This window comes from Arachis hypogaea, chromosome 3 (assembly GCF_003086295.3).
Source record: "Arachis hypogaea cultivar Tifrunner chromosome 3, arahy.Tifrunner.gnm2.J5K5, whole genome shotgun sequence".
NCBI classification, from domain to species: domain Eukaryota; kingdom Viridiplantae; phylum Streptophyta; class Magnoliopsida; order Fabales; family Fabaceae; genus Arachis; species Arachis hypogaea.
The window spans coordinates 3,411,019-3,478,865 of record NC_092038.1 but is presented as its reverse complement, the minus strand read 5'-3'; the positions used below and the strand labels follow the sequence as shown (position 1 = coordinate 3,478,865).

General features: G+C 31.6%; 7 protein-coding genes across 10 annotated transcripts; 4 read left to right on the top strand and 3 right to left on the bottom strand.

Moving 5' to 3' along the window:
• Positions 1 to 13,709: 13,709 nt before the first annotated feature.
• LOC112788842 (cytochrome c-type biogenesis protein CcmE homolog, mitochondrial-like) lies at positions 13,710 to 18,214 on the bottom strand. The gene has a single exon (XM_025830481.3). It carries the CDS (start codon positions 16,567 to 16,569, stop codon positions 15,748 to 15,750), a length of 822 nt encoding a protein of 273 aa, XP_025686266.1. The 5' UTR covers positions 16,570 to 18,214; the 3' UTR covers positions 13,710 to 15,747.
• Positions 18,215 to 19,113: 899 nt separating this feature from the next.
• Positions 19,114 to 19,968, top strand: LOC112769089 (uncharacterized). Its single transcript, XM_025813507.1, has one exon. It carries the CDS (start codon positions 19,114 to 19,116, stop codon positions 19,966 to 19,968), a length of 855 nt encoding a protein of 284 aa, XP_025669292.1.
• Positions 19,969 to 21,070: 1,102 nt separating this feature from the next.
• On the top strand, positions 21,071 to 23,748 carry LOC112769297 (zinc transporter ZTP29). The gene is made up of 11 exons (XM_025813770.3): positions 21,071 to 21,446; positions 21,524 to 21,582; positions 21,667 to 21,759; positions 22,148 to 22,237; positions 22,376 to 22,513; positions 22,597 to 22,653; positions 22,770 to 22,810; positions 22,916 to 22,983; positions 23,086 to 23,142; positions 23,250 to 23,367; positions 23,455 to 23,748. The coding sequence occupies exons 1-11, from the start codon at positions 21,383 to 21,385 to the stop codon at positions 23,495 to 23,497; spliced, it is 828 nt and encodes a 275-aa protein (XP_025669555.1). The 5' UTR covers positions 21,071 to 21,382; the 3' UTR covers positions 23,498 to 23,748.
• Positions 23,749 to 30,832: 7,084 nt separating this feature from the next.
• LOC112788841 (zinc finger protein WIP2) lies at positions 30,833 to 32,828 on the bottom strand. Its single transcript, XM_025830480.3, has 2 exons — positions 32,325 to 32,828; positions 30,833 to 31,435 (listed from the first exon to the last, which is right to left on the bottom strand). The coding sequence occupies exons 1-2, from the start codon at positions 32,784 to 32,786 to the stop codon at positions 30,983 to 30,985; spliced, it is 915 nt and encodes a 304-aa protein (XP_025686265.1). The 5' UTR covers positions 32,787 to 32,828; the 3' UTR covers positions 30,833 to 30,982.
• Positions 32,829 to 39,555: 6,727 nt separating this feature from the next.
• LOC112788840 (E3 ubiquitin-protein ligase BIG BROTHER) lies at positions 39,556 to 43,388 on the top strand. Of its 4 annotated transcripts, none has more exons than XM_025830477.3 (10): positions 39,563 to 39,779; positions 39,953 to 40,022; positions 40,568 to 40,644; positions 40,764 to 40,940; positions 41,165 to 41,399; positions 41,575 to 41,612; positions 41,750 to 41,794; positions 42,170 to 42,297; positions 42,807 to 42,915; positions 43,037 to 43,388. In XM_025830477.3, exons 4-10 carry the CDS (start codon positions 40,797 to 40,799, stop codon positions 43,067 to 43,069), a joined length of 732 nt encoding a protein of 243 aa, XP_025686262.1. In that variant the 5' UTR covers positions 39,563 to 39,779; positions 39,953 to 40,022; positions 40,568 to 40,644; positions 40,764 to 40,796; the 3' UTR covers positions 43,070 to 43,388. The 4 variants fall into 4 exon arrangements, with proteins under 4 accessions (XP_025686259.1, XP_025686262.1, XP_025686260.1 ...); XM_025830475.3 differs by having other exon boundaries at positions 39,936 to 40,022; XM_025830474.3 differs by lacking the exon at positions 40,568 to 40,644 and having other exon boundaries at positions 39,556 to 39,779; positions 39,936 to 40,022.
• Positions 43,389 to 44,103: 715 nt separating this feature from the next.
• On the bottom strand, positions 44,104 to 45,954 carry LOC112788839 (UDP-glycosyltransferase 89A2). The gene has a single exon (XM_025830473.3). The coding sequence runs from the start codon at positions 45,755 to 45,757 to the stop codon at positions 44,204 to 44,206; it is 1,554 nt and encodes a 517-aa protein (XP_025686258.1). The 5' UTR covers positions 45,758 to 45,954; the 3' UTR covers positions 44,104 to 44,203.
• A 12,049-nt stretch (positions 45,955 to 58,003) lies between these two features.
• Positions 58,004 to 59,127, top strand: LOC112788838 (uncharacterized). Its single transcript, XM_025830472.3, has one exon. The coding sequence runs from the start codon at positions 58,084 to 58,086 to the stop codon at positions 58,891 to 58,893; it is 810 nt and encodes a 269-aa protein (XP_025686257.1). The 5' UTR covers positions 58,004 to 58,083; the 3' UTR covers positions 58,894 to 59,127.
• Positions 59,128 to 67,847: the final 8,720 nt, after the last annotated feature.

Genomic DNA, 67,847 nt, shown 5'->3' with positions numbered 1-67,847 from the left:
TATGTAATACATTGTTATTAGAAAATTAGATATTTTTTTATATGGTGTTTTATTTAAATTGGACGGTCCGATGTGTTTGGTGAAAAAAATAAATTACAAATCGAAGGGTCCGATTTACTTAAAGAAAAAAATAAATTCTAAATCAGAGGGTCCGATTTATATTTTTTTATTTGTTAAAATAAAAATTGGACGGTTCGATTTTAACATTAAAATTTTTTTTATTTTCGAAATCACAAATCGGACCGTCTAATTTGTGATTATTTGTCATACACGTTTCTCTCTTCCACACGAAAAATCAAAAGCATCAATTGGTTCTTATTATTAACTTTTTTTTTATTTATCCAAACGGTATTTTCTAACCCGACTGAGCTTTATTTAAGAGTATGTCGCTAGCCAATAAATTGCTGCATACACAAGACAGGGTTCGAATTTCCAACACTTATTTAAGCGGACGAGTGAGCTGACCACTCGACCAACCCAAGTTGGTTTCTTATTTGAAAATAACTAGCTTGGTTTCTTATTATTAGCTTGGTGATGCCTTTCCTGTTCCTATTCAAGGGGGAAAAACCCATAAGATTTATGCAATAACAATGTTAAATAACTAGAAATTAGGAGGCCCAAGTTAACTCTCAAGTTTGATGGTGTGTAATTCGTAGTTATCTTGTAATTTTTTTAAAGTTTTGGGCCACAATAAAATATGTCAAACTTGAGAGTCTAGTGTACAAAACCGAATTGGGTAGTGGAAGAATTGCTTGAGGTTCATTGGCACAAGTTGAGGTATGGGGCCCCATGACTCTGCCATCTGTTGCAGATATTTATTTTTTCACTTGTTAAAAATATTTTTTATTTATTTTTTATTTATTTTTTCTCAAAAATTTTGATTTACATCAAATGTGGCGGTGACAGTTAATATAATTATCGATATAAAATATATGTATTCATAAAAAATATATATTAAAAATAAATTAAATAATATATATATTGATCTTGCTTGGAAAATAAGTCGGCCTCAACTCCTCGAGACTAGCCGAGCTATGTGCTGCAAAGTTAAACGTCCGTCTCTTAGAATCCGAATTCCTTATGTTCGTCGTGAATGTGAGAACACGAGCAATGCCAAAAGAGGGGAGTGTACCTGCAAAGGCACTCCGAAACTTAAGTCAGTGTGTATTCTAGTTTTCTCAAGAAAAACTTAGGTCCTTAGAAATAGTCTACTTCCCTTTTATATATGATGAGTTATTTGTCCGTTATGTTCTCGGTATTACCGTTTAGCTGAATGATATCGTAACCGATCTTATTTTGTTGTTGGAGCATTGGTTATGATGAAGATGTTATTGTCGCCGAGTTATTGCTCATAATTCCGAATAGTAACGGAAAATAACGAAGTACATCATATATTGCTTAATGGTTATGGGGCCGAGTTATAATATATAATAATGACGACCATTATGAGATAATGATCATATCACAACCCCCAAGCTTAGCCTGAGGAGGATTTTAATGAAGCAGGTTGAGCTTTTTTGGATGAGTTATAACTCGGCTTGCATGGGTTAGTGGATGAGCTCCCAGATCAACTTACTTCATTAAAAGATGGTTTTGTGTTCTAAATTTTGGTACATGGGAAGTCGTGTCCGTTATTTTCTGATGAAAGAGGAAGAGTAATGGTTTCATTTAATTTTGCTGATTCTCAATGTTGGTTTCACTGTTTGATGTGGCTTTCAGAGTGGGGGTTATCATTTGGAACGTTTTGTTCCTTTAATTGCCTTAATCTTTTCAGATTTTTGTTTGGTGTTTGGCTTTTGGTTATATGCTTGCTTTTCTGAAGAATGAGTAAGAGAGGTATGAATCTCCTTTTTCGTTTCTGATCCATTTCTGTGTTTTTTTCTCTGTGTCTTCTTGTTTCTGTTATTCTGATATTGCTTTGTGAGCTAATGGGTTTTGAGAAAGAGAAGAAGGATAGGGTGGATTGGTCTTATGATTGGGTAGGGGAAGATGTTAAGTCACGGGTGTCCCTTTTCTCTGATGAGGCGGCGGTGAGGGAGGTGGATGTGAATAAAATAGTGAGGGTGGATTCCAGAGTAAAGGTAGAGTTGTTACCATGTAGTGTGGATGATAGAGTTTTTCACCGAGAGTGGGGGTTTGGGTTCTTCTACATGTATAGTTGTGTGCTTGAAGAATTGCAGGTTAGGCTTCCATTTACGGATTTTGAGTGTCAGGTTCTTAAACAGCTCAACTGCGCTCCATCACAGCTTCATCCCAATGGGTGGGCTTTTCTGCGATCTTTTGAGGTTTTAATGGAATTCCTGGAGGAGGTGCCGTCTGTGGAGCTTTTCTTTTCTTTATTTCAAGCGAAAGGGGTGTGGAAGGGGGGTTGGGTGAACTTCAATAGTACTCCGGGATTTGGGATTTTCAAACTTTACAAGTCTTCTTTTAAAGACTTCAAAGAGATGTATTTTAAAGTCAGGAGTTCAGAGGAGGACTTCCCGTTTTTTATTGATGAAAATCTTGCTGAGAAGTTTCCTCTGTTTTGGTGCTCGGAGCCGCAAAATATACTCGGCCCAGAGGTGATATCGCCGAGGAACGAGTGTGTGATAGAGTTTTTGGTGGAGAATGTTGATCGAAAAAATTTGATATCGATGTATGAGTTGCTGAAGTGGGAGGAGGATAAAGGTGCTGTTGTAGAGTATTTAGGTGAGTTTTTAGGGCTTATGTCGATGTCTGTCATTTTTTCTGAAAAAGTTTAACATAAAGTGTTTTTTGTAGGTGGGAAGTATCCTGGTGTTTCTGCGGCGTCTCTGAGGACGCGGTTTAAGAATAAGAATTTGGACAAGGAGGTATTGTCATCTAATGCTGAGAAGGTTGTTGGGACTGGCGAGGTTATGCAGTCTTGTCAAGGTCGGAGGAAGGTGATTGTGAAGAAGAGAAAGAAGTCTGACCTTGTGGATTTATCGGATGATTCTGATGAAAAAGAGTTAGGTGTTCCTCTAGAAGAGATACATGCTTTTATGGGAAATCAAAAGAGGCTTCATGAAATTTCTGAACAAAGTGAGGCTTTTTCGGTGTGGGGGAAGGAGTATCCTTATATGGCTATTGTGGACGAGTATTGTAAATCATCGGCTGATGTTTCTCTTGCAAAGGAGGTTGGGGATGTGGCTATTGGGCAATATATGCAGGTAAAGACTTACTGATTCTTTTTTATTTTTCCTTTTGAGAGTTCTTATGAGTTTTTGTTTGTTTTGTTCTGTAGGTTGTTGGGCTGCGCCTAGCAAGTCTTGGGCGTAGCCAGGAGTTGAAGTATAAGGGGTTGCTGCAGAAAAAGGAGAGGTGTCTGTTTTGAGGGAGGAGTTGGTTAAGTGTAAGAGTCTTGCTGTTGAGCTTCAAGCCCGTTTGACTGAGACCGAGAAGTCGTTGAAGGAGACAAAGGAAAGTTATTCTAAGGATGTGGAGGATTTGAAGAAGAAGAAAAGCGATCTGGTGAACGTGCAAAGTCGTCTGATTGAGGTTACTGCTCAGTTTAAGGATATGGAAAAGAAAAAGGCGGATGAGATATTGGATTCGTTTGTTGAAGGTTTTGAAAGGGCAAAGTTGCAGGTTAGGTTTTTGGTTCCGGAGGCTGATCTTTCTGGCATGGATCCTGGAAAGATAGTGCGGGATGGGCAACTGATTGAGGATGATGGGGACACAGAAGATGAAGCCGATAATGTTTAGGGTGTTTTGTGAGAAAAAACTTCTTTGAATTTGTTTTGTAGATGTAATAGTATAGCTTCGTGGTTTTTGAACCTTTGTTGAACTTGTTTGAATTTTGAATTTGATGCTTTTTATAAAAGCTGTTTTGATTGTTCGGATATTTTTCCGAGTTTATTGCCGTTGTGGTTCATGATGTTGTCTGATGGTGGTAGTTTGTAGCTTAGACGAGTATTTGCATTTGTCTGAGCTGTATTGATAGATTGATAAGATCATTTTTATTTGATAAGATAATATTTGTCTCCTATATATTCGGAGTTGTTTTGAACCGTGTACATACGAAGGTGCAGGTAGGCTAGCCTCGTTAAAACCTCTCCAAGCAAAACCCTTTGGGATAAAATCTTGGTAGTAGGAAAAAGAGTACAAGCCTGTCCCTGTCTTTTAACTATAAAATTTCTTTAAGGAAGACACGTTCCATGTATTAGGCAAGAGTTTACCATCTAGTGATTCTAGCTTGTATGCTCCTTGTCCGAGTGCTTTGGATACTCGGTATGGGCCGTCCCAATTGGCGGCGAGCTTTCCATGTGTTGGTGGCTTCCGAGTAGTTTCGGTTTTGCGGAGGACTAAGTCTCCTTTATCGAATGATCTATTTCTGACCGACTTGTTGTATTGTCGAGCTATGGCTTGTTGCGCTGCGCGTTGCTTCAAGGCGGCGATGTCTCTAACTTCTTCGATGATGTCGAGCTCAGATCTCCGAGTTTCGTCTTGGTTGTCGATATAAGTTCGGATGGAGTTCTGGGAGATTTCCAGAGGGATCATGGCTTCCGATCCATATACCAGTCTGAATGGCGTTTCCTTTGTTGATGTTTGTGGGGTGGTGTTGTATCCCTAGAGTACCTCGGGAATTAATTCGGCCCACAGTCCTTTGGCGTCATCTAGCTTTTTCTTTAGTGCATGCAGGATGACCTTGTTTGCGGCCTCAGCTAATCCGTTTGCTTGAGGATGCTCAACAGAGGCAAAGTATTGTTTTATTTTGAGATTCTGCAAAAAAGATTGGAATTTCTGATCGGCGAACTGGCGGCCGTTGTCAGTTGTAATATGTTGAGGTATGCCGAAATGGCAAATAATGTTTTTCCATATAAACGAAATTATTTGTTGTGATGTTATTTTTGCTAAGGGTTGGGCTTCAACCCATTTGGAGAAATAGTCAATTCCGACAATAAGAAACTTTACCTGGCCCGGTGCCGTAAGGAACAGTCCGAGTATATCCAAACCCCATTGGTTAAATGGCCAGCTGATATCTGAATGATGCATTTGCTCGGCAGGGATGTGTATCAGTGGTGCGTGTCGTTGGCATTTGTTGCATGACCTTATTTTCTGTTGGCTGTCCTGTTTCAAAGTTGGCCAGAAAAAATCCGGCTCGGAGGATTTTTGATGCTAGGCTTCGAGCCCCTGTATGCGTGCCACAGATTCCTTCATGTGCTTCTGCTAATGCTATGTCTGCTTCTGACTTGTTGAGGCATTTGAGTAAAGGGCGAGTATATCCTCGTCGATACAATGTTCCATTGAGTATTGTGAAGGAAAATGCTTGCCGTCGGAACTTTTTATCGCTCTCGACCCCTTCTGGTATATTACCTGTTTGTAAATAGTGTATAAAGTCGTTCCTCCAATCTGTTTCCTGTGAAACACTTAACACGGTTGTCAGAGTAACAGTGGGTGATGTTATTGTGAACTGTTGCAGTGTGGATAGATCGGATTGTGTACTGCCGAGTTTAGATAAGATATCCGCTCTTTGATTTTGTTCGCGTGGTATATGTTCTATTTCAAATTTGAAAATTTTTTTTTGTTAACTTCTTTACTAATAGCAAGTATTTAGAGAGTAGGGGATCTTTTACCTGAAAAAGGTCATTTACCTGCTGTACGACTAACAATGAATCACAGTATACCTTGATCATCAAGATTTGAAGATCTAAATAGAGTCGGAGTCCGGCGAGTAGTGCTTCATACTCAGATTGGTTGTTGCTCGCTTTGAAAGCGAAGTGTATTGAGTGTTCCAATATGAATCCATCGTCGGCCTCCAGACGAATTCCTGCACCACAGCCTCCGTTATTTGAAGAGCCGTCCACGTACAAAATCCACTGTTTTGCATGATCCTCTTCGGATGGTATTGTAAGCTCGGCGATGAAATCCGCGAGGAATTGTGACTTGATCAGTCCCCGGGATTGGTATCTGATGTCGAATTCAGATAGTTCGACTGCCCATTTTATGAGTCGACCTGCAATTTCTGGTTTGTGTAACACTTGTCTTAGTGGGTGATCGGTTCTGACGTGGATAACGTGGCTCTGGAAATAAGGTCGGAGACGTCGCGCCGAGAATATCAGTGCAAGTGCGAGCTTCTCAATCCTTGGATAGTTGAGTTCGGCATGCTGGAGGGTCTTACTGACAAAGTATACTGGATGCTGAACTTTGTTTCTCTCTGTAACAAGGGCCGAGCTTATCGCCCAATCAGTAACTGACAGATATAGAAATAAATCCTCCCCTTGTAGGGGTTTTTGTAAAATCGGCGGTTGTGAGAGTGTTGTTTTTAATTTTGAAAATGCCTTCTCACAATCGTCGTTCCATTCGAATTTATTTTTCTTTTTAATTGTTTGGAAAAAAGGAATAGAAGTTGAGGCGAGGCAAGGAACAAATATGGAAAGGGCAGCGAGTCGTCCTGTGAGGCGCTGAACTTCTTTTACTGTTTTAGGGCTGGCCATGTCCAGCACTGCTCGGCATTTGTCTGGATTTGCCTCTATTCCCCTGCATGTTAGCAAAAAACCCAAAAACTTACCCCCTTGAACTGCGAATGCACATTTCTCGGGGTTGAGACGCATGTTGTACTGGCGGATCTGGCCGAATATTTCTGTAAGGTCGCTGATGTGGTTATCTCCGATTTTTGTTTTGGCGACCCTATCATCGACATAAACTCGATATTCCTGCCGATTTGTTTGGCGAACACCTTATCCATAAGGCGTTGGTAAGTTGCACCTGCGTTCTTTAATCCAAATGGCATAACTTTATAACAATAGTTACCGAAATCAGTGATAAAAGCTGTTTTATTTTGATCAGAGGGGTGCATCATTATTTGATTATACCCTAAATATGCATCCATAAAACTTAGAGTAGCGTAGCCTGACGCATTGTCTACTAAAGAGTCTATGAATGGCAGAGGATAAGAATCTTTTGGGCATGCTTTGTTTAAATCAGTGAAATCGACGCACATGCGCCACTTACCGTTTTGTTTTCTTACCATTACCACATTGGCTAACCAGGTGGTGAATCTGATTTCTTTGATAAATTCGGCATTGATGAGCTTTTGTGTTTCTTCCAGTGACGCTCTCTTTTTTTCTTCGCCGAGTTTGCGTTTCTTCTGTTGCACTGGTCAGATTGCCGAATTTATTGCTAGTCTATGACTGATGATCTGTGGGTCGATTCCGGGCATGTCTGATGGTGTCCATGCGAAAAGGTCGACGTGTTGAGGTACCTACATATGTGAATTTATTAGAGTCATTGTTGAAATACACTTTTTGTAGGTCATCGGAGGGTTTTGGGCGATCGAGGAAATCAGCTCTTGGGTCAAGTTCGGCTAGCGTGTCCTTCTTTTGGTTTAGGCCGACGTTGTTGACTTGTTGCGTTGAGCGATTTTGGAATTTCATGCTGATGTTGTAACATTGTCGTGCCTCTTTATGGTCGCCATGGATTGTGACAACCTGGTGGTCCTGCAGTGGAAACTTCACACAAAGATGAACTGTAGATACAATGGCGCCGAACTTATTTAAAAAAGGTCGGCCGAGGATAAGGTTATATGGACTGAAACAGTCGACTACTAAATATTGAATATCATTAGTTTTTGAAAGAGGTTGCTCACCCAGTGTGGTTTGTAACCACACTGACCCGAGTACTGGAACCCGTTCTCCTGAGAAGCCGACCAAGTCTCCTCCTGTGGATTGTAGCATGTTGTCGCTGAGCTTCATCTTTTGAAATGTGGAGTAAAACAGAACGTCGGCACTGCTCCCGGGATCTAAGAGTACTTTTTCACTAATAGATCTCCTAGCTGAAGGGTGATTACCACAGGGTCGTCCAAATTTTGTATGTTGGAGTTGAAGTCGGCATGTGTGAAAGTGACTTCTGGTTGTGGACTAGAGATTGTTACATCTTGTTTCGGTCCGTCTACTGAGCATATTGCTCTGAACGATCTTTTCCTTGCCGAGTTTGAGTATCCTCCACTTGCGTATCCTCCTGAAATACAATTGATAATACCTCGTGGTCTTTCATATTGGCTTGAAGATGCCTTCTCTTTTCCTCGGTGTTTTTCAGAGAGGTCGTTTGTTGTGGAACTAGGGCCGCGCTTTTGGATGTGACCACCAATGTATTTGTCAAGGTGTCCTTGTCTTGCTAGTCGTTCTAAAAGATCTTTGGCGACCACACAATCATCGGTATTGTGGCCGTGTTTCTGGTGGAAAGTGCAGTACTTTGATTTGTCCACGTTCTTTGCATCTTGGTATGTGCCGGCTTTTCTCGGTGGCTTGATTAGTTTGGAGTTCAAGATTTCCTTGATTATGTCTTCCCTCTTGGTGTTAAACTGCGTATCAGAATCGAATCGAGGTGTTAGTTTAAAACTTTTCTTAAGGGATGAGCTCTTATCTTCTTCACGAAAGTGTGACTTGTCAGACTTCCGAGCTTGTCTGAGCTCCTCGATGTCAATTTGTCCTTTTGCTTTCTCTCGAAATTCTGCTAGAGTCTTCGGTTTTGCTACTGCGATCGTCTCCTGGAACTTCCCAGGTCGGAGGCCGCTCTTAATTGCGTGCAGATGGACCTCGGGGTGGAGATTTGGTATGCTGATTGCGACCTTGGTGAAGCGAGTCATATAGTCCTTTAAGCTTTCGTTTGGCCCTTGCTTGATAGTGTTCAGGTAATCGGAGTCGTGCAAATATATTGCGGATCCGGCGAAATGTTCTTCAAATAACTTCGCCAACTGATGAAAGCGCGAAATGGAACCTGCAGGCAAAGCACACAACCAATCAAGTGCAGGACCGTCTAAATAATTCGGAAAACAACGACATAAAACTGTATCTGATGCACCATTGACGATCATTATTGATCGGAATTTCTTTATGAACTTCCTCGGGTCACCGAGTCCATCATAAGGCGTGAGGGTCAACGGCAGGGTGAACCTCTTTGGTAGTTCGAAGTTCATTACTTCTTCTGTAAAAGGGCCTACAGCGTCCTCGGACTCTTCTTTCTCGTCTTCGGGCTGCTGCTCTTCGTGTCGAGCGGTTTCTAAAACATGAGTCGGTTGGGATTGATGCTCCTCGTCTTCCGCCTGACAAGCATCGTTGTGTTCAATCCGAACATGATTTAGTTCGGCAATTTGAGCAGCCATTATTTGGTTCTCGTCAGCCATTCGTTGATTAGCTTGTTGCAGCTCAGCTACCATTCGCATGAGTTCGGACAGTGAAGGAGGCGGTACGTCAGCCATGGATGCAGATGGAAGCGATGGGACCAAAAGAAAAAATATGTTTTCTTCGGCCCCACGGTGGGCGCCAATTGATCTTGCCTGGGAAATAGGTCGGCCTCAACTCCTCGAGACTAGCCGAGCTATGTGCTGCAAAGTTGAACGTCCATCTCTTGGAATCCGAATTCCTTATGTTCGTCGTGAATGTGAGAACACGAGCAATGCCAAAAGAGGGGAGTGTACCTGCAAAGGCACTCCGAAGCTTAAGTCAGTGTGTATTCTAGTTTTCTCAGGAAAAACTTAGGTCCTTAGAAATAGTCTACTTCCCTTTTATATATGACGAGTTATTTGTCCGTTATGTTCTCGGTATTACCGTTTAGCTGAATGATATCGTAACCGATCTTATTTTGTTGTTGGAGCATTGGTTATGATGAAGACGTTATTGTCGCCGAGTTATTACTCATAATTCCGAATAGTAACGGAAAATAACGAGGTACATCATATATTGCTTAATGGTTATGGGGCCGAGTTATAACGTATAATAATGACGACCATTATGAGATAATGATCATATCATATATAAAAATATAATAATTGATCTAATAATTAATTTTTAATATATAAATAATATTTTTAAACAATTATATTTCATAAATTAATATACAATATATTTGGCAAATATTATGATAAAGAGATGACCATTATTTAAATGCTATTTATTAAATTAAAACTGTTACACTCTTTATTGCATGACCAAATCTTCCCCATATATTTACTTAGTAAATCTTCACAGTGGTTTTGAGTTTGGCGTGGCAAAAATGGCCACGTTAATTCCTAATCTGTTATTCGTCGGCGGCAAACTAATGTTGCTTGATAACGTGCATTTTAAGTGACACATATTATAATATTATTTATTTATGTCTCATTTGTTATGTTATTATTATAAATATATTAAATTAGTCATTATTTTATATGAAATAATTTATTTTAATTTTTAAAATTAAATGTGTATTAAATTAATTTCTTCAGGAGTCCATTTTCTTCTCTTGTTTTTTTGATAAATTCAAAATTTTTAATATTTTTTATATATTAATTTTAATTATATTTTTTTATATATTATTTAAATATAAATATTTTTATAAAATATTTTTAAGATGTTATATTTTTTTGCAATAATTTAATAAAAGAATTATATGATTGAGTAAGCATACTTTTTTATTTTCGTCGAAAAATACGCACATTTTTAACAAAAAATTAAAAACCAAAATATACGTTTTTTATTCCTATAAAATACAAGTTTTGGTGATTAAAATAAAAAATATTTATTTAATCAATCATATAAATTTTTTATTAAATAACATAAGTATATATTATAAAATTTATTAGTATTAAATTATTATAGAAAAAATTATATGAACTAAATCTTAAAAATTTATACAAGTATTTGTATTTACACAACATATAAAAAATATAATTAAAATTAGTGTATTTAAAAGTATTGAGAATTTTAAATGTATAAAAAAATTGAGAATAAATTTATAAAAGAATTAATTTGGGACATGATATTTTAATTATTTAGGGATTAATACATAATCAATTATATCTACAATGTTGATATAGTAGATGATATGTGAATAAATAATATTATGATATATGACATAATGATTTAAGTTAGTATATCATGTATCAAGAATATTTTTGTCACTATATCATTATATATTATTATATGTGGTCAAACCATAGTATGACACATATTACTAAAAATCAACATAACAAAAAACAAATTAAAAATTAATGTGAAGTACTTTTACCGATGTTAAAGACATAATAATTAGTGCAACTGAAATATCAGAAACTATTTTCATATACAATGTTATATTTACTATATTTTATATAAGTGATTTAAATTAATAAGAATGATGGTGCTAATGAGCCTTAGCTCAAGTGGCACAAATTTCCTTTCTTACTAAGAGGTCTCAGATTCGAGCTTTATCATGTGCAAATTTAATCGAAAAAAGGGATATCATATGTGTATGGTGTGGTGTGTGTGTATGGTTTTGGCCATTTTCCTTTATTTGGGCTACGTCTGTGTTCGCCCTAAACAGGCTAGAAGAAGTGGCTTCTGGAATTGATCAGGTGGGGTTTTTGCATGTGTTTTGGACCTGTCCTTAAATGTTATTGGAGGGGATATTATACGTTGCTGCTTAATTAGTGGTTTGTTTGTTTCAGATTTCAAACAATGGTTGTTTAGTTTTAAAATATAAAATAAAATTCGGCATTTTCAGAAGATTTGAGAGGTTTGGATTAACTAGATAAGGGAACTTAAAATGTTAATTTGTTTACAAAACATTTCACCGTTCTAGATTTTCATTTATTCATGAGAAATTTTTTTGTGAAAGTATAGAGACAATGGCTAAGCGTAAATGTGTTAATGATTAGGAAGTATTAAGATATGACATTATTACATTGTCCTATCAGGTTATGCTTTTGGATGGGTGGATTCATGACATGTATTAGAGTTCTAGATCTGAAAGGTCAAGAGTTTGATCTTGGTGAACTCCAAAATCAACTTAAATTTTTGGGATGGGTGATTTTATGACATGAGATGTTTATTATCCATAGTATCCGGATGATTATTCTAGATAGTATAGATAATATTCATTTTATTCATGGATTAAAGATTTAGCCCGTTGTACACATTGTACACTTAGACCATTAAATTCCTAGCAGTATCCAATTTTTGTTATAGAACCAACCTTATATTTTTTAGTTTCATCCAACTTTCTCTTCCTATCCAAACAACAAAAAGTTCAAAAACTAACCAAATGTTAATCGGAGATGATGAATAGCATTAGTGAATTAACTTACGTGTTACGTTACTGAATACGTGTCACCTGTGACATGGATATTCGAATTTAAAATTAAATCAAAATTAATAAAAATGATGATTTAAGTAAAGACTGAATATGACTCTTCATTTCGCGCTCTTTATCTCATGAAACCCTTGTCCTTTGTAACTTGATCACCATTGAAATTGTAGTCAAAAGAGAGTAATGTTTGGGTGATACTGGCGTTCTCGTGGTGCTCAATCTATCAGAATGCCTGAGGGGCTATCTCTTAAAGGAAGGAGATTCACTTCTCAGCGCCAAAACGACGACACATCACACATACATAGATAAGTTCGTGAATCGTTCTAGCTTTTTTTTGTTAAGTTACAAAAATTTAATTTTTTTTTCTTATGTTAGCATCTAGGTAACACTGAAATGCTTGTAGTGGTTGAATTCAGATTGGGTTTTAACATTTGATTGAATGTTATTTATGCTCCATATTCTTCCGGTTTTTAAGTTTAGTGGTTACTGTTTTAATTGGTTTTAAATAGAATATTGAATATTGTATGTTCTTGTGGATTGAATATTCAAGTTACAGAGGACTCCACTAGGATAAGGGTTTTATGAGATAAAGAGCACGAAATGAAGGGTCACAATTAAAGTTTTTGCTTAAATCACCATTATCAGCATAATTTTGATTTAATTTTAAATTCAACTATCCACGTCACAGGTGATACGTATTCCGTATGTGACAAGTAGACTAAATCACTAACGTCATTGACGTTTAGTTAGTTTCGATGAATGGAATTGAACATTCAAGTTACAAAATAGTTTTCTTTCTTTTATGATCAAATTTGTCAACGTTAAATCTTTCAAGATCAATTTTGGTAGTTTATTCCATTTGTCACCTTGTCTTTATTTTGTTTGTCTCACGTGAAAGCAAAAATTATAGGAAATCATTTTCAGATCGATACTGTATAATCTTAAAACAAATGAGAAATTTGGTATGCAATTTTTGTTTTTTCATAAACAAAAGAAAAAAAAAATCAAATTTTCACTAATTTGACTAATCTTAAATTTATTACCATTAAATATATTTAATAAATAAACGAGTAAATTAATAGTGTTCAATCATTATTAATCTACCAATATTAGACAATGCTTTTAAGTTTTAACATATGTATGCAAAATAAAACAAAACAATGTTAACAAGAGCCACCTTGTTTCTTGCTCATATCATATTCCCTAGCTTCTAACGTTGGCCACTCTGGCCATGGTCCACTTACCTAGAACAAATTATGAACAGTTTTGCACCACTGGATCATCCTCATACTTACCTGGTTTATAGTTTTGCATGTTCTTCAAGTTTATTTTAAATTTAAGAACCAAATCACAACTTCATCCCCAAGTATATGGCCGTTGATTCTGCCTTAAAACATACTTTTATGGGTAGCCGTTTGAAGCCTGCTTTAAGGGACCACCACAAAGCAGCAAACAAAAATGACCTGTCTGGTGTGTGTGGGGTCCTATGCCAACCTCAAAAGAATTCAAAAGCATTAGAGACGTTGCCGTCTCTAAACTCAATTGCTCAATTCATTAGCTTAAAAATTATTCATTTATCTAATAAGTCATAACAATGATTACCCACAATAATGTGGAGTGATTAGTGAAGGCTATAAATAAGCCAAAGAGTTATTGCATTTCTCAACACATACAAGATAATTTCTCCACCTCCCTAGCTATTCTAAAGCTTTTAAGCTTCAAGTATACCTGTTCCCTTTCTTCTTTGCATCTAAATGGCACGCATTAGCAGAGCACTGTTCTTCATGGTCTTCATCGTGGCACTTATGTTTGCTGATGCAGTGAGGGCACAGAGCGAAGCGCCGGCTCCAGCACCCATGGACGCTGGAGCTGGATCTATGGTCACATATTCTGCTACATTTGTTTGCTCCACGTTGATCCTCTCTTTCCTTGCCCTTCTCCGCCACTAAATTTTCCCTGCATCTTTATTTTTTTTGTTAAATTTTAAATGGGTTGCAATATTTGTTGTTTATTTATTATGTTGATTACTTGATTATATTATCTTATTCTTCGTCCCTAATTATTGGTTAGGGTCTAATTCAATTCATCCTATCTAATCTATTGTGGACAAGAAGAGAAATTTGTACGTGTATTATGTGATGAGTTGTTCTGTGTCTTCTTTTTCCTTCCCGTTCTATAAGCGGTGCTCTTAAAAGGGTCACAAAATATGAAAGTAATAACTTAAACCAAACAAGCACTCACTACATATATCAATTGTTTTACCAATTATACAAGCACCGAAGCACATGCTATGTAAGATACTAGCAAGTACTTTGTGCAAACACTCAGAACTTTCAGAGTAATTAAAAGTTTAAAACTAATAATACTATGTTCGCAGGTCTAGATGTTCAAACAAAAATGTGATAAAGAAAGATCCTCAACTTGCATTTCAAATTCAAATGTGAGAATGTTTATTACGGCCAAAAGTAATCAACACAATTGTTCGGTTCCATACTTCAGTTACATGTGTTCACAACATAAATTGTAGTCTGTAGAAAGAACAATATATTTGTTGCAATTGAAACTCTACAGAAAAATAGGAATTAAGAGATCAGTTTCATGCTATCAGTATCAGGGAACTATATCTGCAACACACACAAAAACCAACAGAACTCGAATCAGGTTTGAATAACTGAAAATACCCATTCCAAGTTACCTCCTTCACCCATGCCTTTTCTTTATCCTGAGGATCTAGCAACTACAACAATGTGTGCAATCAAATAACTCTAAGTATACACATCATAAGCAACTAAACCAATCCCAAACCAAATGCTCTATGTTCATCAACTACCAAATGGTTTTGGTTGACTGCCTATTCTTAATCCCTAAATCGTAAACATACACAATTATACCTCATTCTCTTTCCTTATACGAGCATACAATAATTTCTCCTATAATATATCAACAGCCTAGATCCTTTAAAGCAAAAGCACCATATTTTGTCTCAGCATTGTATCAACATCATAAACCTTACAAAGGTCAATCTCCCAATGGATTCACAAATTCTAATACAACAGAATGATCAAATGAAGTTCAAAGACCCAGTGATGGGTTATGTAGCTACAAACTTGAGATTTTACAATCTTATAGAAAGCACTAAATCAATTTCCAAGGGTGCTTGTAAATGCAAACTCTAATAGAATACACAGAATCAGATGAACTTAACAGACAGCACTGTAGCAAGTAAAGCTTGAAAGTTGAAAGCTCACTTCCACAAGCTAAAAGCACAAGTTCAAACCAATTCCAAGCACAAGAATATGCAGTCCAGACAACATAATTTGATAATTACATCAAATCATTAATATTTGGTTACAAACCTTGTAAATGTTTCTTATTTATTTAAGAGATATCATCATTGTATAATAACTATGCATTACAACAACACTACAAAGTGCCTCAGTAACAATCAAAATTGATCACTCTTCCAATCCAATATCCAAACTTTGTTCTTTACCAATGAGTAGTTCATCCTAATTATTACAATAAAAAATTCAACCTCATCCTATGGACTACGGTTAAACAATTCTCATCCCTCCAAAAATCTTAACAGTATAAATAGTATCATTTGGGATATTAAATTCAGTTCACAATTTAATCCCAAGAAATTAAATTTAAAAGTTACCAAAAATTAGGCAGAGAGAAAGCAGCCCTATCACCATCCACCTAAGAGCTCTTTGCTGCCACTGCAGCCTCTGCCGCCGATTCCGCTTCTTTCACTGCAGCCTCCTCAATGATCTTCTTGTTCTTCTCAATAGCCGCCGCAACCTCCTTAGGCATATACTTCTCGTCGTGCTTTGCTAAAACCTCCGTGGCGGAAAAATAGCAGTCTCCGCTCCTTGCCTTTCCGGAAACGCTCTTGGCGGACACCTGCTTCCTGATCTCATCGGTGAACGGCTTCACGAACCCTTCCACCACCACAGAGTGACCTTCCCTGAAGAGATCGGGAAGCGAACCCTGGTACCGGACAAGAATATCGGTGATCAGATCGGAGACCACGAATTCCATCTCTGCAGAAGATGCAGGCTGCACGACGCTGCCTTCCAGGACCAAACCTCCCAATCGGAACTTCGTCTTCGTAGGGTTCTGAGCGTACTTTTCGAGAGCTTCCGATGGAGTAACGTAGAACACTAACTGGTCCTGGAAGTTGTTCAGAACGATCACGATGAACCCCGCCAAGCATCCGAACGTTAGGGCGTAGGTCCACAGGCGCCGTGTCTGCATCTGCCTGGCTCGCGCGCCGATGTCAACCGTTTTCTTTGGTCGAGATGCCGAGCGACGAGCCGCCGTGGAGAGGAGACGCCGGTGGATAGAGAAAGCGAAGGGGAGGGCGGAAGGTGAGTCGATGGCACGGATGAAGGAGGCAGCTGCGAGAGACGGCGAGAGATTGGCGGCGGTAGGGTGGCGCGTGTGGAGAAGGGGGGAGTGGAGGAGTGAGGTGGTATGGAGGAGGCGGGATCTGAATCTGAGGGCGAGTCCGGTGGCCATCGGAATTTTCTTTTTACTGTTTTTTCTTGTGTTTTCTCGGGAAAGTGAGGGAAAATATGTTGGGAATAAGACACAATTCCCCTTGAGAAAACACCTTGACAGAGAAATAAAATAGACACAATCACAACACAAGAATTTAACGTGGAAACTCCAATTACCGGAGAAAAAACCACGGCCGTTGTCAAATGACAACCAGAGAATATCACTATGTGAAAATTGTTACAACACATAGACTTCTTTCTCTCACCGGCACCCAGTACACCCACACTCTTTCAAAGCAAATATCTAACTACACCTCACAACACTCTCTAATCAAAGAGTACAGAGGAAAAGAAAATCAGATACAAGCTTAAAGTGTTTCTGACTGGTGCAAAAACAAATGGAGAACTTAGCCTCATATTTATAGCCTAGGCCACCCACTCCATTTGCTATCCTAAGCAATGTGGGACTAATTCAACCAAATCCTAACAATCTCCACCTTGATTGAAATAGTCACACATCTTCAGCTTCCATTGTCAACACCGACAATTCTTTGCTGCCATTGTCTATACCGACAATCATAGTTCAGAGAACTATCATACTCCACCATGAAAGTATACTCACTTGGAATTAGACCACTCCAAGAATTTCGCCTTGGTACAGATCGAAACCTTGCTGAAAATTCATGGTGCAACTTCCAAATTGGCTTTTCCTGGAAGTTCTTCAGCCATCGACCTAACTCCGCCACACACCTTGCATCTCAACGCCAACCAATGCCCGTGTGCAATTGTGGACCTGATTGCCACAACTTATCCTTATCCATGGCAGTGCGGTAATACCATGAGGATACTTCTTGTCTTCTAGAGAACATCATCTTCTCTCATAGAGAGAGCAACCAGAGATCTTCTCCTTCAACGCCTTGTGCAAACCTGATTGTATCAACACATCATTGACTTGTACTTGCCACAAGCCAAAATTGATTCTTCCATCAAATTTCTCTATTTCAAGCTTCACAGCACTTGAATATCCTGACATTGTTGCAACCGTATACTGGAATATTATAACTCAACTGTAGACCGTGCACTAGGAAGGGTCCCCAGGAAAGAGAGGTGGGTCACAATGGACACACTTAAATACCAAGTCTTTCCTTAGCCAGAACCTTTTCCAAACTGCACTCTCACAGAGTCACACTGCCTTCCAGCAACAACAACAGCAACCAAAGATCAACCTCAAGCCACAGGACAAAATTCTTTTCTGATGTGGAAGGTCAGACTAGGCTGCAACCACAGAGCATACTAAGAATAAATCCCACCGAACCGAAGCTCTGATACCACTTGTTGGGAATAAGACACAATTCCCCCTTGAGAAAACACCTTTGACAGAGAATAAAATAGACACAATCACAACACAAGAATTTAACGTGGAAACTCCAATTACGGAGAAAAACACGGCGTTGTCAAATGACAACCAGAGAATATCACTATGTGAAAATTGTTACAACACATAGACTTCTTTCTCACCGGCACCCAGTACACCCACACTCTTTCAAAGCAAATATCTAACTACACCTCACAACACTCTCTAATCAAAGAGTACAGAGGAAAAGAAAAATCAGATACAAGCTTAAAGTGTTTCTGACTGGTGCAAAACAAATGGAGAACTTAGCCTCATATTTATAGCCTAGGCCACCCACTCCATTTGCTATCCTAAGCAATGTGGGACTAATTCAACCAAATCCTAACAAAATAAACGTGGGAAAATTGGAGATTGGGGGTTAGGGTTTAAGAGTATTAGCCGCCATAATTGAGTAGAAGTTTGGCGGCAGCAATGGTCTTTTTTGTGGCAGCGTTGGAGGCGAAAAAAGGAGAAGATTCATGTAAACGTTCACAGAACATGGAACAAAAAGAAGGAGAAAAAGTGAAAAAAGGAAAAATATTTGCACGTGATAAGTGGAGTGCGCTGGCCCAATTTATGGGCCATTTTTCTTCCATGTTGGAGGTCCATTGATATCGAGGCCCAGTATGTAGAAGACTTCTGTAATGCATGGTCAAAATTCAAATCCATCCTTGTTCAACATAGGGAGGTACAATTTGTTAGTGAACTAATGGATCCAGGGGAAGGATGGAATTCTAGGAAGATCAGTTCTATCTTCAGTTCAGAGTTAAAAGAGAAGATCATTAAAACTCCTATTAGCTTCTTAGATAGAGAGGATTGGATGGTATGGCCATATATTTTGGATGGATCCTACTCTATTAAGTCGGGCTATTATGTGGCAAAAAAGGAACACATGGGAGTGAAGGGAGGAGAAGCGTCCACAAGCAGTGACCTAAAAGAATTATGGGCAGAAATTTGGAAGATTAAAGCTCCTCAAAAAATAAGACATTTATGTGGAAAGCTGCACATAATATTATCCCAGTGAATGAGAACCTATTCAAAAGAAGAATTGCTAAGAGTCCTATGTGTCAAATTTGCAACCTAGAAATTGAAAGCACAGAGCATGCTATTCTATTGTGTCCTTGGACGAGAGCTGCCTGGTTCGGCGCCCAGTGCCAGAAATGCCCAACTATGGATACAGTTTCATCATATGGAAAGTGGATTCTCGAACGTATACAGGAAATCAGACGAAACGTAAAAACAGGGCAGGATGTTTTGATCAGCAGGATAGCCTTTCTTAGTTGGGAAATATGGAAGACTAGAAATGAAGCAGTGTTTCAAAAAACAGGAATCAATCCAGCCAGCACAATTCACAGAGCAAAAATGGCAGAGATACATTTCATAGAAGCAACACAGGATAGGCAGATAGAGAATAAAAAACTAGTAAAAAGAAAAAGTAAAACCCTTACCTGGAGACCTCCCCCAGAGCCTTGGGTAAAGGCTAATGTTGATGCATCCTTTAAAGCAACAACAGGGACAGGAGCCACTGCAGTGACAATCAGAGACAGTACAGGAAATCTTGTAATTGGGGAATCAACAAAAATTATGGCGGGTTCTAGTCTAGCAGCGGAAGCTTTAGCAATCAGACAGGCCATTATTCTATCAAAAAATATGGAGATGAAGAAGGTGTTAATAGAATCAGATAATATAATGCTAGTGCAAACGTTAAAATCAAAAAGCAGAATAGGTGAAATTGATCCTATTTTACTGGATATTTTTGAACTCACAAGAGGGGAAACCGAATTTGACTTCACATGGACTCCAAGAGAAGGAAATCGGTTGGCTCACAAGGTTGCAACATTGGAGGCTATGGGGACGCTGGAGAGATCATGGATCATCAGACCACCCTCAGAAATAATTGTACAGATGCGCAAAGATGCACCCTGCAAGTTGGAACAACATAACTGTAAGGAAGGAGCATCGATGAACAGAAGTGCAGCAATGGCAGGAGAAGAGAAAAGACAGCAAAGCGCGAAATCGGAATAACAACTCAACAGGTTATTTGGCGCAGTATCAATACAACCTCCGATGAAAGACGACGGTGGCAACGGATACCAGGCTGAAGAAGAAGAAGAATGGCGTTGTCATTAGGAGGGGTTGGAAGAGATCGTAAGGCAAGAGTTTGGAGAACCCACCGTGAGAGTTGGCTAATTTGAATATGTCATGGAAATTGATTCAACGACAAATTCAAGAAGAAAAGCGGTAGTTGGTTTCAGATAGATTGGGAGGATTTAGTTGAATTTAGGTTTTAGGTGGGTTGTCTTGTTGGGCTTATAGCCCATGGCCAAAAAAAAAAAATTATTTCAAATCAATGTAATGTGGACAGTGGAAGACAGGAGACATGAGAAACAAAGAAATCAGTTAGACTTCTTTCTAGTGATTAACTTACTAGTATGTTTTAACAAATTTAAATTTTATTTTGTACATATAATAATTTATTAATATTGATAAATTTTTAAATAAAATTTTAATCTATGACATAACATATTAATTATTGGCTTACTGGATTGAGAATATAAAAAACAAAAAAATAAAATATGTTAGTGAATGGTTATTTTAGTAAAAATATTTTTATATGAAAGTGATTATTAACACTGAGACATGGACGTATTATGCTAAGTCTTTTAGTCAGATATATAAAATAATTTAATAATTTTTAATTATTATTTTTATATTAAAATATTTTTATATAAATAATCATTTTATCATTATCTAATTTAATACAATTATAAAAATTAGAGTTTTATATATTAAAATTCCATAACGAAAAAATGAGGACAAATGTTAAGAGAAAATTAATAATAAAAAATGTTAAATGATCAATATTATTTTTTCATTTGTCTTGCACCTGAGCTAATATTTGTACAAGCCAACTTTTCATTTATTTTTCCACTAAAAATATTGATCCTTTAATATTTTCTATTAATGATTTTTGTATATTTTATTTTCAAATAGTACACTTTATTTTGATTATATTTTAGAGGATATAAATCTTTGCGCATCTGCTCATGGTGGTAACTTATTCGAAAAGAATTAGGTTCACCTATGATAACATATACATATGTATCTCTACCCAACCTAAAGAGGAGAAAATAATAAAGTAGTGCTTTTCGTGGACCAACTTCCCAATCCATCTCTTTCTTTTGCTATCATGTCTAATTTAGTTTTGTTTAGTTCTTATGCTTTCGAATATTCAAATACCACATACCTTATCCCTCTCATTTCCCTCCACAAACGGTTACTTATTAATATTATTAGTGCTATAAAGATAACAATAACAATAACCGGTGCAGTCCAGCTATTTTCTTCTTTCAATTATCAATCACTTCCCCAAAGGTTTAATTAATTTATTTGTATTGTGTTGCATTGAATAGAGCCGTGACATCCTTAATTCAAGGTCATGGATTCTCAGCTCATGGTTGGTCTTGCTCTCTCATGCATTGGTGGCTTGAGTACTTCCATAGGTACTATTTAATTTCATTTTTCTTTCCATCAAAACTCTAATTTGCTTCATTTACACAAACTTGTCTATGTTGAACAGGTGGACTCTCTGTAATAATCAACAAAACTCCAAGTTTAAAGTTGCTTGGACTGTTGCAGGTATACATATATGATGTTTCATTATTGATTAATCAAACTCAACATTTTTTTATTACTTAAGCATTCACATTCTAATCATAAAAGGGTTTTGCTGCTGGTTTGATGCTGAGCATTTCATTCTTTGACCTTGCTCATAATGCTATTAACTCACTTGGATATCTCAAAGGAAACCTTTGGGTAAGTTCTCTTATATATTATTCTTATTCACCATAATATAATGTTTTTTTCTTTTTGTTATCACGGTATCCCTCAATCCGACAGATCAAGGACTACTCCGTGATAAATCTGAGTTGACTATCATAATATAATGTCTTTTTAATCAACGATATCTCTCATCCCGACATAGATTAAGCACTAATCGGCGTGGATCTGAGCTCTATTTAAAGGTTTTGTATTGGTTAATGGATTGTTGTATAAACAATGCGAGATTCGAACTCCTAAAACTTATTTAAATAGATGAGTGAGCTAATTACTCGATAACCCAAATTGGTTACCATAATATAATGTTTAATTAAAGTCATATTTATTTTCACAATGAATATATTTTTTACCTTCTTTGTTTCAGTTTTTTGCTGGTGTCATATTCTTTGCTGTTGTAACCAAATTTATCCGAGAACCAACAGCAGTTCCCATTCCAGACGATAAAAAGACAAAGGTTCGTTCTTTTACTTAAACTTGTTTAATTTCTATCTACCAAATTAAATCTTAAATAAAATGCATGGTATTATAGCTAAGCTGCTATATATGTTGAGTAAAAAACAATCTTATAATATGATAGCATGCTTGAAAATAGAATGTTGGAGATCGTAGAAACAGGGACATTATGAAAAGGCAGCGCCGTCAAGTTTTGTTCAGCGGAATTATCACTGCCATTGGTATTAGCTTACATAATTTTCCTGAAGGAATGGCAGTGTTCCTTGGTTCCATGAAGGTAATAAACTTCAATTTTGGTGTTATTGTTGCATGTTAATGCCTTAATATTGTAACTTTATGCCATTAATTCTTCTTTTATAGGGCCTTCGGGTTGGTCTTAACCTTGCATTAGCCATTGCTCTGCACAATATTCCAGAGGTATTTTTAATTATCTTTTACCTTATAATATAATCTTAGTGTTCTATTAATAAATTCCTTAATTAGTTTAACGTTAAACAATTGTGACACTCTTGTTGTATATATCTTTTTTTCAGGGTATTGCTGTTGCACTTCCTGTTTATTTTGCAACAGAGAGGTAATAAGATCTGGATCTTTTTCTCTTGTTAGTTAAATCTATTCATATCAAATATCACACATATAGCAATAACCATTAATTTGTGGATGCATGGTTCTTAATTAGTAAATGGCAGGCATTGAAATTGGCATCATTTTGTGGGTTTGCTGAGCCTTTAGGAGTCATAATTATAGGTACATACACCATCCAAAACATTCTCTATATACATAAATAATTCAAAGATTATATAAACTATGATGATGATGATGATTTTCCCTTGTTACATAACAATGTAGCATGTCTGTTCCCTAGAAGCTTAAATCCCGAGATTCTTGAAGGTTTGCTTGGAGCAGGTTAGCCCTTGCAACTTGATTAGTTTGTGTGCAATTAGCAATATGATATGTTATGTTATGTTGTGTTGATATTAATTACTGTTGATTGCATTAAACATAATACACAGTTGGTGGAGTAATGGCATTTCTAACACTTCATGAAATGCTGCCACTGGCTTTTGATTATGCTGGACAGAAGCAGTCTGTTAAGGCCGTCTTTTGTGGCATGGCATTCATGTGTGCAAGGTAATTAAGAAATAAGATTAGTGCTAATATTGTACATTTAAATTATTATAAGATACTTAGTTAAGTGTTTCTTGGATGCTGCTGCAGCTTGTTTCTTCTACGACTGAGTTTACCAGAGAACATGGTTTAATGTACAAGTAATCCCAGGAGTAACATACATGACATGAACATTAAAATGTAATTAAATATGGTTTAGTTTCTCCTACTATATAGAGGAATGTTGTACAAAGAACAGGAGGAGGTAAAAAAATAATGACAAGAATTTTAATCCTGTGTATTACTCGAAAAAGAGATCATCTTGTCATTATCCATATCTATATATATAAAGATGATTTGTAACTATATTTGAAGCTATTTGCAAGTGATATACCTTTTATTTCATCTATTAATAGTTTAGTATCACTTTAATAAATTGTGAATTAAAAATTAACTTCATAAATAGGTAATCTAACTTTTCTAAAAAATCTTATATATTATATTGCTTAGTTTCAGTTGGAGTTTTTTTTTTTTTTATCTTCGACTTGGTTGCAGTTGGAGTTTTAAACTTTTTTTTTGTCTTCAACTGTTTTATCTATCATTATGTCTATTGATTGTTGGGCCCTAGCCCATATACCTCATTTTGGGTTTCAATTTGGGTCTCTGCCTACATGGATCATCTCCCCAATTTTGAACACTTTTGTATCCATGACAAAAAATATACGTTTGTATACTATGTGTAATTATTCAAATTTTAGTGGGACTACTGCTCAGCCCTGCTCTAACATCCCAAAAAAAAAAAAAAAATAAAAATAAATAACCTGTTAAATTTTCAATTAAACATCAAATCAACAGCTTAAAACGCAAGACGATTTATAGATACCTCTCTCTATCTATTCCGGTAGTATCTCTAATACAACAAGATTTAATTTGGTAAAATTTTTATTTTTTAAAAATAATTTATAAAAGTTAATTTTTAAAAAATAATTTAATTTTGATATATTGTTAATGTAAAATCATTTTATACGTACATCTAATAATCATATAACACTATATGAACAAAAATAATTATTTTTTATATTGATAGCGTGAATAGTTATTCAAAAGAATAGTTGTAATTGTACGACGGTGTAAAATTTTTTATATTATAAGTACATCAAAATTAAACTCTTAAAAGATAGCTTTTCAAAAATTATAGTATCTATGTTTAGTAAATTAAATTAAAAATAGCTTTTAATAAGCACAAATAATAATAACAAGTATATTTGTTAAATAGTTTTTAAAATTTAAAAATAATATAATAGACATTAATATAATAATTAAATGAGTTTAATTTAATGCACTAACTCGTACAATGACAACTATTCTCTTGGATGACCATTCACGTAGTCAATGTAAAAAGTAGTTATTTTTACTAATGTAACGTTATATAATTAGATACACGTGTAAAATAATTTTACATTAACAGTGTATCAAAATTGAATTTTAATTTAAAATTTAATATTAATTAATATATAAAATTATATTAAATTTTTTAATTTTAATAAACATACATCATTTTTAAAAGGCTCTACCTTAGGTATTTTAAAAAATGTCCATATCTTTTACTTATTTTTCTTTTATTTATCAAATATGAGAGAAGTTTATATTTTTGAAAAACAAAAATCTTTTTTTAAAAAATTTTACTAAATAAATCTAAGTACCTAGGGGAAAAAGTAGTTATTACCAAATTAATTATTTATTTAAAGTTTAAATTTTGTTATAATTAAGAGATTCTTCTTATATTATTTTTATTATAACTTGTAGAATCATTAGAATACAATTATACAAACCTGTGTATAAACTCTCATACATGCATACAACCCATGTTCCTCATCAATATTATTTGTATGAATCCGAAATCTCTCTTTTTATTTGGTACTCACAGAAAGAACAAAAAGGGAAGTAATCATTGATTGTAATGAAGAATATTTGTAGATATCACATGAATCATATAATCACATGCATGCACGCATTACTTTTGGGATGGAACAACATTTACCTTTTAAATATAAAATATATCCTTCGTCGTTGATGTGCCTGAGCCATTAAGGAGACAAATTAAAAATTTCCCACTTTATTAAAGAAATACAAAAAGATATCAATAAAGCGTTTTCCTTTTTCTTAATTTATATTTTTTATTTGTTATGGCGCGCCACACTTAGAATGACACTTAACACTAATCAGTATTAATCAGCCCTACATGCTCCACTGCTAGCCTTAAAGATATGGATTAGCTGATAAACTAAATACAACATTAACTTTATTCTCTAGCTAGGAATCCTTTTTAATTTCGTAATTAATTGATGGCCCATCTTTCTCATCATAATTTTAGGTTCGGGGAAAAGCTTATGCTAATGATAATCATCAAGGTTAAATTATATAGCTTACAAAAATACATACAAGAGATGAACCAATAATATATATAATTATTCTGCATGTCTCTATAATTTTACCGAATTTTTAATTAAATCTTTATACTTTTTTTCAGTTGGATCTTTATATATTAATTTTTTTTCAATTTATTCCTTAGTAATGTTAAACATCTAAAAAATGTTAGTGAATTATAAAATTACTTGTATATCCTTATGGACTCAATTAAAAAGAAAAAAAGTATAAGGATCTAATTAAAAATTTGATGAAATTATAAATATTCAATGAAAGATATTCGTATAATTCCTATTCAATTATTCTATCACATGTAAGATATTTCTATAATCTTTTTTATTTTGTTACTATAATTTTTTTGTTTATTTATATACAAATTGTACCAAAAATACCTTCTTCTTTTTTTTAACTTTCAAAATACCTTATCTTAATAACATACAAAAAAAAAGAATGGATAAAATAAAATAAAAATAGTAATATAAAATTCAGTTTCCATCATTCAAGTATTTATTATAATAATGTAACATTTTACATTTGTGTGAATTCATGAAATATAGTTTGTGTCTTTATTATATTATGATACACCATAAATAAGTATTCAGAAATCGTTACCTTTTTGGCAGATCGAATTGTTTAAAAAAAATTATTTCTATATAGTTCTTTAAACAAAAAAACTAATTTGACCGACAAAAATTCAAAAGTAAGTATATTGAAGGTATGAATTTTTTTTCTATATTTAGACTACAATAAGTAATACATATTTTCCCAAGTATCAACAAAAGACAAGACACAAACAGTCCAAAATTTTTTCTGCAAATTCTTGAATTAACACTATGTCTCATGATATATTATGCTATTTTATAACAATCTTTTATAAAAGAAACTTTTTTATATATCTTATAGTCCTTCAAGTTTATAATTGATGAAAAAAATCTATAGAAATATCTTGGAAATACAATGGTAAGTTGACAAGTAAACTAATTTACATTCTGAGAATTAGCATCACTTTTTTCACTACTATCTTCACTTTCTATAAGTTCATAATCTGACCTCAATAAAGTTAACAATGACATTTAGGTCAGATTTAGTATCTTTAAGAATTGGTCGTGCTTCTAAAATCATTGCATTGTACCGGAGAAAAAGATAAACAAAAACAACCAAGTCTCAGAGCAATTCAAAAGTAACAAAATACCTTTCTTATTTTGTTGAGGCATACAACAGTTTTAACCAGAATTACAATCTTAATCTACATAATTTAATTGCAATAATCCATATAAATTAGCGACATCAATTCGCATACGGCAAAAAATGCTTAGCATCTCTGTCATTTTGAGAGGAATCACCCATAGCAATAGAAGGATAGGTTGATGAATCATAGACATGATGGGGTAGCATCTTCTCCAGAAACAATAATGGCATTGACGGCAACAACTGGGTAGTAGCAGGGGGTGCAGCCTTATTTTAGGAATCCTAGATTTTTCTTTGGATTCTTGAGTGTTATTGCTAATGCTCAAATTTTGTCACTTATCATGAATTACTACAAAAAAACAAAAATTAAAAATCCTAAATTCTTGACTCAGTTTGTTCACACTCAAATTTTACTATTTATCTAGAAAAAAGAATACATGAAGGAGAATTAGGCACATTGCGGTTTAAAACCCTAAATTGAGATAAGACGCAAAATTGAAAAGGCTAATTAAGAGAATTTTGCACCTTGAGGTCGATGTTGGAACGTGAAGTGAGAAAGGGTGTGAATTGGGGATCTTTGAGAATCTGCTTCTGATTACCCATTTTCAATTTCGTTCTTCTTTCCTTCTTGAATTCTTCAGCTCAATGAATTCAGTTTAAGAGAAATTGAAGAGCTTTTCCTAGAGTTGTGGAGGTAACCAATACTTTGATAGTGACATCTGTGTTATGGAGTTGCCACGAATAGCGCAGAGCAGTGCAACATAGACCAAGGACATCGGACGATGAAGGATGCTCACGCTGCCAAGGATGACGACAATGCAGATGGACGACGACACCAATAAATAGAGAAGAAACGCTACTGATTTCATAGAACAAGCGCTAGCTAGGATTCTACAAAATGTCAAGGGTAGTTTTGGAATTTTGAAAATTTTGAGGTGGGTTCAGTTTGCTTTCTTAACCAAATTAAAATAATATTCGATTTTTTAACAGAATATTTTGTTATCTCAAACAATTTTGTCACAATAGGGACTAAATTAATAAAAAAATTAATGTCTAGAAACCCAATAAAAAAAGAGTATAAATACCTAATTAAAAATTCAGTGAAACTATAAAGACATACAAAATAATTAAACCTATATATAACAAATAAATGTTACAAGTACAACTCAAGAACAAAAATATGGAAGTCAAATTTATTAACAAACCATGTCTGAAACCGACATATCATGCATGCGATGAGTGTGAGTCATACTCTTCTAACTTCGAGAGTTTTCTGTTTTCATCATCATTTCGTTCATGAAATTATAAAATGTTGTGGTTCAATAATTAATCCTTCTAGACTAAAGAATATAAGAATGCAAAAACAAACAATAGAGATATCTTTCTCTATTATTTTTACTATCTTTTCAAAGAAGTTACTAATATTGAAAGAAAATTAAAAATTTTAAAAGATGAAGTATGAAATTAAAAATCCCTTTCCCTTAGGGTTGAGTGCATGCGGACGAAGACTGTAGGTGGATACATGTGTGTTGCATGTGGAGTGATATTGATATATGTATGGAAAAGAAAATAAAGTTATGTTATGTTGTATCACATCTTTGTTTTGTTAAGTTGACAGGGTTTGCGGTTGTGACTGATTGACGTTACACTGTTCTGAATGGATTACCAACAACTACAAGCAATGCAATCCATCCATCCCCTTCTCTTTGATTTCTTAAATTTCCATGATTATTATTTTTACCATGTTTTCAACATCATCCAAACAAGGGGGACAACAAGGAACGTGGAGTCCCGAATTTGTTGGATGACATTATTTCTATATCTATATATGCAATTCAAACTCTGCTATCTATGTATTTATCACCCACTTTTAAAATTGAAATGACATTTCAACCTGCTGCATCTCTTTCTCTCTCTCAAATTTACTTCACCTGCCCTACACCAACATTCAATCTTCAACAATTATATTTCTCCCTTCTACATACACTTAGTTCATTTTCTTGAGATAGAATGTAAATAATAAATATACAAAAGAATGTATTTACAATTATGGGCAATATATATATATATATATATATATATATATATATATATATATATATATATATAAAGAATTTAATTTTTATATATTATTTGTCTGAATAAAAATAATTAATCGTATATTATTATTACATTAATAAAAAATTAATTTTTAAGTCTATTATTTAAAATATCAATTAAATACATACATCTAATTGAATGATAATTTTATGAAATGATGAAATATATTGAAATTAAAATTATATATAAAATAATCTATCTCAAAACTTTTTTCTTTTTCTTTTCTTTTTATAGTTTTTGTCCTCCCAAAAAACAATGAAGACATAAGCAAAACACATTCAATATTCGTGTCTTTGTTCTATATCAAACGCCAGCTATAAATAATAAAGAAAAACAAATCACCTTAGGGTAAAAAAATAAGTACAAAATTATTTCTAAATGTTAAAATTAAAGCGTACAGTGTTAGGATCAGAAATTGGTGCCTTACGTTTTGAATGTGGTGATTGTATTAACGGGGAGGCTTATAGACCGTTGTTTATTTTCAATTGAAATTGATAATTAAAAATTATTAAATAATTTTGTAGATTTTGATTAAATTATAATTTAATAATTTTTACCTATTAATTTTACATAAAAAAATTAGGTGTAAATTTTCATCTTGTATGTATTAATTTTCATATATGTTTTTTCCCTTTAAGAATAGTAATAGCAGTACATGAAAATTAAAGATGTTCTCTTCAGATCCTAATCATTTTTCACAGAAATCATTATAACATAGTATTATTTGACGGTCCTTCATGCTGATGATCCATCAAAAGTAGTTGAAAATATATAGCAGCATCATACGACTCATAAAGCTGATCATGGCTGGTTCTATTATGATATGCTAGTACGTGATTATTAGTTTTGTTTTATTTCTTTCTTAAATATATAGTGACTTTATTAAGAATTAATTCTTTTTAACTAATAATAAGATAATAAAATTAAATAGTTAGAATTTTAATTATTATTAAAAAATAAATATTAAAATAAAAAATATATTAAAAATGAATTAAACTGCATATATATATTTATATTCTAATGTGTATTCTATTTTAATCACTAATTTTAGTAACTGTTTTATTAACATATTGTATCAATAGCATTGTTGTTTACCATAAAGACTATGCATAATTGTTGTAAATGACTCTTGTTGCATAATTATATATAAATTAGTTACAATTTTTATTTTGAATAAATTAACTTTTATTATGATAAAAAAAAGTTATGCGATGATAATCAAGTGGAGGGATTTGTCCCATACCGGATAAAACAATTTTGGAAAATTTTATAAGATGAGAAATTCACAATACTCTAAGATATTAAGTTGAATATGACATACTTTTATTTTGTATTATTTTATTTGATTATTTTTATAAAAAACTTTAAAAATTTTAATAAATCGGCTAATTTATAAAAATTAATATTAAAATTTGAAGACATATTTTCAATGAAAATGTCTATAATATTACTCACTTCGTGTTAAAATAAGTATTATTTTTACTTTTGAATTTATTGAAAAATTAATGTATGAAAATTGTCTAAATACATTGATTTTTTTAATGAACTAAAAAAAAGTGAAAGCCACATTTATTTTGAAAGAGTGAGTGACAAAAAAAAACTTGTCTTATTTAGTATTTATTAATTGTCGCAACAGTTAATGAATGCCAAATAAGGCAAATTAAAAACAATTTTAGAAATCTTTCCCTGTCCCTTTTTAGAAAAACGATTTAATTCCTTAGGCATGATATGACCACTGAAATTAAAATCCTGATCACACATTGAATCTAGAAAGTTAAAAAATTACTTAGTCTACATACATATGCAATAACAGGAAACATACATAAGGAATTAAGCTAGCTAATAATAATAACAGAGTGCTAATTAAGCTAGAAATTAAAATATATATGAGAAAGCATAGCATGCATCATGTAATTAAATTATACTAGGAGTGGAATGAATCATTTTCTTCAACTTCAGAGGCAGCTCCATTATTATCATCTTGATCAACACAAAGATGGTCATTAATTGCATAAGATTTGTGTCCATTTCCAAATGCCTTGATATGATCCTTAAGGGATCTCTTGTGCTTAAAATCAGAGCCACAAGAGCAATACCATCGCTTCCCACAATTCTTCTCATGAGTCCTCCAATCACCTCTCACAGCAAATGCCTTGGAACACTTCCTACAAGTGAAGGGTTTAAGTCCATGCTTTCTCTTGTAATGAGTTTGAAGGGTTCTGAAATCTTTGAGTGGTTTTGCTCTAGGGTGGTCTATGTTGTTCTTGCATCCTGCTGCACAGCAATAACATGGCAGTTTCAACATTGCTGTTGGTTGTGTTCCCCTTAGAGATTCTGGACCCTTTCTATATTGAGATCCATGCCCCCACATATGCATCTATACACACAAATTGTTTTCCTTTCATGCATTAGCTACCAATATATATGCATAACCAAAATGAGTTTAATTTTGATGTACTTTAACAAATTTTATATCATCATTTAATTAGATTAATATATTTAGATAATTTTTTATTAAATAATAAATTTAAAAATTAATTATTTTTACACTAATATTGTATGAAAATTAAAATTTAATGGAAAATGTTATAGGATAAACACTTTTGATATGAAAAATTAGTTATTTTAATTTATTTTAACTTACCACAAGCCCTAATATGATATATATAGCAGTATGCAAATAAGTTACCAATGAATGGGTGCAATGGTAAATGGTAATAATGACTTGGATGTAATAATTAGCTGAAAAGGGAAGCATGGAAGGAACCACACGCATAGAGGACTGAATTTTTAGTACTATTTATATCATCCAATATTAGGTCTCTTTGTTGTATGATGTAGGTTAATTAAGTTTAACTGTTAAGATTTTGAATAATTATTTTATTAATTATTACTCTAACATTATTATTTATAGCAGGACGCGCCTCCTTCATCAACACAGGGCCATGTTTAGGATTAAAGAAGCTAATTAGGTACAACATGGGTCATTTGCTACTAAAGAAAAGGTTTGGAAGCCCAGAAAGAGAATATTACAGCTACTTGTATTCATTTTTGTGAAACTTAATTAATTAATTCATGTTGCTGGGTTTAATTAATATATACATATTTGTAACCTCAACAGCAAAAGGAGTGTGGTAGAACAGTAGTTTAATTAGAGGTCGGTCCAGATAAAAGTGAAAAAAGGCAGTCTAAAAATTAGGTAAAGTAGAAACCCTAATTATAAGTACAGTTCCTTAGAGAAATTAATTGAAGTAATTAGTGAGTACCTGCATGTTATTGTATCTGTTGAAGGTTTTGAAGCAAAGGGGGCATGCGAACTGTGTAGGACCGATGAGGATCTGAGTAGGTGTTGGGATCCAATACTGTCCTCTGTTAATTCCATTTGACATAACATATTCAGAAGCAACAGTGATTTTTTCTTCTTCTTCATCTTCTTCTAATACTGAAGAATCTTGTACTACTACCGTGCTTTGAAGCCCTAAGTGTAGAGGCACCTTATTGTTATTGTTGTTGTGAACTTCCATGGCAGAAAATGAAGATTGAAGATCTAGTTGTTGTTGATGTTGATGTGTTGTTGTGATTGGTGGAGGATGAAAGTAATTGAAGGAATTGGTAGAAGGAGAAGAAGATGGAGAAGGAGAAGGAGAATAATTGAGATCCAAGAGAAGGAGGTTGTTAGTATTAAAGTCATTATTGGAGTTGCTGTAGGTTGAATCTGCCATGACCATTGAGATAGAGATAGAGAGAGTAGAAATAAAAGGAGGATATATATGACTATCACTGTCATCCATGATCACCTACAAATAGTAGTAGCAACCTTATTACGAGAAAAACTCAGGGTCACTATATTTCATGTGAAGTTGATAGTTAAGAGTCGTTTGATCAAATTTTAGTCATATAAGTTAAATAATCTAATGACTCTCAATTATCAACTTCACGTGAAGTTGACTACATCTGAGTTTCCACCCCTTATTATACCACTACTATTCTACACTATCAACACCAATAATATTACATAATTAATAAATATTATTATTTTAAATTAATATTTAATCAATAATTATTTATATTTATTTAGGAAAAATAAGGAATAAGGCACTTCACCCACAAAGAATTAAACTAGAAAATTATAAATTTTAAATATATTGACTTATAGAATTAAACTATAAATTTTTAATAATAAATAAAAAATTATCAATTATTGTTCATCAATTAAAAGTTACTTCTTTACATTTATTTACATAATAATTATGCTCTTTTATTATTTATTTTCTGGTAACAAATCTCTATATTTCGATTTTTTAAGGGGAAAAAATATCATTAGATTAGATGTTTATAAATTGTTGTATGTATACATTGTCGGTATATATATAGTCTGTTATAATTGTTGTAATAATAATAATAAACTAAAGTTTAACTAGTATATGGTTATTTTATTTATGAAGAGAGTTTAAAATCTCCATGTAGTTATACGTGTAAAATTAAATAATGATTGTCTCATAAGTAATTAGTACTACATACTTAATATTTAACGAATAAATTTATGCTTTTAAATATTTGGACATAATGATTAGATTTTCAAACGATAATTATTGATCTTTAATTTTATTCGATGCTTATATAATATAATGATTAAATTAAATATTCATTATATATATATTCTACGCCTATTATGTTTCATAATAATAAATAAATATGTATGTATATATTGTGGTATCTAGAAATTAAAAGAGGTGCTGAATAATATGTTCACCGACTTAACCAACATGTAGGAGAGAAAATAGAGAAGGCACAGTCACTTATCGAAATTGAAGTCTTGAAGACTATTTGCCGTGTCGTTATTACCTAAACATTCCTATTCCATTCAGTCATTCACTTAAACTAGAAACTACTACCTTGTATTGGATACAAAACAGTGGGTTATAATTGTACGTATTCCACCTAGCTACTTTACTTTCACTATTTCATAATAGTTATTTTTAATTTTTATATAAAAACAATATATTTTATAGAAAAGCATTAATAATATGTAGTATAAATATGCCGAAGTTACATTGGTATAGTTTCATCTAATTATTATACACAAAAGAAGCTGAAATAGTTTGTTTATTTGTTCTTTTTGCTCTCTTGTTTTTGTTTTGTCGTGGCTCCACCACCCGGGACTTTTCTGAATAGAATTTTTTGTATTACTAGTTATTATTATTGAATTCTCTACTTTTTCAATTTAATTACCTTCTTCCACCAGAAAACCAGCCATGCAACCTAACACATTGGAAACTGATGTTACTGTGTGATTTTGCTTCTTTGATGTGTATTACTCGTTTAGATAGAGTAAACTCTTTTTTTTTAAATTAATTATGTTAGGTATATATATACTAAAATCAACTATCAAAATTAATTATTATGTATTTGTATATAAATATATATTATTTAATTTATTTTTAATATATATTTTATATTTAATAATTAATTTTAATGGTTAATTTTAGTATACTAATAGTATTATTAAAAAGAATATATCTTTTGACAATTAAAAATACTGAATATAAATATTTACAAAAGATATTCCAATATTTACGTCGATATTAATTTATCAGTTAATAAAGATAAACAAAAATATATTTTTTTAATGTTGATATATTTCTTTTATAAGTAATGAATGATAGTAATTTTGTTAGTAGTTTACAAATTTTAGAATAAATAATGTCCATAATGAATTAATAATTTTACGGTTAATAACTTATGAAAAAGTGGAGGGGTAAGCAATTTTATTAAAATTTGGTCCATACTTAATCAGTAAAAAAATAAAAATAAACAATTATATACTATTAGATAATTTCATAGCATTAAAAATACTAATAATAACTCATTAATTACTACAAATTATAAAATTTGCCGATCCTAACCCTCTTCTTAACTTATAACATTAAAACAATATAGTTTTTTGTTCAGATCAGAAAGAACTATTAAGAATTGAACAAATAGAAAGAGAAAAAAAACACATGTATTATTATTTTAAAACAACAATGGCTAGCTAGCAATATAATAATAATAATAATAATAATAATAATAATAATAATAATAATAATAAGGCAAATAGTAATAGTAGTAGTTAATAAGTTAATAGTAGTAGTATTTCCGAGGGGAACATGCACAATGTGAATGTTTGACATGTTGGATTATTGTGATTTTCCGTTCCTAGGGAAGCAGATAAAAATTAGATAGATAGTTAGGTGGAATGTTAAAGCGGCAATTTTTCTTTGGCTTGCACGCTTTGGTCGGCTTGGCTTCCTCAAGGGACACAGATTCTGTCGGTGTCTCCCATAATGCTCACTCATTTTCTTCACTTCTAATAACATTACATGCAAATCAAAAACACCCTTCACTGATTCCATCTTCTACTATCTACTATCCATGCATCTTCCATCTTCCTTTTTCTCACACTATCTATAGTGATACGAGCTATTTTTGTTCACCGAACACACTTTGGAATTTGGAGTTTTGAAACCAATCACATGCCCAAGTTGAAATTATTTTCCAATTAGTATCTTTTCTTTTTTTTTCTCCCTAAAGATTCTTTTACCTTAACATTAAGGCTAAAGCATTAATTCAAGTTGGTACGTATTCATCAATAGTTATTGTTAGTTTGACTTAATTCTAAGTTGCTTTATCTAATATTCTCATGTTATGTATGTACCATAATTTTGCCATCTATACTTTAAATGGCATGCATGCATGTAATTTTTCTTTTCTTTCATGGATTATTTCTTTCTTTTATAAATAATAACATAATCCAATTTGAGCTATTTTTCTTCCATGTGGAGCCAAGAAAAATATCATAATTGTATAAAATATTCACTTAATTTATTTGTTTCCTTTTTTTTTGGGTATTTAACTTTTTTTTTTGTTTTCTATGATATCTATTAATTCGGCAGATCAAGTACTAATTTGCTGTGAATACAAAGATTATTTAAAGGTTTGTCGATAACCAATTGGTTGCAATATACACAAGACGGAATTCAAATCCTTAAATCTTGTTTAAGCGGACAAGTGAGCTAATAACTCAACTAACCAAAGTTGATTTAACTATTTTTTTTAGTTGAATCAACTAATTTTTTTTAAATATATGTTTACTCTTGCTGGGCTAGATCAAAAAGCAAGGCAGGCTTTAAGCCCAAAATTATATAGTGCCCATTTTCCTGCTTCAATATTTTTGTCATTTGATCAAGGTCTGAACCCAAACCGAAAGGTCTATTGTAGACCAAAAATCTCCTCTATATGAAAAAAAAGGGTTCTCTATTCAGTATTTAGTATTTACCAACAGAATGTATGTATAATAATAGTAATAATACACTATTCTTGTGGCATGTATGCGATTAGTAATTTTTGTCACTATTTTCTGGATGCTAATAAGAACTCTGCCTCGTGAAGAGGCATTTCAATTCTTATTCAACTTGTATATGAACAGTTTGTTCGTTTCATGTGCTTGTTTTACTGCTTACATGCTAATCTGATTAGAAGCATGAAAATGATTGCATGATTCTTAACTAAGTGATGTTTAGTTAGCAAGTATATCTTATCCGTGAAAATCAGAGCTTCTGTAGTTGCATTATGTATGTTATACATATTTTTTGTTAGACCATTTTAATCAAAGGCACTGGTTAGTTTAATATAGTTAGTAGATTGAATGCACTGATGTTTAGTTATGTATGTTTTAATATAGTTTAAATAAGAATCTTATTCATTGTTCTTGATGCAGATGAGAAGACAACCGGGTGAGAGAATATAAGATGAGAAGACACCACATCTAACTCAAAACCTTAAGGTGTCAAGTTAATGAGTCTCCCATCTTATAAACTCCTCACTCTTCCATGCTTTCTTTGATGTAGGACTAACTTCAACACTCCTCACAGTTGCAACACTAACAACTTTGTGGGTGAAGAACAAAAATTAACCAGATTCATTAAACAAATTGTTGAAATCACGATCCTTAACACATCTTTGGTTATATAATCACACCAATAAAGTCACCAATGATGGAAAATTTTACTATATACACATAATTTTCATAAATCAAGGGTGTGTTTGGAAGTAGATATAGTTACAGCAATGGATCTTTCTAGAAAGACCATGTTGCGCACATGGCTAAATTACATTTAGGCCCTTGGTGCAACCCTTTGATCAGTATCAGGTTGCTTCCACAATTCCATGGCTTGCTTGCTAGTGCTCACTTAGTGCGGTTTTTTCATTTCTTCTGTGCAGGTTTATAAGAAACACTTTGATGTATTATTGTATAGTCTACTTGACTGATTTCATGTTAAAGCTAGCATTAGTCTTAAATAATCTTAATGGGCCATTTCTTTTTTAACTTTCTTGAAGCTCCATCTTTTAATTTTGGATTAGCTAATAGATGTCATTTTTCTCTTTATTTTTGCTGTAAGTATTGGATACCAAATAGGTGGGGTCCCTTCTTTATCCTTAACACTTTATTTTTGAAATAACAAAGATTACTTGTTCATAAAACCAACTCATATTCTTTACATACATACCTTGCCTTAACTAGAGTAATTAAGTAGTTGATTATCATTCATTGTGTTGTATTCTAGTCTTGGCATGATTGTTAAATTACAATTACAATGATATAGGTGATAATTAATATGGCATTGGAATACATAACACCTGGTTGAGTGGTTGATAATTATTTTACTTATTAGTGTAAATATTAAGCATCTATGCCAGTCTTATTATATAAATTTTTTCATTCGAAACATGTTACATTATGTAATTTTAAATTCAAGCGTGATTCTTATGAAACCTAACCACGATTCTCAACAGTTTATTTTAGCTCTCTTGTCTTGTTATCCATGGAATAATAACAAGTTATATATATTTTCCTTAAACAGAAAGAGAGCAGAAGCAGAGGATGATGATTGATGTGGGTTCATGTAAACTATGTAAGGTCGTTTTCTCTAAAATGTTGTATGGCATGTGACATAAAATAAAATGTGCAATGTAAAAAAAAAAAAGAACAAAATGAGACCCTTCACCTTTGTGAACAAGGAGTGAATCTCTTTTATTCATGACCAGCCGAATAACAAAGAAAGAAAGGGGGTACCGTAGCTTATTATTATGATTATTATAATTATTAATTATGAATGATACTTTTATAGTGGCTTCACTTCACTTGCACGCCAGGGTTTTGGATCATTCGCTTCTCAATTATGTTATCCCTGATTCCCCTCCTCACATGCCTGACAGCCTTTTCCTTTTGTTCCTTCTCGCAGGTCTCTCATTACTTATTTTTGCTACAAATTAATTAAAGTCTAACAATATAAATTACTCTTAGTTTAGAACAAGATTGTTGTTCTACTTGGAGGAAAGTAGAGGAGAATTTTGTTGGTTGGTTCCTAACAAAAGCAGAGTGGTTTGGTTTTGGTCACCTCTATCCAACTAAATATAAGAGTAGAAATCACCTATTTCCAAACTCAGCCCAACAACTAGACTTGTCCCTTGCAATAATAATATTACTACTAAAGTATATTTGATTATTATACATAAGTAATACGCGACATAGAAATCATAATATTCTACGTACCTATTGTGGAGATTTAAAAAATAAAATCAAAGGGGGAAAAAAGAGAGGACACATCTTCCAATTTCCTTTCCCTTTTTTAATAACAAAAATATGTAAAGAATGCTTAAAATGATTCAATGTTCTGATAGTATTGTACTTAACTAATTATGATATTAAATTAAATGCTTCCTGACAATATATATTGAAATTATTACTAATAAAATAAATTAAATGAATAGAGTCCATTCATTCATCCAATAATGGGAGCCACTTAAAAAAGGTCTTTTTTTATTTTTTTAAATAATTAAAATTTAATATATATAATCGATAAAATTGTATTATTTTTATCTAAATTAAATCAAATAAATTGATTTGCCCAAAAATCAATAAATCAAACATTGAATCGATCTAAATTAATATTCTTTTATATAATTTTATATAAAAGATGACTACAATAACTTTATTATAAAAAATGACTAAAATATTTATATATATATATATATATTAATTTTAAAAATTTTAAATTCTAATCCTATAACGGTAAAAAAAAAAAAGAATTAAAATTTAGAATTATCAAAATTTATAAAAATAATAATTATAATAATAATATTTTAATTATTTTTTATAATAAAAATATTATAATTATTTTTTATAAAAAATATTAATTTAGACTAATTTAAAATATAATTTATCGATTTTTTAGCCAAATTAATTTATCTAATCTAATTTTAATAAAAATAATATAATTTAATTAATTATATATATTAAATTTTAATTATTAAAAAATATCTTTAAAAAAATATTTTAAACGTGGCGCCCTCCAATAATATCACATTATTTTGGCAACCCAAATGGAGAGAATATTTCTATCCTTTAATTAATTTTTTTACAACATATTTAATAAAAAAAATCCGCAAGGGGTTGGAAAACAGGTGCGATGCAGGTGATCACTGTCTATCTAACGGAGTTGGCGTGTTGCTGAAACCAGCACCACTGTGTGCGTAAAGCAGCACACCACAGGAGGGGGAGAGAGAGAGAGAGAGAGAGAGAGAGAGAGAGAGAGAGTTACAAAACGAGTGTGTGACGAAGCCATTTCACCATTTTCACTTCTCTCACCAAGTCACCAAGCAACGAAACCGAGATCAAGGTATCTAACATTTTCATTATCCTCTCTCTCTCTCTCTCTCTCTCTCTCTCTCTCTCTCGCAGCTTCTTCAATCTCATTCCATTGTTTATTTCGTTACCTTTTCACGCGATTATCGTTCTTGATCTTACACTGTTTTCTCGTTATTGATCCGTAAAGGAGCATTGCATTTTCAGCTTCTGTTGCAATCGACGCAGCTGCCGGATTTCTCTGCCTCGATTCCCGCATTTGCGTCGCGTTTAGCAGGTGGCTCCACTCTCTTGGCTCTTTTTGCCGTGTTTAGTTTCAGCCGAATTAATGACAGCGGATTTGAAGTTTGTTTAGGAGATATAATCTCGTTGTTTTGCTTGCATTTTCTACTGGATCAGATGCCACAACAATTTCCTTTTCAGTGTTTCTGTCTGTGTATTTTCAATTCTTCATTGATGAATCTTCGTGCCTTCCCGAGAGATCTCGGTATATTATTATTTCAGAAAAAAAAATATGATCCTACGCTGCATTTTTTTTAAGAATCCAATTAGCGAAAAATTGTATTCAATTTGCATTTATTATATATATATATATATATATATTAAAGCATGATTTTGGTTTTGGTGGAGTTTTGTCAGCTTCATTTGTACTAATGCGCTTTTTTTTTTCACTTAGTTTTTTGAGCTGTTTGATTAGGAATGCAGATTTTAGAAAAAAGTGATGTGAGCAAAACAAGTGGAATTAACATTGGAGGAATGGCTTTCTGACAATTGTCTTCTTATACATGCTGAATATATCTGTATGACTTTTTTTGGGTGCAGGTTAACAATTTAGGAGTAGCTGTCTCGTGTTAGTTATCTTCAAGTTTTATTGATGAATCTGTGAATATTAAATTTGTGTATGTAATTTAATTAATTAATTTGTTAATATTAATACAAATTTTGTTGTGTTCTACTGTTTCTGCACCTCATTGTCTTTGCTCTGCTTAATGTTAATTGCTGGGGATTCATTCCGCAGACTAGTTGTGTTGTCTGGCTGAAAGGATCCAAAATGAGTTGGAATCCACACATGGAAATCCACCATTACAATAACATCAGCTATCCCTATAGTACAGCAGGAAGCTTTATTGAATATTTCGAAGGTCTCACATATGAACATGTCAATTTCATCTTTTCTGGTGCATCACATGCTCAGGTGCCTGCAAAGATTTCTGTTCTATTTAGCATTTTATGTCTTTGTTTTGGTGGAAATTGTTGCACATTTCTTGTTTCCATTATATAGATCTGCTGGAAATACCCTGCTCTGTTTCACATTTTGTCTGCAAATTATTTTGATATCCTTTTGGTATTACTGGAAATCTATTAGAAAGTTCCATAATATTCGAGTTGAATTAAAATGGTATTCCATTTATATTCCAGGAAAGTTCATACCCTTCAACTACAAGCTTTTATAAGTTTGGACTTTCTGAACCTGACAGCACTTCATACTATCGTTATAATCATGGTTATGATGTAAATCATCATCATGAACCACTGGTTGACGAATATAGGAGGCCTTTGGAAAACTCAACGACTGTCAATGAGCATACTGCAGCTGTAAATACAGAATGGGGAGAAGGGGTAAACAATACCACACGAGACAATTCTATTGAGTGTATGTTCCTGAGTTTCATTTGAAGATAATTTTCATATGAAACAGATAGATTTAGATCCTCTGCCTATGCTTTGTTTAGCTGATAAAAGAGATTGAAATCAGTTAAATGAGTAATCCCACTTTTGTAATCCATCCGGTGGTTTTCTAAAGTTTTTTTTTGTCTCTTCTGTTCCAGGTCCACGAAGACATCATAGTAATTCCAATGATTATCAGGTATTTGCCTTCAAAAGTCCTGATTTATTTAGTGTTAACTCCTGTGATTGTGTTAGAAATTTGTGCAGTTACCTTTAGCTTTCCATCTCTGAGAAGCACAATGAAAGATATCTAAGCAGTTTTGCCATGTTTTACAGGTTGTTTGGCAAGACAGTATTGATCCTGACAACATGACCTACGAGGTTGGATTGAGATTCTCATATTATGATCTTTATTGGCTTAATTTACTTCTTAAAACACAGCTACTATATCTCTGGTTTTCTTAGGGTTAATGTTCTTGATACGTATAATAGTTAATCTTGCAATTAGAAATGTTGACTGCAGTTAGAAAACTGTGTCGATAACAACTAAAGTAAAGGAACATTAGTTTAGAAAATGATATTAACAGGGACTAAGTTTTGTCCTCCCAAATGGGTCACTAATATGGATCAAATGATTCCAGTGTCCTATCATGAATCATGTTTCCATTTAAGCCATATTTGAAAAATTTCTCAAGTGCAAATGTGGCTTTGTTTTCCCCCCATTTCCCTGCCTTAAGATCATATTATTTATTACAGGAACTACTTGAATTAGGTGAAGCTGTTGGAACCCAAAGCCGTGGTCTTACCCAAGAGCAGATTTCGATGCTTCCAGTTTCAAAGTACAAGTGTGGGTTCTTCTCAAGGAAGAAGTCGAAGGATGAGAGGTAATATTGGTGTTTTTAGAGTTTCAAAGCAATTGCTGCTGTTATTATCCATTTATGTCTTACTGTCAAATATTTGTTTCAGCTTTATATTTTTAACTTACTCCTGTTCTTCGGTTATTAACTTCTTTTTAACAATTCAACTTCCCTCTGGGGTAAATCGATGTTAAGCTTATTCTTTGGATTAATATTAATCACATATGCCTTTTTCTTTGCCAAACTACTAATTTCTATAGTTATATATATTATGGGGTAAAAAGGGACAAGGTGCATATCCTCACTGGAAGAGGAAATTTATATTATTCCACGAACTTATAGATTCTTGTGATCTTAAAAATACTAAGGTCATTGAGAACAAATTTACTATGGATCATAGTCCTAAAATCTAATACATCCTGTATCATAATCTGTGAATGAGAACAAAATGCTTACTCAAATGAGTAGTCAGCTCCTTTTAACTGATAGTGACTATTATCTGCTAATTTGTTGATCTAACACATTGTCCGGTTTAGGTGTGTGATTTGCCAGATGGAGTATAAAAGAGGGGACAAGCGGATCACTTTGCCTTGTAAACATCTCTATCATGCTAGTTGCGGGACCAGATGGCTTAGCATCAATAAGGCAAGATACTCATCATGAACTTGATACTTTTAGTTCTTGTTCTGGTGACAAACACTGTATTTGGCATCCACTGAAATTCATATGATTTTAAACTCTGTTTTTCTTCTGCATGTTTTTTCAGGCTTGTCCTATATGTTACAGGGAAGTGTTTTAGCCAACAGAAATAACCTCGGACAAATTTGTAGAAGTAACCTGCATATGATTCTATTCTCCTTTAGTCTGGGGTCTTTCATAGAAATACATTTATTTGTTTCCTTTTTTCCTTAGTGAGACGAATCATTACTTGGTTTAGGGGAAAAAAAATGCAAAGATAGCTTTGGCGTGGGTCATAATCCCAAAGTTTTATAAAATATTATGGGACGATTGACAATTTGACATGCATCGTGTTGTATTGGATAACCTGGATTTTATGGTTTGTTTTTGTATAACTTTTTAGTGTGCTTATATTCACGTACTTATTGTCAACTGCTTAATAAGTGTGTTTTTGTTGAAGGGATCGGTACATCACTTGAAATTGCATGATGTATCCCGTATCCACCAATTTTATGACATTATTTAAACTTCTATCGATCAGGGTAGTTACATCATTGGACAAAGAAGTGATTAACTTTCCTGCGCTTTAATCAGTCTTTATGATAGTACAATCATTGGAGGTAAAAGCTACATTTTGTGCTGGCATCAAGCATTTGCATTTGGACAGACTTAAATCTTGTACATATAGTTTGATGACATAGTCGAAGTTGTTTGCTCTAGATAGAGATGCTTGTATTGTATCTCTGATTTTAAAAAAACATATGAAGTAACTAATGTTTCACGCTGGCACTTTAGTTGTTATTTGCTAATAATCAGAGTTCATTTCTAATTTATAGGATCAAAGACTGTAGACTCTGGTTTTTTCATTCCTCTTGGTGTTGTTCTGATTTGCAATTATGTATTAATGGGACTCACAAGTGTATGTATAGATGGACGTTATACTGTTCAGGGTCATTACATTACACTCTGCATATAAACAACGAAAAATCTCATCCCAGTTCATCAAGTGGACCAAAATATAGTAATATCATAGCGGGAATGAGGTTAATGACTCGATCTTATAGCTGAAAAGACAATCGATGATAAAAACATGTGAACGTGGAAATTCGTTTTCATACGAAATTGATAGTCGAAAACTGTTAAATGACAATTTAATTAAATTTGTCAAATTATCTAATAGTTTTTTTATTGTCAATTTCACATGAAACAATTACATGAACTGCACGTACGTTTTTATCCATAAATTATTTATACTTCACTTCAATTGCTTTAGTGCTTCAACCAGCTCATGTAACTCCTTGGAGGAGCTTCCACTGCCACCGACAGCCTTAATAGCTTCCTCTCTCAATGCTTTTGACCTTTCCTTTTGGATGCTATCCGCACCCATGGACTGATGTATGACCCGACCCAGATCATCCGGGTCAAACAGAGAATCTGCCCCATCAGATACCATCACAGCAACTCCCATAACCTCCACCAACCACCATGCATTAACAAATTGGTCAGCCTCCATTGGCCATCCGAATAAAGCAACCCCAGCTGCTACCGCCTCCAACACTGAATTCCACCCACAATGGCTCAGGAACCCACCCACAGCTCGATGACCCAAAATGCTCACTTGTGGAGCCCATCCCCTCACAAGTAGGCCCCGACCCAAAACCCGATCCTCAAACCCATCCGGCACTGACCCGTACCCTTTCTCCACGTGCTCTGCTGTGGTTGCCTCCTTCACCACCCAAACGAATCGGGTCCCTGACCTTTCCAACCCGGCCGCCAAGGCCTCCATGAGCTCCTTCCTCAACAGCTTTTGACTCCCAAAGCACACATACAAAACCGATCCATCTTCCTCACACCCATCAAGCCACTCCAAAACATTACCGGATCCGGTATTCGGGCTCCGATCGACACGATTAAACCCGCCACCAACTCCAATCAAACACAAGGGGCCCACCCCAAAAACCCGCGAATGTCCCATTATTTTGCTCACGTGCTCCAAATATGGACCCTCCAGCGCACGTGACGTGTTGAATATGTAACCCCAACTTTTGGTCGTGTTAGCGATCATGCTCTCCCTCACGAACTCTGATTCCGATTCCGATTCTTTATAGAGTCGTAGAAGCGACGGAAGGTGCTCGTTCCTAAACGACGGGGCTCCGAGCAGGTCAGGGAACTCCACCACCGGACGGGCTCTGAGTGCCGGCGCCTCCGGCCAGGTGCGGTGGAAGATGATGGCCAAGAGAGCGGAGCTGGACTGAAAGGCGATTCTCTTGATACCGAGTTGGTCAGCGAGTTGGTGAGTCCAGCCAAGGAAGAAATCGGAGATAAGAGCCACAGGGGGGTTAGTGTGGGTCCTACAACACTCAATGATTGGAGTTTGGAGTTTAGAGAGGGCGTTGATGAAGGGGTAATTTCCAATGTTACCAACATCGCGGACGTGTTCTACACGCGCCGGAAGGGTAGGGTGAGAAGGGAAAGGGAGTGTGAGTGTACGGATGGTTGTTGGGTGGGTTGTTAAGAGGGGTTTGAGGATTGGGAGGTTGTTCGGTGTGATTATTATGGTTATGATTAGACCTCTTAGAGCTAAATTGTGGGTGAGGTCTAGGAGTGCTAGGATGTGGCCTTGAGCTGGGTATGGGAACACCAGGATGTGAGTGTTGTTACTGTTGACGGAAGAACAAGACATGTCTTCGTTTTTTTCTTTTTTTATTGCTTTGTGGTGTGTAAAGAATTGAATCGAGGTTTGTCTGCCGATGAGATGAAGAATGAAGTTTATCATAATAATAACTAATAAGCAGTGATTGGACTGCATAGGATTATTGGGTCAATCATTATTGTCTGCGGAACTTTTCAAGATAAGAAAATTCAAGTGGGTACCGGGTCGGTTAGGGCCAGGGGTTCTTTGTTTATGGTCTGGGCGGATCTGTTAGTCCAAGTTTCTGTCCAAAAATAAAAAATAAAAATACAAATTTAATAAGAGAAAATTATCATTTTTATTCGAGTAAATATCCAATTCGATCTTTGTTCATTTTTACGAAAGACAAAGCGATTTCTATTAAAGAAAAGAGACACTTCGATCCTCAACCTTTTTATTTTGGGATAATATGATTTCTATTAAAAAATTCATTAAACAATAACAAAAATTAGTTTTGTAGGAATTTTATTTGTATGCTATGGAGGTTTTAAACCTCCACAAACTATTAATAGATTTGTTTTTTAAAAATTTCTTTTTCAATGGTGGTTAAGTGAAGACAAATAATTGGTGAAAATGATGTCGCAAAAAAAAGTAATTGTAGTACAATATCTTTAAAAGGAAAAAAATAACATCTAATAAGAAATGAAAGAAGAGAACTTTAATATTGATAATATTGATATTGGTGATGATAATGGTAGAGGAGATAATGATGATGATAAAATATGGTTACACAATAAAAATAATAGAAGTAGGAGTGATAATAATGAAGATGAAAAAGGTAGTGGTAGTAGTGGCACTAATTAGTTATATTGTTGAAAAAAAATTTGTGGGAGTTTAAAACATCCACAAAATACAAATAAAATCCCCACAAAAATAATTTTTGTTATTATTTAACTATTTTTTTAATAGAGGGATCGTATTGTCCCAAAATAAAAAGGTTAAAGACCGAAGTGTCTCTTTTTTTTAAAACATGGATCGCTTTATCCTTTGTGAAAATGGACAAAGACCGAATTGAGTTTTTACTCTTTTTATTCATACAAATTGAAAGCATTGATATATCTATACATAAAAAAAGAAATTATTATTTATACTAATGAAATATAGATTTTGTACAATAAAATTATCCAAATACTAAAAAATTATCTAAAAATCTCAAATTACTCTTATCTTTATCACTACTATTATCATCTCTTTCTCTTCGCATTTCTTTTTTTATTTTTCTAATTTTCTATTTTTCTCATTTCCACCCCTCTTCACAATGGACTTCCGTCGCCGGCTTTTCCTAATATTACTGCAGCGACCAAAAGATCCACAATTACCACCATTACACTTTTTCCTCTACCTCCCAAGGCCTCCGACGCCCTCCTACTTTCGACCTGCTTCGTCGAAAAGCAAATCCTATCTCTGCTTCCAAAAATCTTGAATTTACTGGACTCTCTAAAACACTGTCACGCAACCTCCATCAGTCATAACGACTTCAATACACCAATCATTAGCACCGTTGCACGACCTCCATCATCCACAACGAGCAGATGTTGCAAAGCGCGAGGACGCGGTCTCCGATGAGGATTGGATTCCATGGCTTCGCAAAAAGATTGGAAGAGAATTTTATCTACTGGTGGTTGTTGTCGCCGGAGAACTAGAGGGCGAGCAGTTTGCTAAGGACCATCACCGATGACTTCATAACGCCTGGTTGTGGAATGGTACTCTTCAGACCCTTCATCCTTTCTCTCATTTTCTATTACCCCTTTATCATTGTTGTTGGTGCTGTTGTTGTTGTTAGAGAATGTGAAAAGGAATAGAGACGAAATGGTAGACTTGCACCTTGTGAATTGAATTTGTGGCCTTAGATCTGTTTCTTCTGTAATGATGTGGTTGCACTGGTTCAATTAATTTATGGTTCTTCTCTATTTGATGTGTTCTGCTACTGTTATTGGTGCAACAATACACATGTTTCACACACACACACACAGAGAGAGAGAGTAATATAATGATAATTCAGATGATAATAAGGGTAATTTTGAGTTTTTAGGTATGCAGATGATGATAAGGGTAATTTGAGGTTTTTAGATAATTTTTTAGTGTTTGAATAATTTTGTTGTGCGGAACCATGTTTCATGGATACAAATAGTAATTTCCTTCTTCTATGGACAAATGTGTTAGCGTTTTCAACTTTCGTAGGTAAAAATGATAGTTGACTCATTTAATAATCTTTTATGGTCATTGCTATCGTTGGCCTCCTCTTCTCTCGTCGAACTTGACATAAGCTACAATAGGATCACCTCCTTGTCTTGTAAGAATCTAGTTTTTGATAAATAGATTTTTTTTGCTATTTTAAAATCTATCTTACAAAATCCTGAATCCCGGCCCAGTAAAAAATAGTGAGGCAGATCCAATGGTTAAAAAAAACAAAATTTAAAAAAAAACTTAAATAAAAAAGACCATTAATAACGTCAAAATTTACTTTATGAGAGTAATTAATCTCCCTAAGTCAAATTTGACTAGTTGGTATTAAATATTAGCTTAACATTGATTTATTTTTCTCACTAGAGACTTTTAAACCCGAAAACACTTTTAGTGATGGTTTGCGTGCGCTGAGAAAAACTCTAGTAACTGAAAGTCTTAGAATCAATGGTAAAAATAATTTCTACCCAACTAAATGTGTCTCAAGAGTTATGTAAGCCATCCATTCATGATTTACTTTTTTAAGAATAAATATTAGCCATTAATTATTTTACCGCACGGTAAAAGTTACTCGAACTGAATTTCTAGCTAGTATTTTGCAAACAACTACTAAAGATCTCGAATCCTCTTGCTTGTTTTCAAAGCAACACGCCCCTCTCTCAGCCTCTAGGCTGAGATTATCTCAGTCCCTCATCCCTCTCTACTGTGTTTTCAACTCCGAGTAACTAACTGCAGTTAATTGCTAATAAGCTTGACATGCAAGTGCAGACAAAGCTTCGTCGTTTTCACGCCCCTTCTTCATTAAAGCCCAGCCCTTGACCACGAAAATTTCAGACTCTGTTACCATCATAAATTCAGCAGGACTGTGATTTATTATTTAAGAAAGCATTGGTCACAAAATTCACAAACACTTTATGCATTTTATTACTTTTTACCTTGTTTTAGAGTGAGAAAATGAGAGTAAATTCTGTATTACTCCTCTATATCCTAATCCTTATTCCTTATTGTTCATACATTCTTCTTTAAGTGTTTTTCAAGGAATCAAGCCATATCAACACAAACCTTTGCCTGTTTTCGGTAATTCTTGTGTTTATATCGAAATTTTGGTAAGGTAGACTCTTGTTCCTTCTCTTTTTTTTTTCAACAGTAGACATGATAAATTTTTACTCTCTTTCATGTATAGAAAACTCCTGTTGAAGCACCCATAGAACACAGCTAAGGAGTTAGAGAAATTTGAGCTCAAAGTAGTTGAATTTCGATGTTTTTATGATACTTTCGGCAAAAAAAAATTGCACCATCACCAGATGTGCTTATGTCCTTGTGTATACATTTTATAGTGTGTGAAAAGTTTAATAACTAAATTAAATAAGAGGTAAAGGTTATGATTGGTGCGAAATTTATAACCCACAAACTAACCGGCAAGTGCACCGGGTCGTACCAAGTAATACCTCATGTGAGTGAGAGTTGATCCCACGAGGATTGATGGATCAAGCAACAATGGTTATGTGATTTACTTATTTAGGTAAACAGAAAATGATATTTGAGAGTTCAATAACATTAAACAGTAAATTCAGAGAATTAAATAAGCAAGCAGTAAATTGAGATAAAATATATATGCAGAAAACAGTTAAGGCTTCAGAGTTATCTATTTTTCAGATTGACTTTTCTTACTAACTAATTTAACCAAGCAAGATTTAATTAATGGCAAACTATACGTGACTAAACCCTAATTCCTTAGACCTTTTTATTCTCCTCTAAAATTCATCAACCGCCAATTCCTTGGTCACTTAATTCCAATTAGAGGGTGAAGTTCTATTATAGTTTATATGCCACAGAAATCCTAATTACCCAAATATAAGAGGATTATATGTCACGTATCCTGTTAAGTCCAGATAATTAGAAATTTAGGAGAATATGTTTTCAAGCTGTTGTTCAAGTAAAGAGCTTTTCTAAGTTATACAAGAACTCAATTAGAAAAAGGGTCATACTTTTGTTCCACCCAAATTCATAAGATAAAGAACGAAAATAATTCTTGAAATATAAATCAGTACATGAATTAAAATAGAAAAATAATAGTATCAATCCATACAATAGACAGAGCTCCTAACCTTAACAGTGGAGGTTTAGTTTCTCATGGTTCAAAGAGAAAATAAGGATTCAGGTAAACTGTGAAGTGCGGAATGAGGTTAGAGAGAAGAGAAGTGCTGATTCTCTTTCCTTTTATATCTAATCCTAATTAATTTAAAATCTATTTTCTAAAACTAAAATAATATCTTTTTCTATTTTAAAATAAAAAACAAATTTAATCAAAATTAATTAAACTATGCGTGCAGCTTTTGGAAGAAGATTGGGGACCACTGGTATTATCAGGATCCACGTTGAACTTGAAAATTTCCAAGTTCAGCGTGGAATAGGCCGTATTGCTTCCATGCTTTTCTTTCGAATCCACGCTGAACTTGGAAATTCCCAAGTTCAGCATGGGATAGTACATGGATTTCCCTTAGTGCGTGAATTCCACGCTGAACTTGGAAAATCTCAAGTTCAGCGTGGACAAGGCCAAACTTGACTGGATGGAGGGTTAGTGCTCCATGTTGAACTTAGAAAATTTCAAGTTCAGTGTGGAGTGGACAGTATCAATTTTTCGTTTTTTCCATTCTCTAGCCTTGACTTAAACTCTGCGAAATTTGTCCAAAATGCCACCTGAAATAAACATAATTGCAGACGACTCAAAGTAGTATTCATAGTGGATAAAATATATTAAATCTTGATTAAACTTAGTAATTCAAGTGCAAATTCACTAGAAAAAGATAGAGAAAATGCTCACGCATCAATGATTAGTTAAAATATGTTTGTGCTTATTTTTTGTATTTATATGAGCCACTTTGTGTTGATTTTGTACTTGATTTTTAATTCTAAAAATTCAGTGATGCTTTTCTAATTTTAGATTGTTATTTGAGTAATATATGAAGCTTATTTACCTCTGAAAAATATATGGAATAGCCAAAGATTAATGGAGTACTTAGGGTTTAAGATTTAAACCTTAAACATCACTAAAAATAGAGAAAAATATAAAATTGTGCCTCTGAAAAATTTCAGCACGAAAATTATGGTGAAAAAGAGTTAAGAAGAAGTGAAAAAAGTCATTTCAGATTAAAAAAAGGCTAAAAATATAATATAAACAAGATATAATTAAAATTATGAATTGAATAGGTTTAGGAGTAAATTAATAGTTATATAAATTATTTGGGTCAAAGTGATATTTAAAATAAAGTTTTAAATTTAAATAAAAATTTTAACAAAAATTAGAAGTAAATCGATAAAAAATGGTAATTAGAGCAAGTAAATAAATTAATGAAGAGTAAATTAGTTTTCAGGTTCCTAGTGGTAAAAACTAGTCTTTAATAAAAATATTAGGAGTAATTTGGTCATAGAAAACTACTAGGATTAATCCGATAAATTTTTTACGCTAAACAAGGTTCAACGATAAAACTAGAATACTTAGGTGTAAAAATAAAATATTTAGGCATAAAACACAAAATAAAAAATGACTAATTAACTTAATGAAGGTAAAAAGACCTTGTAGTGAAAATATGTGAGTATAATGGTAAAGTAATAACATTAGTGATAAAAATGTCATTAAAAATATAAAAAAAACAGTAAAAAGAGAAGTTAAGTAAAAAGGATAGAATGGTAAAATGATATAAGGTTAAAATATTTTAAGAAAAAGACTGGGCACAAGTTTTTATAAAAGAAGGACAGAGAAGTCCCTTAGAGATAAATTTCATTTGAGATGTGCCACAAAAAAAGAACTGTAAACCTCAAGGTGCTAGAGGTTGTTTGGAAGCGAGTATTACCCACTAACTGTTAAAATTTTGTTTTTCCTTTTGTGCACATATTATGGCATCAAACTTTACGACGATTGCCGGTGTCATGAACTGGTGTTATTCCTAACCATGTCGACACGTATGCACAGATGGACGCAATCAGAAACCATATCTAGAACTAATTCCCAAGTAACGTCGGGTTGCGAATAGTCAACCAACGCATGAGTTGATGGCCTGCATAAGACTAGATATGCATTGTACTTGGTTGCTGCCTTCTCCTTGTTTGTGATTACTTACTTGTACCTGTGATTGTGTTTTATCTCTACTTCTTGTATTTTGTACTTGGTTACTATTCTTCTATACACTTGTGCTTATACTTGTTTGCGTGACTTATCTATATAACTGCGCGAAATCTTATACTTAAACTGCGAAAATCCTTAGATTTTTTTAGTAGTATCCTATTGGAACTTTAGGTTCTCATCCCTTACTTCTCCCATTCTGCATATGTAAACTGGCGAGATCTTCTATGAGTTTCCAACCTTGAGATAGGCGAGTAGTATTAGCATTACTGGTGGGTCAAAGCGACTTCTTTTACTTTTCACACAGCACTTTTGTGTTTCTTTAGCTGCCAAGGATCGGTGACCAGCAGTAGTTATAATAGTAGTAGCAGTAGTAGTAGTAGTCTTTACCCTCATTCTGTATAGACATTTAGAGGGCTAACAAGTTAGAATGACAGGTCCCAAACTAGGGTGACTCTTGTGAGTCGAGGCCTGTTAGTATAAATATGGAGTCTGTAAATATTTTCATGAATAAACAATGACGCAACCCGGTGTGAACTATGATGTAGTAAATGATCCTTCGAGCATATATGTATGATATTACTACGTTTTATGTGTTTTCTATGCTTCATGTAGACATTATCTGTCTAATTATTACTTATTCTATTATATCTATATATCTGACATGCGATCTCAACTAGTACTACAGGCTCATATGTATATATTTAATATAAAGTCTAGAGTCTCTAAGAAAAATTGTGAAGTAGCGCCTGGCAACTAGCATTGGTTATGACGCTCTAGAAGTTGGGTCCTTACATGCCTTCCTCCATTGCTTGACTCAACAAGCTCCAGAAGTCCTGTGTCGATGATAATTCGCTCATGTCGCCACCACTGTAAGTGGTGGAGCAGGGCTTGTATGTCGCGAAGGGATACTTCTGCTAAAAGATGAATTTTTTGTCGTCGTCATCTCATGAGAGCCCATCAGCAAAGAAGAAGTCATGGGTTGGAAAGCTGGTGAAGTATGAAACGTTTAACGAAAAAAATTAGGAGTAGTAAAATTTTTCTGTCAGATTTAGTCAAGAGATATGATGGAGGGGTCGTCATGGCTCACTTTTGAGATAAAACAGGAATCAATATGAGTGTAGTTTTTTTATAAAAGTCATTTTGTCCTAATTTAAAATAGAAGAGACTAAGTTAGATATTCACTTCTTTAAAATAATAGAACAATATTAATTAGGATGGATATATAAAATTAAGAGAAAAATTCACTCTCTTCCCCTGCGAGATGCTAAAATGACATTTTCCTCCCCTCTATTTTATAAATGTACATTCCCCTCCCTTCTAACTTTTAAAAAACCTCATCTTTAATCCATTTTAAATTTTGTGTTAACTAATATTAACTTTATCCATTTTTTAAGAAAAAATAAATTATTTTTTAAAAAAAATCCATTAGCAAAAATTTTATTTTTATCATTAAATTTTGCTTATCAAAATATCCTTTAATAAATTATTTTTTTATTGATTAAATTATATTTTTACCAAAATACTTTTAAAAAATTAATAATTAAATTATTTTTCAAATATACCTACTCTTCAATAATTTTTTAATTATTAAATTGTGATTTTACCAAAATTTTTGTTAACAATTATTTTATATTTTACTATTAATTTTTCGATATTAATATATATTATTTTAACATTAAATTAAAAATTTTTACCACTGTTAATATGTATAACAATTAATATATATTGGTATTGAAAAATAATCTTATTAAATTTTTTTATTTAATGTTAAAATAATATATATAGATATCAAAAAATTAATAGTAAAATATAAAAAAATTGTTAACAAAAATTTTGATAAAATTATAATTTAATAATTAAAAAATTATTGAAGAATATTTAAAAAAATATAATTATTAAATTTTTTTAAAAATACAATTTAATCAATAAAAGAATAATTTATTAAAGAATATTTTAGTAAGTAAAATTTAATGATAAAAAATAAAATTTTTGTTAATGAGTATTTTTTTTAAAAAATAATTTATTTTTTTTAAAAAATAGATAAAGTTAACATTAGTTAATACAAAAGGTTTAAAATAGACTAAAGAAGAGATTTTTAAAAGTTAGAAGGGAGGAGAATGTACATTTATAAAATAAAGGAGAATAGAGTGTCATTTTAGCATCTCGTAGAAAAAAGACGTGTAATTTTCTCTTATTAATAATTAAAATTAGTCAAATCAATTAAAATATCTTAACGTATAGATTTTTGCTTTTAAAATTAAACCCTAAAAATAAGATATTAAATGGACTTAATTTTGATTAATCTAAAAAAATATACGAACCGGCTCGCATGGTAAACAAATTGCCTATTTACTTTAATATTTTAGTAATTTTACATTTTTAAAAGTCAATCTAATCATAATTGAAGATCCAATCTAACTCAACTAATACACCCACGCACCCCCTAATCTGAGGGAAAAAAAGCCTAGTTCAGTATTGTTTAAGAAAATTGTAGCTGTTTAAAGTTCTAGTTGTTTTTGTCCAAATTGGTTTCTGTTAGATTACGGACCTCAAAATTCAAAAGAAGTTGCATTTTAAAACATTGAGCCAATGTTAATGATGATGGTAAGATAACACTAGAAGGGATAGAATCGTCCTGGGAAAAAAATAACAAAAATAGGGGATAAAATCCTTCCTTTTGCCACCAAGAATCATATAAACTATATGCAGCATAAGTTTTAATTAGGGAAATGGCCAACGTCAAATGGCATAGTTTTTATACCACTTCAAAGATCGTGAGTTCGAATTTTTTTATTTTTGAAGCCTTCAAATAACATCATCTCTTTATACTTATTTAACAGATCGCGAATTTGAATTTTTTTAATTTTGATTAAAAAAATAGAGAACCTCAAATCTCAATTAAGCAAAGGTAGTAGTAGCCTATGCTCGTTATATGTAACTATTTGTCTATTTTTTTATTGTTCTTTTCACTTTTCCTACTGCTTGTTCTTTTTTTCCTATTTTTTTATTTTTGTTATTATCGTCGTTGTCACCACCACTATACTATCACCATTCACCTCCTCTTTCTTTTCTCATTTGAAATTTTTAGATTTTTTTCTTTCTTTTCTCCTTCCTCCTCTATCATTATTACCACCGTTATCGTTATTGTCATCATTTTTGTCTTTTTCTTATATATATAAAAGTTTAAATCCAAAATGCATCGAAATTTTTGAATGATGACGAACACAAACTCATTTCAAAACAAGTTCAAACCAAAATGCACCAAAATTAAATCCAGAATGCACCAAAATTATTTAATGATAACTCAAAACTCCTTCTTCTTCTACTCCTCCTCTTCTTCTTTTCTCATCTTTCTCATTCATTATAACTGTCGTCACCGCCACCACATCACCACCTCCATCTCCTTCTCCTCTTCTTCCTCCTTCTTTTCTTATTTGAATTTTTTCGATCTCCTTTTCTTTTTTCTCCTCCTCCTCCATCATTATTATCATCATCGTTATTGTCGTTATTGTTGTCTTCTTTTTTTGTATAACAGTTTAAATTTAGAATGTATCGAAATTTCTTAATGATGAGAACACACAAATAAACTCAATTTAGAACAAGTTAAGACTAGAATATACCAAAATTAAATCCAAAATGCATCGAAATTCAAATTCAAAATGCATCGAACTCTTCCATCTTCTTCTTTATCATTATCATCATCTTCTTCTTTTTTTTATTTGTTTTCTTCTTGTTATTTTACTTTTTCATTATTCTTTTGATTTTACTTTTTTAATAAAAAAATAAAAAATCAAATAAAAAATAAGAAAGGTATAATGTCGCAAAATTATTAGGAAGAGAAGAAGAAAAAGAAAAAAAACGCAGTAATAATAACAATAAAAAAATAATAATGAGAAAGAAATATACGAAAAAAAATATAAAAAAAAATAAAAACGCAAAGAAAAAAGAGAAGGAAGAAAAAAGCAACGCAAAAACATTCACATATTTAAAATATATATTTATACTCTGACTAATAAAATTAATTTTTATTAAGTTTGAATCAACTTAAATAAATTTAATTGCTAAAAAATTTAAACATATAACATAACTCAAATTATTATGAATGATGAGTATGAGAAGCCTTACGGTATAGAGGCCAATCTCACCAATATCACTACACCATATAAGCCTATGGATCTTCTCCTCCACCTCCACCACCATTGAGAGGTCCATATGAACTAATCTTGGATTATATTCATTAAAAAGTAATATTGCTTTGCAGAACTTATTACAAATTTGGGTTTATTATATATTAACACTTCAGCATGGTACTATTCGTACCAAATGTAATAGGTTTCTATAGAACAGAAAATTACATGAGATTAATGACTCGATCTTATAGCCGAAAAGACAAAACGAATGATTGAAAAAAAAAACATTTGTGAATGACCAAAAGTAGTAATTAACATGCATGTTCTAAGTTGAGATAATATTTAATTTGGTTTTTTAATGTATACTCAAATTTTAATTTAATCTTTAAAATTTTAATTGTCTTTATTTAGTGTTTAAATTTTAAGAATGTAATTTATATTAAAAATAATTTTTTAATACATAGACGTTAATGAACTGTTTTGGATAGCTGGACGTCATATTAGACTCTATAAAACAAAGTTATTTTAATTTTGATATTTAAATAATTTAAAAATATCATAAGTAGTATTTATTAAAATATTTTCTCTTAAAATAAGTGATACAATATCGTTTTTTAGTTATTTAAATGTCAAAACTAAAACTACATCATTTTATATATTTTAGTGTGATATTTAATTATTTATGTCAATATTCTATTAATATTTATGTGTTAAAAATTATCCTAAAGACCAATTAAATTACGTTTGCAAAGTTTAAAAACTAAATATAAATAATTAAAATTTAAAAAATTAAATTAAAATTTTCATACAAATTTAGAATTACAAATTTAGAGGCCAAATTAAATATTAACTCGTTTTATATTCCTATAAGATAGCTAATGATAAACTATATATACAAAATAACAGAATTACAAGTTATAAACCCAACTTAAAATAATAATATTAACTTAATTTACCCCGTCAACTGGAGACTCCGCATATACATAATTTAGTTACAATAACCTTACAAGAGCTTTAATTTCCCACATACTCTTCTATCTTAGATAAACCAAGTCACAAGGTGGAAGTGATCAAAGGAAAAATTGAGCAAATTAAACTTATTATAATAACGGGGAAAAACAAATATTAATGTAGCTATTTACAGCGACAGATAGCGATTATTATATATACCAAGTCAGATCTCAAGGGAATTTTCTTCGGTGCAATTTGTCAGGTGTGGTAGTTAGCCTGTTGATGACATTTGACAAAGATGTGTAGTAATAAGTTTAGCACTAAATCATCACCTCCACCGGCATCTAAGCATACAACAGCTGTGAAGAAAATTAATTTAGTTTTGCTAATAATCATCAGCAATTTTTTTACGAGTATATTACATGCATGTATATCAAAATCAATCACTAAATTAAATTAATTATTAATATAAAATACATATTAAAATATAAAATATATATTAAAATTAAGTTCAACAATATATATTTATATAAATAATATTTTTTATTTTTTAATATAAAATGTTTAAAATGGTTGGACATTAATCTTCTTATGAGAGTAAAAATATAAATAAGTTATGGAATTAACTTTTATATCAACAAAAATAAAGGGTGGTGTAAAACTATTTCAAAATGAAATAATATATACATATATGAATGAGCTGTATCCTCGAAAACACGTTTTATCTAAAGATATTGAACAAATCTACCGTGTACTTGTTCAGCCAAATGCCATCATCATACATAGTTATATACCTTGCACGCACTCTTCTTGACTTTGTAAATTAAACTTTGATGTTGAAATATAAAAAATATTAACATCTGCAGTGTTAGGTGACATTTTAAATCATTATTAGGGCAGTTTTTTAATCCATTTCATGTAATCTATCTCTAAGCTGCCATTGAATGCTAACACTATATAAAGGATGAATTACAATCCTTACTTTGCCAAGCAAGAAGAAAAGACTACAAGTGTTCAAAGTTATAAACACACAAGAGATTAAGAGAAGATAGATGGAAACCTCAATGAGGCCAAGGCATTGGCCTCAACTCATCATGTATGCATTAGCATTTTGTCTGATTGCTATTAACAACGTTGCTGCCATTGATGAAGGGAAGCAACCACCATACTACTTTTATCCCCATCCAACTCCGCCATATCATGATGAAGAACATCCACCTCCCTATTACTACAAACCGCCACCATTTCATTACAAATTCCCACCTTCTTTACCTCCTTATGGCCACAAATCTCCACCTCCATCTCCCTATCTTTATAACTCTCCACCGCCTCCTCCGTATGTCTACAACTCTCCACCCCCGCCATCTCCATCACCACCACCACCATATGTTTATAAGTCTCCACCTCCTCCGTCTCCATCATCACCTCCTCCATATATATACAAGTCTCCACCTCCACCATCTCCCTCACCACCTCCACCATATATTTATAAGTCTCCACCTCCGCCTTCACCATCACCACCACCTCCATATGTATACAAGTCTCCTCCACCACCATCTCCTTCGCCTCCTCCACCATATATTTACAAGTCTCCACCTCCACCTTCTCCTTCGCCTCCACCTCCCTATATATACAAGTCACCGCCTCCGCCATCACCTTCACCACCTCCTCCATACATATATAAATCTCCACCTCCACCTTCTCCATCACCTCCTCCACCATATGTTTACAAGTCACCGCCACCACCATCATATTCACCACCTCCTCATTATATATACAAATCCCCACCCCCACCGTCTCCATCACCTCCGCCATATCATCCCTACCTCTATAACTCACCCCCACCGCCGGTGTACGGATAATTAAGCTTGGACTAAGTACAATTTATTTTTTTCTTTTTCCTTTTAAAAGTTTTACTACTAGCATTGTGCTATTCAATACAGATGATTGTTGAAGTTTGTAATCGAGCATGGATAAATAATAGAGAGTCCACAACTAAGTACTCCACACTATGAATGTGGACTATGTTGTGTCACTATATGTGTGTGTACCACTATCCTTTCAATTAATTAATTCAGATATTCGTTTTGATTTCATGTATCAAATTTTCATATACTATCTACGGCTATATTATACATACAAGCCTTTTTTATTTACAAGTCTTATAAATTGGGCCAAATCCAACAAAACACACGCATATTTTATTCCTCCACTCGAATGTAAAGACACGCGCGTCAGTAAAACGTTTTCAAAACGTACTACTCACCATTATGAATCGCTCTTCCTCTATTACGTACATATATAGTAGATACTGTTAAAAACAAGAGACTAAACTGGAGAAAAGATTTATATATTATTTAATGTATTCAAGTTATCTCAAACGATACAATATAGAAGGGTATTTATATGAGTTAAGAGAATCGTAATAATAAAGACGTAATATTCTATAATAAATATTCAGATATACTAAATAATTCTAATTGATCCTAATTATATTCTAACAGATACAATAATTAATAGATTAAAATAAAAATACTAAGTTATTCTTGATTACAAAACCTAAGAATTTTTTTTCTGCAGATAAATTATTGTTATACGTTTTTGATATTATGATTTTTGTACTTAAGGCACATATTCTATAAATAAATAGTATATTCTTGAAGAAAAATAACTCTTTAAAACGATACGATTCTTCGCAGAGATAAAACTTTTCAAAAATAATGTAATCTTTAGGCATAATTATTCATAGATTTTTAAAATCTATCTCAAATTTATCATCATTGTACAAATATATAATGCAGGCTCATGTCCTTACATATAGTTTGGGGTTTAAAATTAATGTGGTCACTCTACCTTACGGTTATAGAAAAAATGACAAAGTGATTCTTGATTTTTTAGTCTGTAAATGTTTAAGTCCCTAAAAATTTAAAAATATATTTAAATTTCTGACTTTTTCAAAATTTAAACATATTAGATTCCTGAGTTTAATTTGTCCAATTTTAAAATTTTTCTCACGTGTGCATCTGTATCAACCAGATCAGTACAGCGAGAGTCACATTTGATTTTTCTATTGAGTCTGACAGACCTAAATGAACATGAGAGATCGATAAGTCCAAATTTTGAAAAGATCAAGAACTTAAATGAACATGAGAAATCGATAAGTCCATATTTTAAAAAATAAAGAATTAAATGTATTTTCAAATTCTAAAAAACTTAAATATCTGCATATCAAAAGGTTAAAAGACATATTTGTCATTTTTCTTAAATTATAATTAGGAAATTAGGTAGAAAAATCTCTGGAGTTCTTTTGACTCATAAATAAATGGCAGTGAATTATATGGGGTAGAAGTAGTGACTGTCTTTCTATATGTGTAAAAATGTAGTGTTTACTCTTTTATTATGCCCAGTGTATATGAGAGAGAACTTCACTTTACCATAAATGTTCAGATGTAACAGTGGCCTTTACTATTTTCATCACTTGAAGAATTAGTAACATTTTTAAATTGAATTAAATTTAGGTGGGTTAATTAAAGTGAGAGAATAAGAGGACAATAGACTTTAGCGAGTTGAATTTTTTTTAGATTGATTATTGTGGTGAATAAAATATGGGTCAATAAAAATGACTCCAAATAATTTCAGATTATGACTTTTTATTTTGTTTTTTTTATTATTTATTATATTACTGAGATCTGAGTCATTTAACAGCGAAATTTTGTATAAAATACGAAAGATCTATAGTTAAAATCGAATTGTAACTCTAGAAACAATACTTTGAAAAAGTCTAATTACTGTTATGTATCTTCATGCGAAAAAATGTTTATACCAATTATCTTTATAATGAATTGTTTGATATATTCCATTCAAATTACATATTATGATTGTTAAATTGGTATATTAAAATTTTGATATCATTATATTTTAACGAGATATATAAGTATTTAACAAAGCATCTTTTTTATATATGCTCAATTAATAGTAGAAATTCATTTAACTTCTTTTACAACTTTTTTAAAAAAATATTACGGTCATATTATTATTATTATTATTATTATTATTATTATTATTATTAAATGTCATTGTGTCACGTTAATAAAATTAGTACATATAAAAATAATATACTACAAAAACATCCCGCATGTATCAGGATATGAAATATTTCAGTATTTTTAATTATTAATTTCAATCATAAAATTAATTTTAATAATTGTTAATTTTAATTATAATATATTTTTAATTAAAATCAATAATTAAAAATAAAGAAACACAAAAAAAATCATAGTACATGCATGTGAATGCTTCTTATTATACCATGTGACATGTATTGTAAATCTTAGTCCACGTGCAATAGAGTATATGATTTCCTATTCATATTTCAAACTTTATAAAGTGAATGCAGGTAAGATGCTGTTTTTCATGACTTCATTTGCTATCCATTCTTTCTTCATAACTATTAGTGCTATAAAAAAAATATGATAGCATAAATCAGTTGAATAATGAGTTTAAAATTTAAATAATTGTTATTATGGAAAAATCAAAAAAGAAAATATTTGGATTCATATTAATTATTCACACAATAATATAATGATTAAGCGTCAAAATAAGAAAGAACTATGAAATAAGAATAGGAATATTTTTGTTTATTTCTATACCAATAACCAATCTAAAAAAAAGTCCAATTCACCTAAGTTTATTATTCTTATCCTCTCACTTTAATTAACCCACCTAAATTTAATTAAATTTAAAAATGTTACTATTTACTAATCCTTCAAGTAGTGAGAACATTCAATTTCATTATTGCATCTGAACATTTACGTAAGGTGTCATTTTTAGTTTTTTCTCATATACACTTAGCATAATAAAAAAATAGACACTGCATTTCTATATATGTAGAAAGACAATCACTCTACACCACAAAATTTACCATAAATGACACTAACTTTGTTGTGCATAATTTGGCAATCATATTTATGAATTTAATTTTAATATATTATCAGTATAAAATTATTTTACATATGTATCTATATGTATCTAATTATATAACGTTATATTTAAAAAATTAATTATTTTTTATATTAATTATGTAAATAGTCATTCAAAAGAGTAATTATGATTATATAATTGTGTATTTTACATTATTAATACATTAAAATTAAATTCTATATTTATAATTCGACAATTACAATTTATAAATAAAAAAAGTAGTTAAAATATATGTTAAAACTCTCAATATAATTGCACTGTGATTCCTATATATAAGGATGGCAACGCCACTTAAATTCGCGGGTATCCACCCTCTATCTGTTTTGCGCAAATTTTTAGCGAGACGAATTTTTGAGCAGGATAGGACAGGACCAGGTTTAGGTAATATGTCTAATATATAATAAAATAATATATAATATGTCTAATATATGTAAAATAATTAATAATATCATATCATATTAAAAATTTTACTTTAATTTATATTACGTATGAGATGATGGTTATATAAATTTTAAAATGTAATTTTATTTATTATTTTTAATAATTATAGAAATAGTCGAACAGGTAAGGATTAGGCAAGTACCCACAAAAATAGATTAAGGTTTAATTTTTTACTACCCACAAACAGAAGCGAAACGAATTCTATGCAAATTAATTATAGAGAACGGAATTGAATAAAACAAAAACTAATCCACACCTATCGTTCTGTTGCCATCTCTATCTACACATGCTCATTAATATTTCAAAAAATTAGTTAAAGATTAATTGAGAAGAGCAACACGTACATTTGACGGTTGTCATCACTAAAATAGTTGTTACATATAATTCGAAAATTGAATTATACCACATAACGGTCAAATCATCAGATGATAGTTTATTAAGTAAATAATTAAGTTAGTCTCCAAAAAATTACTTATTTTTTAAATTATTTTTTTAATTTTTTTAATTAAATTCGTCATTCAAAAATTTTAAATTAGTGTTCTTCCGTCACTTTTATTATTATTGGTATCAGAGTTTATTAATATAATACGTTAAGTAATTAATATCACAACACACATTTAGTAGTCTTAATAGACTATTAACATAATTAATTTATAAAATTAGATCAAATAATTTTTAAATTAAGAAATTCTAATACCTCAAGTTCTCTCCTCAATTAGGTTTTGATTTGATCTAATTTTATAAATTTATTATATTAATAGTCAATTAAGATTCTTAGGTATATGTTGTAGTGTCATTTAAACATAGCACATTAATAAATTTTGACATCATTGATAAAAAAAAAGTGAAAAAAGAACTAATATAACTAATTTAAAATTTTTAAAAGAGAATTTTGATTAAAAAATCTTTTGAACATCAATTTAAAAATTAAATTTTTTTTAAGAATTAATTTGATTATTAACTTATAATTTATATAAGATAAATAAATAAAAGGTAAAAGACATCTAAACACTTATAACAACACTTTAAAATTAGATTTTATTGAATCCTTAGTTAGTTTGAGTTTCAGAATGCTTTTTATAGGTATCACACTCGTCTAATATTCTATATCTCATATGAAAAAAAAAAAAAAAACAGAACGACATCCCCCTTAAAATAACAAGACATACCTAAGACAAATTATCTACACAAGAACAAAAAATACAAAAGGTGTTACTATTTTGTGTTCCACTCATGAATCTAAATATCACAAACCGCTAAGTCCATCAAAAAGAATAGAGTAGCGTTTGTCAATAGAGTAATGTTAGTGAATTAACTTTTTTTAATTAACATCAACTAACTTTTTAAAATTATTTTTTTATTTTAAATTTTAAATTTTAAACTATAAAATTCTAAATTTAAATTTTAAATTATAAATCTTAAAGCTAATTGGTTAATACTAACAAATTAAAAATGAATTCTTTATTTATACTTTTTCTTATCTCATTTTCTCCCTAAAATTATCAAAAAGGTTAAATTTAAAATTAGATTTACAAATTATTTACATATATCACCAATTAAAAGTTGTCTAGTATAAATAAATTTGAACTATTTTTAATTTATTATATAAATAACATTTCAATAAATAATTAAGCGTAACTGCAAATATTAAATTTAGCTAATCCAATATAGATTAATATTTTTTAAAATAAAAAATAATAAAATAAAATAATAAATACCTAATTGGCTAATTACCTTTAAATCAAAATAATAAAAACTCATGCATTATAAAAATTATAAGCTCGATAGTTGTTGAAGTCTCCTTTTTCTCATCTTATCAAAAAAAAAAAAAAAAAAATAGAAAATCTTTTTTCATCACATAAATATCGCCCATATCTGAAAGTTAAATTTAAATTGATAACAAAGATTGTTAGAAGGTCTAACTAATTTTGGCAAATAATTATTTAATGTTAAAATATAATTATTTATATATTTTTATTTATTAATTTACGTTTTAAAAGAATAATTTTATGATATAATATTAAAACTTTAATTATTTAAAAAAGTAAAGTTTAATTTTATTAATTAAAAAAAACAGCATAAAACATTAGAAATATAACAATATTTATATATCTTCTCCAATCAACGTATCAAATTTTTTATTTTCTATTCGTTTTTGCACACATATGCACGTACATTAGTGTAATTTGAACACGTTACACATAATTTATGTATACACATGACGAAATATTATACATGAATAATTATAATCCGCATTCTTTACATCTTTATATTTGTTACTATACTATGATAAATTCATACATATTGATATAATATAAACATAAACAAATAACAAAAAGACACGTGAATTATATTATCTATATTAATATTTACTTTTTAAAAAAAAAATATATATATATATATAATATCAATAAATTTATTAAAATATTCTTATAATTTAGTAAAACAAAAAAAATTATTTAATTTTAAAAAGAATCTAAACATTCTTTTTTTATATCGAACCAAAATTACTTATTTAAATTAATTAAATTTTAAAATTCAACTAAATTTAGTTTTATAATAATTTTAAAATAACACAAAACACTTTTAATTATCCATCAACACTAAAAAAATTGTTCAATCTTATTGATGCTCTCTCATAAATTGATGAACCCTAGTCTCTCGTACATTCATACTAAAACAATACACATCTAAAACACGAGTAAACACTTAATATGATCATTGTCCGTTTTTATGAAGGACAAAATGATTCCTGTCTAAAAAAAAGGGACACTTTGACCCTCGATCTTTTTATTTTGAGACAATACGATTCCTCTGCTAAGAAATTTATTTAAATAATAATAGAAATTAGTTTTGTGGGAATTTTATTTGTATTTTGTAGGATTTTAAACCTTCACAAAATTATTTTCAATAATATAGGTAATTACTACCCCTACCTTTTTCATCATCATTATTATCGCTCATACTTCTATTATTTTTATTGATTTATCATCATCATTATCTCCTCTACCATCATCATTACTAATACCAATATTATCAACATTAAAGTTTTTTTTTTATTTCTTATTTGATGTTATTTTTTCTTTTAAAAAGTATTTGTACTACAATTATTACTTTTTTGTGGCATCATTTTCATTGATAGTTTTTCTTCACTTAACCACTATTGGTGAATGAATTTTTTAAAAACAAACTTATTAATAGTTTGCGGAGATTTAAAACCCCTACAAAATACAAATAAATACCCCCACAAAATCAATTTTTATTATTATTTAAATAATTTTTTAAATAGAGGGATCGTATTGTTCCAAAATAAAAAAGTTGAGGGTCGAAGTGTCCTTTTTTTTGGACATGGATCGTTTTGTCTTTCGTGAAAATGGAGAAGTCAATAGACCCATGCTTGGCCAGATTATTTTTACCAATCCTGACAAGTGCCAATTTCTCAATCGGTTATCAAATCTTACTCTTTTTCTTTTAGTTTACAAGAAATTTCTTAAACAATTTTGCATATATTCATTGCTCAAAGCTACTTCTTTTAGTAATTTAATTTAGATCCTAGATTTTGTCAATTTTCTAAGGTTAGAGTAGGATAAAGTTGAAGACTTCATAATTTTTAACAGGTGATACTAGGTAGTCAAAAAATAATTATAATATAAAAATATTATATAAAAAATTTTATTCTTTTGATAAGTAAATGATATATATTTTTTTATTATTTATTTTTTTTTATCACTTATCACCTACTATTTTGCTGCATGTTTAGAGTTATTAATGTTCTTTTCAAAATTAATTTCAAATTCTTCCAAATCAAATCCCTAACATCTCTCAATCACATTCTTATCCATTAAAATGCAATAATTCTCTATAAAAATATAGAAATTAAATTAAAAAGGTTTAACAACTTCTAGTATACAACTTATATTTTACATATAGACGATTAAAAAATAAAAAATAAAAAATAAAATATAAACAAAAATTAAAAAATAATTTTTTAAAAATAGTTATTAACTCGTCATATTAAAATCAATAAATAAGCATACATATGAACATTAAATAAAAATATTAAAATAATTAAAATCATGGTCTATTAGTGCACATATAAGATAATTTGAAAAATATAATAAGATGTATAGTTTAAAATTTGATAATATTAATTATAAAAATTTATTAATTATAAACATTATAGGTATGAAATTATAAATATTATAAATACAAATTATGAATGTTATTAACATGAAATTATGGATGTTATGTGTATGAATTTATAGATATTATGTGTAAATTTATCAATTGACTAAATTAATTTAAGAATTTGATATTTTTTTAAATTCAATTATGATAAAATTTAAAAAACATCTATGTTAACTTTATATTTACATATGCAATAACTAAAAAATGATATGTGTATAGATGTAATATCTAATAAACATGAATTTAATTTTTAGATGTTAGTTGTATGTAATTATGGATGTTATATATATATGTATGAATGTTATGTGTATGAACTTAGTTAGTATACAATATAATTATAAAGGTCGAATTCAAATGTCATATTATTTGTAAAATTTCTCGACTTATACACCATTCACTTGCAATGGTATTATAGTCATGATTTTTGAATGATCATAATTAAATTCATGAAAAGTATATATTACAAAGAATCAAGTGCAAGTAAATACCTTAATGAAAACAAAGAATTAATCATTTTTTCGTATTTCCATTGATTGATATTAAATGCCTTAAGGGAAACAAAGAATCAAGTGTAATTAACTCAATTAATGTATATTATCATTACCGTCCATTCTTATTATTATTATTATTACTAATATTTAATGTATTCTTAAATATAAAAGTTAAATTATAAAAGGAATATTAAATATTGATTACAAGAATGCCTACTAGTAAGGAATATAATATTATAATTAATATCATTAATAAGTAGAATTGATAAAGATATAATAAGTAAAATGATAAGAGAGTGAAATAAAAAAAATAAAATTGTTATTAAGTGATATAAATAAAGTAAATTATAAAAATTTTTAGCTAATTATGGCTGAAAATTTTTTGTTACCAAACTTTTTCCTTCTTAACCCATAACTAGTATTTTCAATTCAATCATTCCTAAAATGCATCATTTTTTGGATTAGTTTGTTGAATTTCTTTTGAATTTTCGTTGTGATCATGTTTTAGATTATGGGCTCCCATATATCCTCTTGAATCTTTTGGGAAGTTGTCAAGCTGGGCTGAAGGGATACAAGGTTATTGTTCTTGATGTCCCCTTGTTGTTTGAGGCTAAGATGGACAAGTTCACAAAGCCAATTATAGTTGTGTGGATTGATCTTGAAACACAGAGAAAGAGACTCATGGGGAGAGACAAATAAAATGAAGAGGATGCTAG

Bases quoted from the DNA above. Each gene is read 5' to 3' on its own strand.
- LOC112788842 (XM_025830481.3), bottom strand. From the start codon at position 16,569: ATGGCCACCGGACTCGCCCTCAGATTCAGATCCCGCCTCCTCCATACC.
- LOC112769089 (XM_025813507.1), top strand. From the start codon at position 19,114: ATGGATACAGTTTCATCATATGGAAAGTGGATTCTCGAACGTATACAG.
- LOC112769297 (XM_025813770.3), top strand. From the start codon at position 21,383: ATGGATTCTCAGCTCATGGTTGGTCTTGCTCTCTCATGCATTGGTGGC. The intron at 22,654-22,769 runs GTATTTTTAATT...TCTTTTTTTCAG, and splicing joins CTCTGCACAATATTCCAGAG to GGTATTGCTGTTGCACTTCC. The intron at 22,984-23,085 runs GTACATACACCA...ATAACAATGTAG, and splicing joins TTTAGGAGTCATAATTATAG to CATGTCTGTTCCCTAGAAGC.
- LOC112788841 (XM_025830480.3), bottom strand. From the start codon at position 32,786: ATGGTCATGGCAGATTCAACCTACAGCAACTCCAATAATGACTTTAAT. The intron at 31,436-32,324 runs GTACTCACTAAT...TTGTGTGTATAG, and splicing joins ACAGATACAATAACATGCAG to ATGCATATGTGGGGGCATGG.
- LOC112788840 (XM_025830474.3), top strand. From the start codon at position 40,797: ATGAGTTGGAATCCACACATGGAAATCCACCATTACAATAACATCAGC. The intron at 41,400-41,574 runs GTATGTTCCTGA...CTTCTGTTCCAG, and splicing joins ACGAGACAATTCTATTGAGT to GTCCACGAAGACATCATAGT. The intron at 42,298-42,806 runs GTAATATTGGTG...TGTCCGGTTTAG, and splicing joins AAGAAGTCGAAGGATGAGAG to GTGTGTGATTTGCCAGATGG.
- LOC112788839 (XM_025830473.3), bottom strand. From the start codon at position 45,757: ATGCAGTCCAATCACTGCTTATTAGTTATTATTATGATAAACTTCATT.
- LOC112788838 (XM_025830472.3), top strand. From the start codon at position 58,084: ATGGAAACCTCAATGAGGCCAAGGCATTGGCCTCAACTCATCATGTAT.